General features: G+C 52.2%; 2 protein-coding genes across 2 annotated transcripts in view; both read left to right on the top strand.

Moving 5' to 3' along the window:
- LOC122391282 overlaps positions 1 to 4,131 on the top strand; it is a 17,933-nt gene extending 13,802 nt beyond the window's left edge. Inside the window, exons 2-5 of the mRNA XM_043385072.1 lie at positions 1,069 to 1,206; positions 1,697 to 2,105; positions 2,643 to 2,788; positions 3,081 to 4,131. Coding sequence (XP_043241007.1) covers positions 1,069 to 1,206; positions 1,697 to 2,105; positions 2,643 to 2,788; positions 3,081 to 3,148 — 761 coding nt within the window. The 3' untranslated portion in view covers positions 3,149 to 4,131. The remainder of the gene's footprint in view (positions 1 to 1,068; positions 1,207 to 1,696; positions 2,106 to 2,642; positions 2,789 to 3,080) is intronic.
- A 27,776-nt stretch (positions 4,132 to 31,907) lies between these two features.
- LOC122391281 lies at positions 31,908 to 64,498 on the top strand. The gene is made up of 12 exons (XM_043385070.1): positions 31,908 to 32,048; positions 38,570 to 38,898; positions 39,419 to 39,678; positions 42,135 to 42,272; positions 50,049 to 50,258; positions 51,435 to 51,458; positions 56,469 to 56,606; positions 59,895 to 60,032; positions 61,023 to 61,163; positions 61,732 to 62,068; positions 62,593 to 62,735; positions 63,030 to 64,498. The coding sequence occupies exons 2-12, from the start codon at positions 38,570 to 38,572 to the stop codon at positions 63,095 to 63,097; spliced, it is 1,926 nt and encodes a 641-aa protein (XP_043241005.1). The 5' UTR covers positions 31,908 to 32,048; the 3' UTR covers positions 63,098 to 64,498.
- Positions 64,499 to 68,487: the final 3,989 nt, after the last annotated feature.

The following is a 68,487-nucleotide window of genomic DNA, read 5'->3' as shown; positions in this document are numbered from 1 at the left end:
GAGTGTGCCTATTGAATTCTATGAGTAAAATGACCCATAAAACATGTGTCGCACATGCCCTTTTCTATATTTTGTTTTTTGGTGACCTGACCTGACCTGACCTGACCTTGACCTTGACCTCTGAATGATATTTTATGCAACGAATATTGTCTTGGTAGCCTAAGAACACGTTTTGGGCGATCAGTCTCAGTCCATGACTCCATTCTTCGGCAACTATATGGTGCAAGGCCGATACTGTAGGAACTTGCAATTTGTACCCTTGACCTGACCTTGACCTTGAACTCAAACTTAAAATTAAGTACATGTTTTTAGTTGTTCGTGATGAGATCTTTCGATTGGCGTTTGAATTTTTCAAATCGGACCATTAGTTCGGGAGATAACAGGGGGGGGGGTACAATTTACCCCCCCCCCAGCCCCGCGCGTTTAGCTGGAGACCACAGCCCCGCGCGGGTTAAATTTTCAGGGTAGGGGTAAAATTAATTATCACGAAGGTACTGAAAGTTTCGTCTTCATCGGCCGCTTTCTACGCGAGTTGTTTGCGAAAATCGGGGGGGGGGGGGGTCCGTTCGACCCCCCTATACAAGCAAGGGTTATGGAAGTGCAATAAGATATGTTTGTAAATGCAATGCACGCCTATGTTTTTGGATGGAAATTGGAAATTGAGGGTGCAGCTGCTCACCATGCATCCCTCTTCCACCGCCCCTGGTTTCTTGCCACAAACGTGTTCTACCGCTCCCGAGTGAAAGAATGTACCTATGTACGTTAATATTGATATATTCTTATTTTGTGGAGGTTGGGCAAAATCTGACCACTACTGGAGCATTCCTTGACGCTACTGGGGCATTTGCCCCAGTAGTTAAAATGTTAGCCGAGGCCCTGATCGCATTTACTTATTATGTTCATATTCACATTCTACATATGACTGTTGGTGCTAAAATTGCTGTGCGGCCGCTCGGCTGTGTCAGTGTAGGCTGTGTCAGTGTCTGACACTCTGGTGTCAGTGGTGCAGCGGGGAGCTGGCGGCAGCTCTGTCCGACTGCAGTCAGCTGACACAGCTCTGTCCGACAGGGCCGGAGGTGACGGAGCCGAGGTGGCCGAAACGGTACTGGGTTGACGTTCTGTCAGTGTCGCTCCAGGGGGTGGCTGCCGACACCATCAGTCACCTGGCTGATCTGGGACGGACGGTCACACGACTGGAGATATACGGTGAGCAGCGGCAGCACGGACAGGCAGCTGATATGTACGAGATCAGCGAATGGCGGACACCGAGTAACGGTGTGCCGTTGTCGGACCTTATGGAGACAGGTGTGATACATAGCCAATGTGCTTTGTGAAACAATGAAGCCAATTGAGCTCCAAAATGGAGAACTGTTCAGTCAGTGACATATTCCCTCATAGTTAGTTGAACAACATATTGCGATTGTAATGCAATGTTCAATGCACTTCAATGCATTGGCTGAACTGATTGCATATCCATAGATAACATGAACATTCATGTTATCATGTTCATTCATTCATGTTATCACATTCATTCATGTTTATATGGCATATCATATAGTACCACTGTTATATCATGGCTTACGGTGTCCATAAAACCATGCGAATTGATAGCTGTTTGATGTTTCGTTTTTTCCATATATTGACATATATTTCTGCCAACTGATCCTGTCTGTATGTGTGTCTGTGTGTTTTCCAGACTGTTCTGATCTCACGGCCGGCAGCCTGGAGCCCCTCGCCAGGTGCCATGGGCTGCGGGGTCTCACCCTGTCCGGCGGCGTCACTGACACCGTGAGCCTGGAGCCCCTCACCAGGTGCCGTGAGCTGCGGGGTCTCACCCTGTCCGGCGGCGTCCCTGACACCGTGAGCCTGGAGCCCCTCACCAGGTGCCCTGTGCTGCGGGAACTCACCCTGTCCGGCGGCGTCCCTGACGCCGTGAGCCTGAAGCCCCTCACCAGGTGCCCTGAGCTGCGGTATCTCACCCTGTCCGGCGGCGTCCCTGACTCCGTGCTGGACAGTCTCAGCGGCTGCCCCGGGCTGTGGTGCCTTACACTGGGGGACCGCCAGCGGCCGGCAGAGACGGCCTTCACAGCAGCAGCGTACACCAGGTCAGTCAGCAGACACTGGCGAGGGGTGTCCTGTCACACACTGACACTGACACACTGACACACTGACACACTGACACACTGACACACTGACACACTGACACTGACACACTGACACTGACACACTGACACTGACACACTGACACACTGACACTGACACACTGATACTGACACACTGACACTGACACACTGACACTAACACACTGAAACTGATACAATGACACTGACACAGTGACACACTGACACTGGCACAGTGACACACTGACACTGACACACTGATCATGACACACTGACACTGACACACTGACGCTGAAAAACTGACACTGACACAATGACACTGACGCAATGACACTGACACACTGACACCAACACACTGACACTGAACTACTGACACTGACACTGACACACTGACACTGACACATTGTCACTGACACCAACACACCGACACTGAACTACTGACACTGACACTGACTCGTACGTCCGGCCGGCTGGTGCCGCTGTGTTTGTGTGTGACGGCTCTGCTACTCTGCTCTGTTACAGACTGGTGAAGTCGTGTCGGCAGCTGCAGTATCTGTACCTTCACTGCACGGCAGACACCACCCGGGCCGTGCTGACCGCCCTGAAGGAGGCGGACCTGGGCCGGGACAGTGATGGCGAGCGCCGTACCATCTATCTCAGTGTCCCCGGTAGGTGAGAGGGCGCCGCGCGCCGCGCCTCTGACCAGTCAGTCCCTCACAACAGACGCTGCACGGCGCCACCGGCCTCTCAGACACACACACTCGACCACCGCCGCAGGCCACGTCACGGACAGTGACGTGACGCGTCACGGCCACCACGGCCGACGGTGACGTCACGTCAGCCGTCTGTCCTGTGTGTGACGTCACTGGCCGGCGGTGTGTGGACATGGCTGTACCGCTGTCTGTGTGTCTGTCTGTGTGTGACGTGTCCACCTCAGACGTGTCTCTGCTCTGTCCACAGGGGAGCTGTGCCGTCAGCTGAAGAGCCAGGAAGGCCGTTGGGTCAAAGTGTGGGAGTGGAAGTATTGATGCGCTGCACTACCGACCGTGCAGTGATGAGCTGACTGCAGAGAGGCCGAGCCAGTCGGCCGGGGCCGCCAGCTGACTGCTGCCGTGTGTGCTGCACCAGCCGGCACTGAGAGCGGCGCCGGTCAGCCGGCACACGGCCCCCGTGTCCGCTCTAGTGTAGTGATCTAGTTGTAGTAGTAGTAGTGTAGATGTAGTAGTAGCACACGGATGTGATGTAGTGGGTACTTACCGGGCGGGTATTGTGGGTAATTGCACGGGAGATGTGACGTAGTGGGTAGTTACCGGGTGGGTATTGTGGGTAATTGAACGGAAGATGTGATGTAGTGGGTAATTGCCGGGCGGGTATTGTGGGTAATTGGACGGGAGATGTGATGAAGTGGGTAATTACCGGACGGGTATTGTGGGTAACTGGACAGTGAGATGTGATGAAGTGGGTAATTACCGGGCGGGTTATGTGGGTAATGGGACAGTGAAAAGTGATGTGCTGAAGAGACTACCGATCGTGGCATTACGCTATTCTGTATGTAGAACACACGTCTCTGACCGTCCGACTCGGTTCACCGCGCCTGGTCCCGGCGGCACGGCCGGCCTCGGTCACGTGACCGTCCCCCGGTGGAGTCGGACGGCTCGGTCACGTGACCGCTCCCCCCGGGTCTGACTGCACCTCGGCTCGGCGGTGCTGAGCGCCGTGCTGAGCGTGTTGTGACACGTCCCACACGGAGAGCTCTACTCGACTACTGGCTAGCTGCCGTCCGAGCTGGCAGTATACACACGGTGCCAGTTCAGACGGCGGCCGGCCGCGCCGCGCCCGCCCGCTCCGGTCCCGGCCGGCGGCCGTCACCCGGCCCGGGGCGGGGACCGGTCCGTCAGCTGATTGGTCCGTCAGCTGATTGGTCAGTCAGCTGACCATTGGTCAGTCAGCTGATTTGTCAGTCAGATTGGTCAGTCAGATGTCTATTAAATACACGAGATGAGACGCTTCAGCTGTACCATGTAACCTGGGGCAATTAGTTACCGGGCGAGTATTGTGTGTAATTGGATGCAGTGATGCGATGAAGTGGGTAATTACCGGTCGGGTATTGTGGATAATGTAACCCTGGGTATGATATAGCCGGCTATCCAACGGTCGGATATAGTCAGCTTGATGCTACTGAATTGTGTAGAGCTCTGACGGCACCGGTCATAACGAGTGTCCTCGCGTCTGTCCGACTCGGTTCACGGAAGCACGCCGTCACGGCCCGGGTGTGCGCCGCCATGTTTTGTGTCCTCTGCTTCGTACAGGGGGGTAATTGGGCTACCGACCGACTGGGAGTCGGAGTCGGAGTCCGTGTCGATCAAGCTGCCTTGACTCCGACTCCGGAACGGCTTTTTAGATTTTAGTTATCACTTGGCCATGATACTGATAATCGGCTGCGCTTTGACTAATACATTTTACACATGTCCAGTCTTTGTCCTGGAAAACCGCTACCTTCGGAGCTTACCTCATCATCTGTGCTAATGTCCTGGTGACCTGAGTACAGTTTGGCTCCACCAGAGGGGGGGGGGATGTTTCTGCGCCGCTGTGCCGCCGCTGCTGTGACCTGCCGAGCTGCGGTCCCGGCTCCAGAGCACACCGTCGGCCGTCGAGGCCTGGTCCTTCTGTTCCGTGCACATCATCAACAGGTGTCGTATATATCTATAATACGGGCCCAGCGTGGGAGTTCACCGTTAACCGGCGGCCACACACTGACTGGCTGGATCGCCACTCGCCGTATTTCACCGCCTTCCCCGGTGCCGGGCGGACGATAACCTGTATACGACACACTGTTTTACCCGCCGTCATTTGGGATCAGGTCTGAGAGCCGCCTCTGGTAAATCAGCTGCCGTCTCGAGACATTTGACTGGATCTAGGATCCCATCGGATCCAAGATCAGGATAACTACGTGGGATCAGATCACACATATACCTTTTCTGAGATTCCTGCACATTTCACATGTGTTTTGGCCACTCTGACTGGTGTCATGTAAGTAGTTTCCTGTTGCAGTTCTGTGTGTGTTGTATGGCCTGCACCCGTCCCCCTCACAACTGCAGTGTTCGGTGCTGGTGTGTGACCCACAGCTGACACCGGGCCTCCCACCGCCGGCGGATGAGCCGGCCGGCCCGTGCCCGGCTCTCCATTCCAGCCGCCACGGCCGGCCGGCGGCACTTGTCCAACACCGGCTGGACACACTACCGACTCGGAGACACACACGGCTCGGGAGACACCCGTGGCGTGTTCTGGGGCTATACACGGCACCCAGGGCACCCACGGCACCCATGGTTCCTACGCTTATAGGTGCCGTCCCAGTGGTCGGTCGGGGCTCGACCGGTGGTCGGTCGGCAGACAGACCGACCGGTCACCGCCAGGTCACGGCCGGCCCACTGACAAGCACGCCGTGCCGCCGCCGGGGCCGTGGCCGTGCTCCGGCCGTGCCCTGACCGGGCTCACCGGCTCTGACACACCGGCCTCAGAGATCTGACACCAACTACCGGCTGGACGAGCCGCCGAGCGGCCTGCCGACCGACCGCTCCCGTATGGCAGCGGGCCGCCGCCAGCTGCACCACCAGACACCGACAACAAGCACCGACACACTGTCACAGCACATCCAGCAGCCGGCTTGTCTCGCTGTCAACCACGTGACCTCGACTGTCCATCAACACACTCACAAAATCAACTAATCACCCTCGTCTGTCCATCAACGCACTCACAAAACCAACTAATCACCCTCGCCTGTCCATCAACGCACTGTCAAAATCAACCTATGACCTCTCGTCCAATACACACAAAACAATACCGAGCTCACAACCATTCCCGTATTTATCGGAAAATCCCACCACAGCAGTCACCCCCGTTGCCGTCGTGTGGCCTTTCCGTTGCAGTGCGGGACGATTGTCAGCCCCCGTCCCTGCTGTGGCCAGCGGGCGGCTCCAGCACAGCGGCGAGCGTTACTGGCTGCAGCCGGTGTGTCCGTGCCCACAGCCGGGTGCAGCTGTTGGAGGCCGTGTTGGAGGCCAGTGTGACGTCACACCGTCGTGCCGTCCCAGTCCGTGTCAGTGTCCGAGTGACAGTGGTCTATATATATACAGTGTCAGCTGTGTCCAGCTGCTGGTGCTCCGACTGTCAGCTGAACTGACACACTGACACCGCAGCCCCTGACAGTGTCAGACCGGCCCCCGGTCAGTGTCAGCTGCCGGCACGGAGAGCGGTCCGGTGACACTCCCAGCTGCAGCCCCCTCCCCGTGGCTGGTGCCGCTGCAGTCTTATTGTGCCGGTGGTCAGCTCCGTCAGAATCCACCACAAACAGCTGCCGTCACTCCTCTGCCGCCGCTCCGACACTCTATTCCGGCAGCCGGACACCAAACAGCTGCAGTGGCTAGCAGTGCATTCACTCCACATGGACACACCGCTCGGAACGTCTCGCCAGACGGACCCGTCTCTGCCGGAGGGGTCGGTGAGGGGGACGCGGCCGATCGGACAGACGGCCACAGCGAGACGCGCCACGGCCGGCCCGGCCCGGCCGAGGGACTCAGCCCGCCGGAAACGGAACACACCGTGCACGGCTGGACGATAGCCAGACGCTCCACTGGTCAGGCCGGGCCGGCGGCGGCGTGCCATCGGCCTCCCCGTACTGACCACTCACTCACATACAACAGGCTTAGCGAGCGGTAGATGGACTCACCGGCTACGTCTGATCGTAGTTGACATGACCACTGCATTGCCTGTGGCATAACGATACACATTGCAGTTGTGGTATGAGACTGCAATTTGAAGCACGTCTATGCTTATGTAATACTCGATTTGTTGTAATATGGGTGGGTCCCAAGGACAATAAAATGCAGCCTCTGAAGATACGCCTTCCCTTAGAAGAGTCATGAATAAATGGCATATCTGTGCATATCAGCTGGGTGGAAAATTAGGGGTTTTGGGGGTGCTCGAGCACGCCCCTGAAATTGAAAGGTTACCACGTAATAATGCTCCAATGGTTGCTTGCATTTCATCTGAGACACAAGCTGTTTTGCGTAATGCGTGAGTCGCGAGGATAGTTATGTTGTTGAAAAGCGTGCTTATATGTGCTTTAATGCGCAATAATTTGACTCTGCTTCTCGCCAGGTGCTGGAAAAGCACCCCCTGGTATTATGACAATTATCCACCTAGATTGTGCATATACTTTTATTGGTGCTATGTCAATACTGAACAGCCGTATACATTTCATGAACGCCAATTTATTAGTTATGTATCCTTCTTAGCGTCCTCGCAAAGAGCATAGCTATGAGAATATAAATAAAAAGTAACAAATTATTCATGGACTTTTCTCCCCGCCTGCCTATCGTCAGCGAAAATGAATGATGCGAAAATTACTCTTTTTTGTTGTAGTAAAAAGTAATTCTTATAAACAAAGTAGTGTGATTTTCTAACAAAATCACGGATTGGTGTCTCAAAACTATTCGGACAGATAGGACCAGAAGCCGCCACTGGTCCTGCGGCTACGCTCGGCCGGCGCCACGTCCACTGACCAGGAGGTGGAGCGTCCCGGCCAAAGAGGCAGAAGACGGCGCGGCCCAGGCAGCTGGCCAATCAGCAGACGCTTCTGCGGCTCGCGCGCCACGCACAGACCAATCAGCAGACGCCTCTGCGGCACGCGCGCCACGCACAGACCAATCAACAGACGCTTCTGCGGCACGCGCGCCACGCACAGACCAATCAGCAGACGCCTCTGCGGCACGCGCGTTACGCACGGACCAATCAGCAGCGCCTCCCGCGACTGGCTCCGGCCGGCCGCTGGAAAATGGCCGTAGAAAAGAAGCACACCCGCCGACACCTTAGGGCTGGTCAGAGGCGTTCGGTGGTGTGGTGGCAGCACGGCACGGGGTGGGGCCGTGATGACACGTCGTAGACGAGATCGCCTCCGAGACACCCGGGAAATCTGACGACCCCAGCCGGTACGTCCCCAGCCGGTACGTCCCCAGCCGTTACGTCCCCAGCCGTTCCCAGCCGGTACGTCCCCCATTGATACAAAAGTAGTTTGTTTGAACAGCTACTTTTTTCGTTTGGAAATACATTGTTATGATGCGCAATATCATGGGTGTAACTTTGTATACTTTTGAGGTCCCATGTGGGACCCCAATGCGAACATTCGGGACCCCAATTGTCATTTTGGGACCCCAATAGTGGAGGCCCCTGAGACGCACCAGCTACTTTACAAATGGAGGTCCGATGTTCATATAGAAGGTTCTCTGTATAAAAAGGAGGTCCTTTGGACAAATCGGAGGCCCTGTTGGACAAATGGGAGGCCCTCTGGACAAATAGGAGGCCCCCTGGACAAATAGGAGGCCCCCTGAACAAGTAGGAGGCCCCCCGGAAAACAGGAGGCCCCCTGGATAAATAGGAGGCCCCTGGAGAAATAGGGAGGCTCTCTGGACAAGCAGGAGGCCTCCTGAACAAATAGGAGGCCCTAGACAAATAGAAGGCCCTCTGTACAAATAAAAAGCCCCCCGAACAAATAGGAGGCCCCATGGGCAAGTAGGAGGCCCTCTGCAACTAGGAGGCCCCTTGGAAAAATAGGAGGCCCTATGAACAAACAGGAGGCCCTAGAACTAGACAAACAGGAGGCCCCTTTCACAAAAGGAGGCCCTCTGGACAATATAGGAGCCCCCTGGACAAATAGGAGGCCCCCTTTCACAAAAGGAGACCCCTTGGACAATTAGGAGACCCCCCTGGACAAATAAGAGGCCCCCTTTATGAATAGAAGGACCCTGGATAAATAGGAGGCCCCCTGGATAAAGAGGAGGCCCCCTAAAATAGGAGCCCTCTGGATAAATAGGAGGCCGCTTGGAAAATAGGAGGCTACTTTAACCAATAGGAGGTCACCTGGAAAAATAGGAGGCTCCCTGAATAAGTAGGAGGCCCGCTGGACAAATAGGAGCCCTCTTGGGCAAATAGGAGGCCCCTAGAAAAATAACAGGCCCCTTGGACAAATAGGAGGCCCCTGAACAAATAGGAGGCCCCCTGTACAAATAGGGGGCCTCTTGAACAAATAGGAGGCCCCATGGAAAAGTAGGAGCTAGAGGTCCTCTGTACGAATAGGAGGCCCCCTGGACAAATGGAAGGCTCCCTTAACACAAAGGAGGCCCTTCAAAAAAGGAGGCCCCTGGACAAGTAGGAGACCCCCGGACAAATAGGAGGCCCCTGCACAAATAAGACACCCCTGGTAGAATAGAAAACCCCTGGATAATTAGGAGGCCCCTGAACACGTAGGAGGCCCCCTGGATAAAGAGGAGGCCCCCTGGAAAATAGAAGCCCCCTGGATAAATAGGGGACCTTCTGGACAAACAGGAGGCCTCCTGGACAAATAGGAGGCCCCCTAGACGAATTGGAGGCCGCTTGGACAAATAGGAGGCCCCCTAGACAAATAGACTCTGTAACAGTAGGAGGCTCTCTGTACGTGCAAATAGGAGGCCGGCGCTCGGCCTGTAGAAACTTAGCTGTATGTACAAAAAGGAGGCTCTCTGTGCAAGTAGTCGAAGTAGGAGGTTCTCTGTACTATACCTACAAATAAGAGGCCCCCTGGGCAGCTTAGAGGCTACAAATCGGAGGTCACCTATAAAAAAGCGGGACTCTGTTGGAATGCCTGTTTGAATAAATTGTTTTCCTGATATTCAAATAATTATTTAATCCTCGCCCGCAGTGGTTGCCACTCCCCCCCCCCCCGGTAGTTTTTTTCTGCTCTGCACTCAACATTTTGATTGCTAGAAGCCGTATGTTTCGTATATCTGCTTCTCTATGTTTTCTTAGCGTCCACTAAAAATTTCAAGGTTCTGTGGTTTTTGGTTTCGGAGATATGACTTTATTTTTCAGGTGATGTCATAACCCAAATGACAAATGCCCAATATCCTGCGTTGGCTATGGGTCTTGTGAGCGTTTAACACCTTGATTTCGGCCTTTTTTTGCCAGTCTTACCTTCCACCTATCATGGAACATGTTGTTCGAATGTGTAGAGATGCCAGGATCAAGGTCAACCTAGGTCATCTAAAAATATTGCGTTTTAGGCAAGCTGAGTTGACTTTCGTGAAGTTTCTTTGACTGTAAAAGCTTCTCAGTTCATGATATCATGCTATAAGGACACATTCACAATCGGTGCACACATCAGTATACAAACAGACACGCACAGACATACAAACACATATCATTGACCTTGACCTAACTTGACCTGAAATGACTGTAAAAGGTAGTCTTTGCCAAATTGCTTTGTATTTCTCGCTCACCCTCACACACCACCGTGCGGTCCCATGGCTCGGACACGACTCCCCCTCTTCCCTATCCGGCGCGCCGGCATGGCCCCGAAACTGGGACGAACGGCCGCCGGGACCGCTCCGACGCCAGATGTGCCCTTCGTCCACACCGGAGGGGACGGGGCAGACGGCGGCCGGCCGACGCTCCCCGCGGCGCCGAGGCGACAGCCTCCAAAACCCAACTCTCACACTACACCTTCCCCTGATTCTCAAGAATCAACCACTGAAATTTTAACCTTCGCCCTGGTGGGGGGGGGGGGCCATTTTGGCCCCCCCCTGTGGTTTTTCAGCGATAACTCAGAAACCACTTGAGTTAGCGCCCTGAAACTTTGTATAGCTGTTTATTCAACATTTTTACATCATGTCCTTTTTTGGGGGGTTCGGGTCAGGTCAGGTCAGGTCACAAGGTCACCAAAACTGACACCACCTCTAAAAAAGTTCAAAGCTCTCTCAAAGGCACAGCTTTTATCCGATCGATGTAAAATTTACAGTACTTGAAGATGTCACCCAGCTCTACAAAATGGCTATCTCGGATTTTTTATAAATGTGACCTAAGGTCAGGTCAGGTCATCGCTGCTCCCCATTATAAGTCAATGGGAGAATCGAAAAGTAGTTGTTTTTCAGCTAAATCGGGCGTGATTGTTCCTATATTTCGTTATTGAAGTGTCTTGGGTCAGCAAATCACAGCCCATGTGAAACCATTTGCTTGTGACCTCGCTGAGGTCACGCTAGGTCATCTCCCTGGTCACCAGAGGTCACCAGCGGTTTTTCTGCACTTACTTGTTATTGAATAGAGATAGAGACTCCGTTCGACGTTTATCGTGTTTGTCTCGTCAATGCGGATCGAATGATATGCAGCATGACCTATTTCGGTAAGGTCATGACCTTGACCTGAGGTCAAACTTTCAAAATGACCTTTCGAGGTCAAACTATATATCATTCGACGCGTCTCGACGAGCCAAGCACGATGGTGCATGAATCGTTTCTCTATTTGCTCGTGAATGCATGATATAGTTAAAAACATTTTCAAAGAAATTTGCCAAGTTGACCTTGCATGACCTCTGTAGGCCAAACCGTTGAGCTGAGGTCAAATCTGACGAACCTTGGCGAAAGAGCTTGAAAAGAGCTATCGATTGCTTTTTTCCGCGGCTCTCTAGCTCTTCTAGTTTCCGAGCTACAGCGGAATATGTCCGGCAACACCGAAAACACTGAAATTTGACCTATGATGACCTCTAGCGACCTCAATATTGACCTTAGCGAAAAAATGACCGAAATACTTTCGAACGTACTTGTTATGGGCTTTCGTTTGCTTTTTTCCGCGTCTTCCTAGCCCTCTTCGTTTTCGAGTTAGACGGGGGGGGGGTCATTTTGGCCCCCCCCCCCCACCAGGGCGAAGGTGGCTCAGACCCACACCAGGGCGCGGGTTAACACAAACACGCACACAACCAGCCAAGTAATCCTAAGCTATTCTCTTAAACGTTCCTAATCAGCATGCATAATGTCCACGTGCCTTCCCCAATCATTTAAGAATCTTTTTTACGTGCAGCGCCCGGCATGAAGAAATGCGCTTGGCCAGGCTCACCAATTTTGTCACGGACCACAGATGCCACGAAACTACCAGCTCTCTCATTCAACCACTTGCCCTCTCCTGTCCATCAACGGCACACACAAAATCAATTGGTCACCTTAAATCAAATGCACACACGGACCACAGATGCCACGAAACTACCAGCTCAGAGCTCTCTCATTCAACCACTTGCCCTCTCCTGTCCATCAAAGGCACACACAAAATCAATTGGTCACCTTAAATCAAATGCACACAAAAAACCACGAGCTCACAAACAATCAGACACTTATTCTAAAAAGTCCCGGTCACTGCCACCACACGGCCCTCCTGTGGAATTTCTAGTGCAGTGCCGGCGACTGCCACCACACGGCTCCTGTGGAATTTCCAGTGCAGTGCCGGCGACTGCCACCACACGGCCCTCCTGTGGAATTTCCAGTGCAGTGCCGGCGACTGCCACCACACGGCCCTCCTGTGGAATTTTCAGTGCAGTCCCGGCGACTGCCACCACACGGCCCTCCTGTGGAATTTTCAGTGCAGTCCCGGCAACTGTATTGTATTGTATTGTATTTACGATCATGGGCGATCCACACATGGCGTGGCGATTACTGCCCAGAGTCTGAGTCGGGTATAAGCATGCAGGAACAGAGACCAGTCGAACAACAACACACACACACACACACGCACACACAGGAAGACACTATATGCTACGATTTCTAACATACCGTGTACTTATATACAAGACGAGTGCCTAATTCAGGCCATCACGAAGGTCTATCGTTTTTCCACAGAGACTTGACAGCGCGTGCGAATTTAGAGGGTGGCAGCTGTGAGAGGTCGGGAGGTAGGTCGTTTAGGAGCTCGGCCGCACGGTAACTGAAACGCCGCTTACCGGTTTCTAGTCTGGGACGCTGGAGCTGGAGAAGGTTATCCTGACGTGTATTTCTATTTCTGGTTGAGGAGTCCCGGTTTTTGGCAAACATAGAGGCAAGTGCTACCGGTTCGCCGTAGTGTATCGCCTTACGTGCAGTGGCCATGGTTTGAAGTTTGAACATAAATTCGGGCGGCATCCAGTTGAGTTTCTCGCGCAGGTCAGTGACGTGGTCGAATTTGCGGCGGCCAAAAATAACTCGAGTAGCGAAGTTCAAGATCTTTTGGAGTCGATTCAGGTTCTTTTTTGTACCATTTCCGTAAACTGAGAGGCAGTAATTTACTCGGGAGATGACTAGAGATGTGACAATGGTTTTGATGACCCCATCGGGAAGACAGTGCCGCACATGGGAGAGGCCAATGAGCAGGCCCATACACCTCCTGCTGAGCTCGGATACATGGGCTTCCCAGGTCAGACAGCTGTCAAACACCACGCCGAGGTTTCCTGCCTGCGCACATGGTTCCAGCTCCGTGTCACGAAACGATACGACGACTGGGGGCAAGTGTTTTAGATTTTGACGGCTGCCGAAAATCATGAGTTGCGTTTTGCTCGCGTTGACCTACAGGGCGTTTGAGTGGAACCATTTGTTCAGTGCTTCTAGTGAGGCCTCCATGCGCGAGATAAGGGCACTTACATTGTTTTTTGGGCCACTCACTAGAAGCTGGGTATCATCTGCATATTGGAAAACGCATGCGTCATCGGCGTGAAGCGCCAAATCGTTTGAGAAAATCGTGAATAAAAGAGGACCCAGGGCCGAGCCTTGAAACACGCCCATAGTGTTAGGGAATGGTCGTGACAGTACCCTGCGCTGGAGTCCATCGGTCATTGAAACGCTTTGTGTGTGACCTTTTAGATATGCTTTAAACCAAGGAGTTTCGATGCCGTACAGTGCGAGTTTGTCGAGAAGGAGTTTATGATCTATGACATCGAAACATTTGCTGAGATCGATAAGGCATAGGAAAGATATATCTCCCCTGTCCGTGGCAGCTAGGATGCGGTCGGTGACGGACAAAAGTGCTGTTTCAGTTGAGTGTTGGGGTCGGAAGCCATGCTGACTAGGTGCCAAAAGGTGATTTTGAGAGAGATAGTGTTGTAGCTGCTGCTGGATGACACGTTCAACAACTTTCATGATAACTGGTACTAGAGAAATGGGTCGAAAGTTGCTGGGGTCAGATGGGTTTCCGGATTTGAAAATGGGATGGACTATGGAATGCTTCCATTGCTCGGGGATGTCAGATTTCGAGATGCAGGTGTTTATGATGTGCTGTATGACGCTGCCAATAGCCAAGAAACTGGTTTTTAGCATGCGGATGCACACACCGTCCGCTCCGCAGGCGGCTGAGTTCCGCATACTGAAAACCGTGCATTCGAGCTCACCGAGTGAGATAGGCCTGGGCTGGAAACCGCATGCGCCGACGCGTGGGAGCCGTGCGTAAGTATAGGTACCTGTGTTTTGGTTTCGGATCTCGGTAGCAATACGGGGGCCGACGGACACGAAAAATGAGTTTAGTTCGTCAGCGGTTACATCGGGTTGAACTGTTTTATTTTATTTTCTACCAGCTATGACTGATTTGATTCCCTGCCACACCTTGTTGGGGCCGCGTTCACTAATTTCCCGCTGAATCACGTTGCGCCGGTCACGGCGAACGGCAGAACGAACTGAACGATTCAGGTCTTTATAAACTGTGGATTCCCGCCCGTGCAGTCGTAGTGCGGCGCGCCGTTGGGCCATGATATCACGGGTGGAGGCTGAGACGGGGGGAGCGGTGGGGTTTCTGATGGTCAGGTTCTTTAAAGGGGCATGGTCATCTAGGACGGGTAGGAAATGGGTCAGAAAAGCTTGCCATTTGTCATGCACGGTCATTGCAGTGAACACGTCGTCCCACACGATGGACATCAAGTCATGATTTAGGGACGCGACATCGACACGGTTGATTGAGCGGGTTGTGATGACAGTTGCAGTTTTACGCTGTTTAGGTACGTTAACAAGCACGTTTACCAACTTGTGTGGGCTAAAGTGACAGTGTTTTACATGACAGTCGAGCACGAGCTCACGGGTTTTGACAATACATACGTCAAGGAGTGAGCCGGAGCTGTACGTGGGTGCAGTTACAAGTTGATCGAGAGAGTAGTCCGATAAAAAGTCACTTAGATGAATACGCGCGCGGAAACTCCGGTGTTTCAGCAAATCGCAGTTTAGGTCGCCGCAGATGACAAACGGAACCTTGGGGTGGTCGATCAGGATCCGTTGCAGCTGCGACTCGAGATCGTTGAAATCAGCGCGTAGGGCAGTGTCCGAGTAGCGGGGCGGTCGGTAGAGCGAGCAGACAATTAGCTGACGATCTTTCTCCTGTTTTAGGAGGATCCACTGGGATTCAAGCTGACTCTCACGGCACGGCGGAACTGTGAGTTTTAGCGCTACAGAGGTGATAGAGTTTTTGGTAGCAATGGCGACTCCACCGTAGCCACTGCCGTCGGGACGATCCGCACGGCTGAGTGAGTACCCGGGTAGCACAACCAGCCGACTGGGCGTGCTGGGTCGCAGCCAGGTCTCGGAGAGTAGGAGAACGTCGAGGTCTTGACTGCTGACCACATCGGTCAGTTCGAGCAGCTTCGGCTTAAGGCTTTGAATGTTGAGCGCGCCGATAAGCAGTCCGGTATTGGACAGACGGTCGGATTGTAGAGTCGCCGCCTCAGTACGAAGCGTGCCCCTCCCCCTTCTCCCCCGCGCTCCGCGTCGTTGGGGTCTTCTCCCGCCGCTGCGGGCCGCGGCCGGCGGCCGGCCGGCCGCCGGGGACCGGCCGGGCGGCGAGCTGAGCACACCCCTTCGACCTTGAGAAGGGGCGGGCGTCGCGCCGGCGGACGATTCAGGGGACTCGGCGGAGACGCGCGCGGTCGTCCTGGGGGCTCGGGAAGATTTGAAATCTGGCGTCCGTTTGGTGGCCGGATCGGAGGCTGAATTCTGGTCGCGGGTGGTGCTCGGTGATAGGTAACGGGTATCACGAGGGAGCACTGGTTTTCGGCTGCTGACATGGTGTCTTAGCTTTCCGTCGGCTCCTCCATTTGCTGGTCTAGGTAGCGGCGCAGGGGCTGGGCAGGCCACGATGGTAACGACCCGCACAACCGCCAGCAGGGCCAAAAGGCGGGCAATGTCGCGATGCATGATGAAGAAGCGATGTACGCAGAAAAGAACTTGATTCACCAAAATTCGCGGGTTGGCCGGTAGTCGGTCCACAATCACACTCACACGCTTGCACACGAGGGAAAGCCACCACCTCCACAGCCCACCGGCTGCCACCACCTCCACAGCCCCACCGGCTGTCACTTCCACAGCTCCACCGGCTGTCACTCCCATGCAGCCCCACCGGCTGTTACTCCCACAGCCCCACCGGCTGCCGCTCCTCCACAGCCCCACCGGCTGCCGCCTTCACCGCTGCGAGCATCACTCGCCAACACGTTCACTGCGAGCACCACTCGCCATCACCCTCACTGCGAGCATCACTCGCCAGCGCACTCACTACGAGCATCACTCGCCAGCACCCTCACTGCGAGCATCACTCGCCAGAGCATTGCACAGAGCGGCCCAGCCGCTCAGTGTCCAGTTAGTCCAGCGGCACTAGGTTCTTCTGCCGGTCGCAGTCCACCTCGCCGTATCTGCCGATCCTCCCGGCCGGCTGTATCCTCCAACGGGCCAGTCCAGCAGCAGCCACCGGGACAGACGAGGTGACGCTGACGGGCGGGGTCCACGGCAGACGCCGCGGCTCCTGGGCGAGCCCTGCTTCTCACTGCCTCGACAGCTCCGTTGCAAGTCGTTGCAAGCGGTGCCGATCACTGCCGCGTCACTGCACCATCGCTCTCTTCAGGCATGTTGCCGAAATAGCTTGTAAAAGGTAGTCTTTGCCAAATTGCTTTGTATTTCTCGCTCACCCTCACACACCACCGTGCGGTCCCATGGCTCGGACACGACTCCCCCTCTTCCCTATCCGGCGCGCCGGCATGGCCCCGAAACTGGGACGAACGGCCGCCGGGACCGCTCCGACGCCAGATGTGCCCTTCGTCCACACCGGAGGGGACGGGGCAGACGGCGGCCGGCTGACGCTCCCCGCGGCGCCGAGGCGACAGCCTCCAAAACCCAACTCTCACACTACAATGACCACAGCCAGCAAAAACCTAGTCGGATAGTGTGGCAAAGAGGTTCTAGCTGGCTTGGCACCACAATACGGCAGCGTCATCGGTATATGATGAGCAGCGCACGTGATATTCCAACGGGCAACGGTGACCCCAAACAGCAACATTCTTTAGTTTGACCTGACCTGGAAAGTCAATTACTGACCTGATGAGGTTAAATTTGGTATCATTGGATTCGTCTCTTCCCAAAGAATCTGTTGCTCTTGACCGCGAAGCTTAAAATCTTGTTTGAATAAATTGTGGTGATGTCGAATAAAATACATACACAAGCAGCGGGCCAACCCATCATATACCGATGACGCTGCCGTATTGGTGCCAAGCCAGCTAGAACAGCTCTTTGTCACACTATCCGACTAATTTGCTGGCTGTGGTCATTTCACGTCAAATTAGGTCAAGGTCAATGATATGTGTTTGTATGTCTGTGTATGTCTGTGTATGTACTGATGTGTGCACAGATTGGGTTGTGTGTCCTTATTACATGATATCATGAACTGAGAAGCTTTTACTAAACATGCAGTCAAAGAAACTTCACGAAAATAATTTTAGATGACCTAGGTTGACCTTAACCCTGACCCTGACATCTGTACATCGCAGAACAACATGTTCAATGATAGGTGGGAGGTAAGACTGGCAAAAAAAACGGAAATCAAGGTGTCAAAAGCAAGGTCCATAGCCAACACTGAACGCAAGTTGTTGGGTATTCCTCATTTAGGTAATGACATGACCTGAAGAACAAGGTCATATTTCCAAACCCAAAAGCCACAGAAACTTGAAATTTTAAAAGTGACGCTGAGAAAAGATAGAAAAGCAGCTATAAAAAAATCGGGGTTTCTAGCTTTAAAAATGTTAAGTGTAGAGCAGGAAAACTAACTTGGGGGTGGCAACCCCCCCCCCCCAGGTGCGGGCGAGGATTAAGCCTCACACTTTCTGGGGTATAGGTTAGATTCCTTGCGCAATACTGTGCCATTAAATTCTTCTTTTTTTTCTATAATAAAGGCATTTTGTTTTATCGTCGAAAGTGAAAAAGCCAGAAATTTTCATCGATTTCGGACGCCACGGGGGATATTTACATACAATGTCACCCTGCTGGCCTGGATCCACCAGTATGGGTCAGGTGAACTACCATTTCTTTATTAATATTGAAAAAAATCATGGCATCCGGGCTGTGACGAAAAATAAGTGGCCTAAATCCGATGATAAAACTGGATTTGGGGGTACCCTAGGTTTGGCTTCTGAGCCTCCGGTCCCCCAGTGAAAATTTCTTAGAGGAGGCCTTGGCATGGTTCGTAAATTACCGCTTCCGCAATTGGAGGCCCCTAATTGCTTGGAGGCCCCCACTAAATTTTTGTTTTGTTGGGTTAGGCCCTTTCGGTCGACAAGACCATTGCAGAGCCGGGCCCCCCCACTAAATGGAGGCCCCCTTGGACGTTTGGGACCCCAATGGTGATGTCAAAGTTTCACCCATGCGCAATATTGTGTTTCGAATGTGTCATTCTAGCTTAGTTGTGCGTCGGCGAGTGGGCCTGAATTAGTACTGTTTCGTTAGCGACAGAGACACGTGGAGGGACGGAAGAAGGACGACGTTGTTCATGGGCGGAAGCCGCCTGCTGGCCATGTGTGGACGGGGTGTGAGAGCCCAGTAAACATGACGACGTCGGCCCGACGTCGGGCCGAGGCTCGGCCCGACGTCGGCCCAACGTCGGTTCAACCTCGGTCCGACATCGGCTGGACGTCGGATATGCCCGCATGTTCCGAAGTCCAGCCGAAGTCCAGCCGACGTCGAGCCGACGTCGGGCCGAGATCGTTTGCCGAGGTTGACGAGATCGTTTGTCGTTGGACCGACGGGGCCGACGTCGGCATGTTTATTGGGACAACGCGCCAAAAATATCAACCGGCGGCGGGATTCGAGCCCCCCAGTCGCCGACGTCGGCATGTTTACTGGGACAACACGCCAAGAGCATCAGCCGGCGATGGGATTCGAACCCCGTGTCATTCGAACACGAGGTTAGTGCGCTAACCACTACACCACGCAGCCAGCTAACGAATGCGGTTTGTTTTGTTGGGTTATGCCCTTTCGGTCTGACAAGACCATTTCAGAGCCGGAAGGATCATAGGATGGAGACATTGGTCTTCTTGGCAAGCACCCTGGGTTGGGTCCAGTTCATATAGAGTCCCTGGTCCCATTGCTGTTACGTGACACTTATTGGAAAGGGCGACCCCACAATGGATTCATATAGCCACTCTTACACACCTGCACCAACGTTTCCCAAAGTGGCACTTTGGCAACGTGACACTTGCCGACTGGCCTTTCTATATGAACTGGGCCCGGCCCCAGGGGCGGCGCTGACCTATTGAAAGTAGGTAGGCACTTGGTAGGTAAGGCAGAAAAGCTGAATACGGAATAGGTAAACTAGGGGGGAAAAGACAGCCTTATTGCTCAGTCGGGATGCGTCAAGCAGCGACAGCAGCGTCATCTACAAAAACCATTAACTTAAGAGCTTACACGTCTGCCGCCAGAGGCAAGCTAGTCTCCCAGTAGGAGTCTAGTTCGTCCAATATAATTTTTAACAAACAATAGAATAACACAACAGACATAACAACGCTAGGTACCCTAATCTAATGATAAAAATTGATAACGTTAAATGTGTTTTATTTTATGATAAATGAACTTAATAAAAAGTTAAGTTTGAAAGTTAGAAGGTAGCACCTAGTCGATGTGCCGACGATCTAAACTTTTTCTACCAAAAGGCTCAATAGCCTCAACATGGCAATAGTCGATAATCTAGTACGACGAGGTAGGCACAATTAGGCAAAGGTTTTTGTCAAGTTGTTGTTATAACACGATCTTTGTTTGACATTTTTTGAAAAGTTTAGGCAATTCTCTTTCGTTTCAACCCATTTTGAAAAACGAAAAGAAAAAGATCTTTAACAAAAGCAATCAAACAATCAAAAGCCACAGTCTAGTGAGGGTGTAGACACAGGGGAGACGACAAATGACGTAGGCACTGCCTACCTTGCCTATATGGGAGAACCGCCCCTGCCCGGCCCTGGTGAGTTGCCGGGGCTGAGCCTGGCCAAAGGATAGGCCGAGCAGCCCCCAAGCACTCACTGCACCCGGCTACGGGCGAGCTCGGCTTACGGGCAATCCCAAATGGGATAAAGTTTCCCGTCCAGTCCGGATCAGGGGGTTGCGGCGTGAAGGAAGATTTGAGTTTCCTGAGGATATTTTGGATACAGAAGCTCTTTATGAAACATGAAACATGTATTTTATATTATTTTAACGTTCAAAACAGCGGCCGATGTCGGTCCGACGTCGCCCCGACGTCGGCCCGACGTCGGCTGGACCTCAGCAATTGATTTTGGTCTGACGTCGGCCCGACGTCGGCTGGACCTCGGCTGGACGTCGGAACATGCGGGCATATCCGACATCCAGCCGACGTCGTGCCGAGGTTGGACCGACGTCGGGCCGACGTCGGCATGCCGATGCCGAGTTGCCGACGTCACCCCGACGTCGGCCGACGTCGGGCCGACGTCGGCATGTTTACTGGGAGGCGGCAGTGAGGCAGAGAGGGCGCAGGCGAGAGGACGGGTCTGTGTGTGGTGTTGGTGGCGTTGGAATGGAAATAGAAGACTAGATCAACTCGGACTTTTGTCGGAAATACCACAAGCTATTTCGGCATTTTTCTGGTTCAAGCGGTGAGAAGATGCCAGGTGAGAGCTCTGAGCCTGGTGACGGAGGCACCGGAAGAGCAGTGATGGAGGCGACGCCGGCGTTCGACGCCAGAACCATTCCGGAATTTGACGGAACTGGGAACGTCGTGGAATGGCTGGAGCAGGCTGCTCTCCTGTGCGAGCTACGCGCGATATCGTTGATGGCGGTGCTGCCGACTCGGCTGCGCGGTGTTGCTTTCGCGGTGTGGTCGCGAATGCCTCCGGAGACTCGCCATCACCTGTCCAGTGTGAAGGCCAAGCTACTGAGGGCCTTCGCCATGGACCCATTCACAGCACAGGCCGAGATGACCAGACGCCACCTTCGTCCCGGAGAAACAGCAGACGTCTATCTGGCGGCGCTGCAGCAGCTCGCTGAGCTGATGGGTGGTCTCCCCGAAAGGGCCATCGCGATCGTCTTCGTCAACGGACTGCCGGAGACTGTGCAGGCCTCGGTCCGTGACGGGCTCGGGAAGAGCTTCACGCTGGAGTATGTCCTGGACCGGGCGAGAGCAGTGCTCTCCAGGGCGACGGTCACTGCGGCGGGGCCGGCGGCGGCGGCGGCAGCGGCGACGACGGCGGGCGGCCCGTCGCCCCATCACAGTGACATCTCAAGGTCGGCTCGCCGGCCGGGTCCGATCCGCTGCTGGACCTGTGGCGGGCTGGGTCATGTCGCCCGGATGTGCCCAAACGGCTGCGGCGGGGGAGCTGTCAGCTGCATCAGCGCAAGCGTCTCCTCCGCCGCCCACCGCGCCGGCAGCAGAGCGCCGGTGATCATCATGCTACTCAACGGACGGCCGTGTCACGCGCTGGTGGACACGGGCTGCGAGGAAACCGTGGTGTTTGTTGGGTGTTTGAACAACTGGGATCAGGGTGAGATAAATATGACGGCGGTGAATGGTAGTGCGGTGCGATGCTGTGGGAGGGCAGATGTGAGTCTGGAAGCACAAGGCCGCCGAGCTGCGGTACGTGCTGTGGTGGTAGCGGAAAGGCTGATGGGTGTCGATGTGTTGCTGGGAATGACCGGATTGGAGGCGCTGGGCGGTGTGTTTGTTCGGGCAGGAGAGGTGCGACTCGGGGGCGGCGGTGTGACGAGAGAAGAGCGGTCGGGGTGTGCCGATGTTAGGGCCGAGTCGAGTGGTATGTCTGTCGCTGTGGTTCAGGCGCGCGGCCCGGGGCTCGGGGACGGCAGTGTGACGGGAGAGGAGCGCTCGGAATATGCAGGTGTTCGGCCTGAATCGAGTGGTTCATCTCCCGCTGTGGTTAAGGCGCGCGGTCCGGGGGACAGACAGATCGAGACGGCGGACTTTCTGGCAAAGTTCAGTGCAGGGAAGTGGACAGTGTGGTGGAAGTGGGCCAACGGCAAGGAGCCCGTGAGGCTCGCAAATACTGTGCCGCAGTATCGCGTGCCGGCCGAGGCGCAGGGACAGTTCGATGACGAATTGCAGTTGTGGATAGATGAAGGTTGGCTGCAGCCATACGACGAACGAGAGCACGGACCGGTGCGCGGTTTGAATGATCCCGCTCATGGTGGCGATTCAGGAGGCCAAGAACAAGGTCAGACCGGTGCTCGACTACAGAGAGTTAAATGAGCATCTGGTGCCCCATACGGCTGAAGCCGATGTTTGCCGTGACCAGCTCCGCAAGTGGCGCCGTCATGGAGCCAATGTTGCTGTGATTGATCTGAAGAAGGCCTTTCTGCAGCTACACGTGGCTCCAGAGCTGTGGCCATTCCAGACAGTGATTGTTGGTGGCCAGAGATATGCCTTGACGCGCGTCGGGTTCGGTCTGTGCATTGCAAGTGACGTCATGCGAGCAGTGGTCAGGGAGGTATTAGATCAGGACCCCGATATGGCAAAGGCTGTGCTACCCTACGCTGATGACCTGCTGGTGAACGAGACGTATGTCTCGTCCCAGCAGGTAGCGCAGCATTTTGCCAGATACGGACTGGAGTGCAAGCCGCCGGAGCGCGTGACAAATGAAGCGGGAGCGAGAATGCTGGGACTGCGCGTGAAACAGGGCTTCGACGGCGCACTGCGATGGACGCGGGACGACGTGACACCGTCAAAGCCACCTGAGGTGTTGACCAGGCGCGCGGTCTTCGCTTGGGCAGGTCAGCTGACGTCACACATGCCTGTTGCCGGGTGGCTGCGACCGGCCGCTGCCTGGCTGAAGAGATCGGCGAACAAAGCGAGTGACGACTGGGACTCACCGATCCGTGACAATGACTTGCTCAAACAGGTCACTGATGTGGCCCGGCGGGTGACGGAGCGCGACCCAGCACGGGAACAATGGTGCGTTTCCGGCGAATCTGTCACCGTGTGGACTGACGCCAGTGCCATCGCCCGCGGCGTGGTGCTAAGTGACCCTGACACGGGCGAGGTGATCGAAGACGCCGCATGGCTGCGCACCGAGGTGGACACCGACATGCACATCAACTTGTCTGAGCTAGATGCTGCGTTGAACGTGTCAACATGGCCGTGGCGTGGGGTTTCAGACGGCTGAACCTGCGCACGGACTCCGTGACCGTTCAGCGCTGGCTTACCGACTCGCTAACAGGCCGAGCCAGGCTGCGCACCAAGGCGCAGTCTGAAATGCTGATACGGCGGCGGGTGGCAGTGTTGCAGCAGCTGGTGACTGAGTATGGTCTCGCCGTGTCGGTAGAACTTGTGCCGTCAGCGAATAGCCGTGCCGATGAACTGACGAGAGTGCCGGGGGAGTGGCTGAAGGTCAAACCGCCAGAGGCCGTGGGCGTGGTGGCCGCCGTGAGGACAGCGCGTGCAGAGGACATACAGGCGGTACATGAGAGCGTGGGCCACCAAGGGGTGCGCCGGACTTGGTGGTATGCGCGCCGTGAGCTGGGCGGTGGGGCCGTGACGAAGTCAGCGGTCCGGGCGGTCGTCAAATCGTGTCAGGTGTGCGCATCTATCGATCCTGCCCCGTCACGGTGGAAGCACGGCACCCTGGAGGTCGACCGTACCTGGGAGCGGCTGGCAATGGACGTGACACATTTTCGCGGCAAGACGTACCTGACTGTGATTGACTGCGGACCGTCGCGGTACGCCATGTGGCGCGAGATTCACCGCTCTGACGGTGCCGAGATCGTCGGACATACTCAGTCACCAGCTGCTGCAACACTGCTACCCGCCGCCGTATCAGCATTTCAGACTGCGCCTTGGTGCGCAGCCTGGCTCGGCCTGTTAGCGAGTCGGTCGGACAGCCCCCTGGAGACTCCCGCCGTCCAGTGGTGGGGGGCGTTGGCCTTCGGGCCTGCCCGCGGCCGGCCGACTCCGGCCGCGGGTCGCCAAACGGGAGTCATCGTGCCCTCTCCGGGGGGTGGCGGGGGCGGCCTCCCGCCGTCACCGCTGCTCTCCCGGACCTCCTCCAAGACTTCACGACTCTTCACTTCACGACATCCGTCCGGGCCGGGATGCCGCAGCGCGCAGAGCGCCGCGGCCACCGGCCCAATAAGTAATTAACCACCGGGCCACGCCCCCTCCCGATAGCGCCGGCGGGAGGGGAGGCGGCGGCCCCGACGGGGACCCCCCGAGAGAAGAACCCGACAACGTCGCCGACTACGAAACCGAAGATACCGCCGGAACAGGTGCCGGAGAAGCCACTTGACCATAGTGTCCTGGAATGCGGAGGGACTCCGCCCTAAACTGGCAGAACTCCAACGCTGGCTCCCGACCGTCCAGGCGGACGTAGTTGCGATACAGGAGGCTCAACTGCCGAAGTCGGTTCCGAGACTCGCGGGATATCAACCGCCGGTGGTCGTTCGCCGTGCGAGAGGCCGAAGAACTGGTGCGGCGGCGAAGGGTGGGGACGTGTGTGTGTTCCTGCGCGCCGGCATCACCTTCGCCGTCATGGATGGACCCTTTCTGGCCGCGGAAGACGACTCCACCGAGGTGTGTGGTGTCAGAATCCTCGACCAATCCCCGATCGACATCATAAACATCTACCGCCCACCCATCAGGGCGACGAACGACGAGCGTGAAGACCGATTCGACCCTCGATGCCTACCAGTCAACCGTCAGACACTCCTGGTCGGCGATGTGAATGCCCACCACCCAGCCTGGGACCGTAACTGCGACCTGGAGGACGCTGTCGGCGACAGACTCGACTGCTGGTTGGAGGATGTCGGATGGAGCCCACTCAATAGTGGGGACCCGACCCTCATCAGCTACAGAACCGGAGGCCAGTCTGCGCCGGACCTGGCGGCCTGCGGTCCCGAGCTGGCGGTCAGAACACGCTGGTCGCTGGGTCCCGACCTCGGGAGCGACCACCTGCCGATGGTGATCGAAATCCGTGGAGTGTCGGACCCTCCTCAGCGGAGGCGCAAGACCAGGTGGGCTCACCACCGTGCCGACTGGAAGAAGTTCAGCGACTCCTGTGAGGAAGCCCTCAGGGAGGCCCCACCTGAGGAGCTCTCAACACAACAGCTGTATACGCGCTTCTCCACCGCTCTCCAGACGGCCAGCAAAGCACATATCCCGAAGGGTGCACGGCGGGACCCTAAGCCGTGGGCTCTTCACCCAGAAGTACAACGTGCGGTGGAGGAGCGCAGAGCAGCGAGAAGAGAAGTCCACGACCCTGAATCCAAAGCCCGATGGTTGGAAGCCAAGCGACGAGCAGCCGAGGTGACGGAACGCGTGACCCAACAGTCATACCGGGATTTCGTCAGTACAGAGCTGAACCAATCAACCAGTGTGGGTCGGGTCTCCCGCCTGCTGAAGAAGTGGGAGGGAGCAGAGGACGATGAACAGAGAGACGGAGAGGCAATGAGGGTCGGCAACCGGCTTCTTGTCACGGCCGAAGAAAAGGCTAACGCCTTTGCCCATCAATACGCAACAGTCTCCCGACAGGTGCGGGCCCCCAAGATTGACAGGGCGACACGCCGGCGGACCCAGCAGTTCGACCACTACAACTGTGCCGACTGTCAGAACGCCCGCACCGGCTGCTGCTCCCCCTTCTCTGAGGAGGAGTTGGTTCTTGCCATTCAACGGACTCAACTCCGCAAGTCCCCCGGCCCGGACAACATCACGCCAGAAATGATCAAACACCTGGGTCCGGTGGCTCGCGGTGCTCTCCTGAAGGCCATTAACCGATCATGGAAGACTGGTGAAGTCCCCCGCGAGTGGCGAGCGGCTACAATCGTCCCTATTCCGAAAGCAAATAAGGACAAGAAGCTACTAGCCAACTACCGGCCCATCGCCCTGACGAGTTGCGTGAGCAAACTGGCGGAGAGGCTTGTCCTGGCGAGATTGACCTTCCTGACCGATGCACGAGGACTAGTCCCCCCCGAACAAGTGGGGTTCAGAGCGGGACGGTCCGCGGAGGATAGCATCGGTCGGCTAGTCCAAGATGTACAGGATGGATGGCAGAAACCGAAGAGAGACAAGCGATCAAAGAAACAAGACGCAGATACGGCTCAGAAGTACGTCCTGACAGCCTTCGATTTCAGCAGAGCCTACGACGCGGTGGACCATAAGCTACTCCGGCTCAGGCTCCTAGAATGCGGCCTGCCCCTGTGCCTCGTCAAATGGGTGTGGGGGTGGCTGCGCGACCGGAGAGTGAGGGTGGAGGTCCAGGGAGCTCTGTCCAACGAGAGGATCTTCAGAGCAGGCCTGCCTCAAGGGAGCGTCCTGTCGCCCCAGTTGTTTCTGTTGTGGGCGGCGGGGCTGGCACAGTGCCTCAGGGCCCCTGGGGCCTCCCCCTACATCTATGCGGATGACACAGCGGTTTTGTGCTCTGGGGGGACGATGGAACTGGCGAAGAGTCGGGCACAGGCGGCCGCGGATGCTCTGGTCGCCTGGGCACACCGGAACAAAATGCTAGTCGCCGGGGAAAAGACACAAATGCTGGTGCTATCGCAGAATGCCAAAGACTCCGTCTGATGCACCATCAAGGTGGCAGGGAAGACGGTGTCGGCGAGCGATACACTGGTCCTCCTCGGGATCGAACTCGACCGTCGTCTTCAATTTGGCGCACACTGCAAGAAAGTCAGGAAGAAGGTCCGCCCCCGCGTCGCCCACCTGAGGCGGTTGTCGGGTCGAAGCTGGGGACTAGACGAAGACATTCTCAGAACGATAGCCAGTGGGTACGTGAGAGGAGCCATGGAACACGCTGCCGCGGCCTGGCTACCTGCGGCGGCCCCCTCTCACGCAGAACTCCTGGAACGCGAACTGCGAGCGGCGGCCCGGATCGTGACGGGGTGCCCGAGATCTACACCGAGCCACGCACTGATGGCGGAGGCGAGGCTCGCCCCGATGACGGAGAGGAAGCAGACGCTCGCAGCTCGGCTACTGACGAGAGCGCTGGCGCTCCCTCCGAACGACCCCCTGCGAGCGACAGCTGAGGCCGCGGCCCCGGCGCGCCTGTCCTCGGTCAGAGGATGGAGGTCGCTGGGCCGCCAAGCCTGGGCCGATGCAGGGATCTCGGCACCGATCGAGCCGATTCTCCCACCGAGAGTACCACCATGGGAGCAACAGGGAGCGCGCATCTCCTTCACACTGGACGTCGGCCCGCTGAGGACAGGTGCGACGGCGGAGGAGAAGGAGAGGACTGCCGCCCAGCACCTAGCATCCCTACCACAGTGCGCGGTGTGGATGTGGTCGGACGGGTCCGCGGAGGGCGGCACAAGGAACGGAGGGGCTGGAGCAGTCACCATGTGGCCGGATGAGGAGGTACTGGAGCTAAGAGCTCCGGCGGGTGACTTCTGCTCCAGTTACCGTGCAGAAATGCTCGCCTTAGTTACGGGCCTGGAGACCCTAACATCACGCACCAAAGATAGCGACCTACCACTGATCATCTGCTCCGACAGCATGTCGGCACTGGCGACCCTGCGGAATGGCCCCGCCGCCCAGACGTCACCGCTGGGGACGGCGGCCTGGAGAGCTCTACTGCAGCTAGCCAAAGATGGTCGAGAAATCAGGGCCCAGTGGGTCCCTTCTCACTGTGGCATACACGGCAATGAAGAGGCGGACAGAGTGGCCCGGGAAGCAGCCCAGCTCCCTCAAGAAAGGACGCCCATCGACACGAGGACGATCACCAGTACCGTGGCGAGAATGGCTAGGGACAAGACAATCCAGTCCTGGCCCCCCGGCTGGTTCAAGTCTCTGATGGGCGACCGCCGGCCCCCGTCCACGGCCGGCCTGGAACGGGAGAGCGCGGTAGAAGTCCATCAGATCCGCGCGGGCCACTGGGCAGGCTCAAGAGCCTACCTACACCGGATCGGTCGCTCCCCTACCAGAGACTGTGAGGGATGCAACGACGACCGGTGCGATGGAGCGCGCTGCCCCATCTGCGGCGAGGAGGCGGACCGGCCGGCCCACATCCTCCTTCGCTGTCCCGCTCTGATGAGGACCCGCCTACAACTCACCGGCAGTATCCATCCGGACTTGGAGGAGGTCCGGGAGACCAGAGTGGTGGCGGCCCTGGCGGCCGCCGCCCGCAACTTCCAGAGCCGCCTGGCTACGCCCCGATGAGGGGCGGAGGGAGTCACATCACATCACATCATCATCAGATCGTCGGACAACTAGAAAACATCTTTTTAGAGCGAGGAGCGCCGGCTGAACTTTTGATGGACAATGCAACGGAGTTTAACCCGCGCCCCGCTGGGGGGGGGGGCAGAATCTGCCCCCTCCCGTTTTTCGCCAATAAATTCTAAACGCGTTATGCCAGCAACATCAAACTCGAAGTACCTTATCATACATCAATTTGACACGTTCCCTGAAAATTTGTGCGAAATCCGTCGGAAAATTTTTGAGAAATTGACGTTTTAGTGACGTCATGTTCGCCATTTTTGCCTCAAAAATGGCAAAATTTCAAACGCCACTAACATCTTCATTTTTAACCCGCGCACCGACGGGGGTCTGCGCCAACTTAGTACCGACGGGGGGGGGGCGGATGACCGCCCCCCCCTGAGATCTCGAGAACGAAGCAAGATAGCGACAAGCGGTAAACGGCATCGGATACGCACGGACAAGGTCTACAATTTTACTAAGGTCATTTTCAGGTCAGGTCAAAGATGACGTCACAGGGGTCGAAAAAGTCAAAATGGCGGCGCTAGATATGGAGAGGGTTTTTCTCGAATAACTTTCGAAGTAGTCAAGATAGGAACAAACTAAGGGCATCATCGTGATCCTCTCGTCGATCCGCATCGAATGATATATATGTTGACCTCGAAAGGTCAAGGTCAAAGGTTGACCTCAGGTCACGTGACCTCGAGGTCATCATGTATATCATTCGATGCGTCTTGACGAGATGAACACAATGAGACCATCCGCGCGGCTGTATCTTGTTCCTGTAAGGAGTTATTGGCAAAAAAAACCTTTGGTGACCTTTGATGACGTCACATGACCTTACAGCTGCTCAACAGCAAAACAGACCTCAAGGTAGTGAAGGTTGATCGTATGTGAAGTCATGTATGGTATATGGGGCCATTCCGACCCGTTTTAGTGGTAAAAACAGGGAGTTGATTTTTCCCCCATTGACTTATAATGGGGAGGTCGCGAAATTGACCTGACCTTAGGTCACCGACATCAAAATTCCGAGATATACAAATTGTAGCTACTAATGACCTAATAACATCCTGCGACTTTCAAAGGCCTCCGACATCTACTGTAGCTCTGGCACGGTGACAAAGTTGCAAAAAAGTGACTTGAGGTTGGGTCATTCAAAGTGACCTGGTGACCTGACCTTAAAAGTTAGGAGGTTCAAACTTGCACACCATGTGTAAAATTGATGAGAGAATAGTCATACCAAATTTCGCGGCGCTACGCGCCGCGGTTTTCCCGCTATCCGCGAAAAACCTCAGGGGGGGGCGGATATCCGCCCCCCCGTCGGTGCGCGGGTTAAAGGAATCAAGACGTAACAAAAAAAGGTTAGACGTGATTCTACTTTGTCAATCAAATGGCTATCTCGATTTTTTGAAAATTTTAGATTTTGGCCCAAATTTTTTCAAAAAACTGACTTTTTGGGAAAATATTTATAAAATCCAAAATTTTGAGTGTATCGAAAAAAACGGAATATATGTCAAAGAAGTGGTCTATGTGCACCTACATACCAAATTTTAGAGGAATCGGTTCAAAAATGTGAAAGTTATTCAAAATTTTATGACGTAACGACACACAAAATTTTTGAAAAATGACTTTTTTGGAAGTTCTAGACCTCGTACGGAAACAAAAATAGCACCATTCGATTCGCCGTGAAAAACTGCATCAGATAGACACCTTTTGAGGCCCTAACAACCAACTTCAAAATTTGACCTCACTTGACCTGACCTTGACCTGACCCCGACCTGAAATTCATCCAGAGGTGGTCCATATCACTTATTGAGTGTGCCTATTGAATTCTATGAGTAAAATGACCCATAAAACATGTGTCGCACATGCCCTTTTCTATATTTTGTTTTTGGTGACCTGACATGACCTGACCTGACCTTGACCTTGACCTTTGAATGACATTGTATGCACTGAATATTGTCTTGGTAGTCTAAGAACACGTTTTGGGCAATCAGTCTCAGTCCATTCTTAGGCAACTACGGTGCACGGCCGATACTGTAGAAACTTGCATCTTGTACCCTTGACCTGACCTTGACCTGACCTCTGACCTACTTTAGCAAAACAATTTGGCCTCCTAAGATCCGCCTTGTTGAGAGCTTTCCATTGCCGTTTTCCCCGTCTTTCTACGACCATCGGTTCGGAAGTTAGACAGGGGGGGGGGCAGAATCTGCCCCCCCCCTGGGTCACCGCTGGATATCAAGTGCGCTGCAATTCAAATCATATACCGATAACGATGCCGTTTTCTGGTGCTAAGCCAGCTAGAACCTCTTTGTCACACTACCCGACCAGATTTTTGCTGCTGAGGTCATTTCAGGTCTCAGTTAGGTCAAAGTCAATGATAAGTTTGTATGTCTGTGTGTGTCTGTGTGTATACTGATGTGTGCACCGATTGTTTATGTGTCCATATTGCATGAAATCATGATCTGAGAAGCTTTTACAAAAAATGCAGTCAAGAAAAATCACGAAAAGTAAATTCAGCTTGCCTAAAACGCATTTTTTTAGATGAACTAGGTTGACCTTGACCCTGACCTTGACATCTGTACATCGTCGAACAACATGTTCCATGATAGGTGGGAGGTAAGACTGGCAAAAAAAGCCCGAAAGGAAGGTGACAAAAGCTCGCATGGCCTATAGCCAACGCAAGTTGTTGAGAATTGGTCATTTGGGTCATGACATGACCTGAAAAACAAGGTCATATCTCCGAAACCAAAAATCACAGAAACCTCAAATTGTCAGTGGACATGAAGAGAGGATAGAGGAGCAGCTATACGGAAAATCAGGCTTCTAGCTCTAACAATGTGGAGTGCAGAGCAGAAAGACTACCTGGGGGGGGGGTGGAGGGTGGATACCACCCCCCCATGTGCGGGCGAGGCTTAATCAATCTCCCCCTCCCCAACCCCTGACCGGGCGAGGGATGAGATGTAGGTCCGAACTCTCCATTTTGTTGAGATATCCACTGAGATCATAGATTCGCCTCTTCCATCCCTGCACATGTCTGCTGCTCACTATGGTTTACATTGCCGGGCTGCACGCGGTGTCTGGAGGGATGGGGGGTTCCAGACGGCTGGGGAGGGTCGAGGTGGGGGGAAGGGCTGCTGCACCGCCATCCGGCCCGTGTTATCATGAAACCATGGTGGCCTTCCGCTGACGTCATCAGTCCGGAACGCCGCGCCGCCGGCTCACTGGACACGCTAGAGTCTCCTCGCTACGGGACTAGGCCCATTGGAACCCGGACATCCAAGTCCTTGACGAATGTAGAGAGTTCCCATTTTATTTTGTTGTTGTTGCTGACTAGCCTTTACGAGGCAACTGTGCACTTACATCAACAGTGTTCCATGAACGCCCCGGCTCGCCATTAGTTACAGTACGACGCCGGTGACCGGTAGGGGCGCTGCAGTCGCCCAGCGGCCCGAGGTCGGCCGTAACCGGTACCATGACTCAGCGGCGCCCCGCCCCGGGGTTATTACATACTGCGCAGTTGCAGCGGTCCAGACCGGGACAAAGGCCGACGGAGCCGCACGAGCTGCACTGCGTCCACCAGCCGGGTCAGTGGACAGAGCGGGTGGTCCAACAGTGTGTGGACGGTACTGAGCTCTGTCCACCGGAGCCGACCACGGCGGAGGCGGCGAATATCAGGTAAGCTGGACCGACCTGTGTGTGAGGGGGGGGGGGTCTGTGTGTCCCTGTGTCTGTTGTCTAAGTGTGTTTTGTGCGTCTGTGTCTATAGTCAGACAACATGTGTTTTTGTAACGGTTTGTATGTGATTCTGTGAGTCTTTGTGTGTCTTCTCTGTGTGCTAGGTACCCGTCTGAGTGTTTGGATGTGGGTGCTTACATGAATTAACGGGGAAGAGGGCATAGGTGGCGGAACGGGGGGGGGGGGGTGCACCGGGGAATCGTGTCCCCTTGATTTCGGCATTTTAACATAAGCCCTATGGACGTTGCATGGACAGAATGGGACCAAACGTCGGCAATGCTCCCCCCCCCCCACCCACCTTAATTGAAGGTGTTCCGCGCTACTGGGGAGGGGGCAAATGTCCCGCAGTGGCTGCCAGTTGCCCCGGCAGTGACGAGATTTTGCCCACCTTGTCGGAGTAAATATAATGCGCTTCAAATAAATATTCTCCAAGCTGTCAAACCCAATGTGAAAGTCAATCAATCCTATTTCCTTTTCATAGTTTGTCGCCCGTGTTTACACTGATCTTAGTTTAATATCGTAGAGAACATCCAGCGGCTTATCCACAATCCTGATGTTATCTTTACTTTAGAGGACCCAGTGGAAACTTTTTAACCCGCGCCCTGGTTGGGGGTGTTTTATGCCACCCCCCGTTCCAGTCGTTTCGCAATATCTCCCAAATTAATGCGCCGATCGCCGCGAAAATTTCAGAACCCTGTTGTAAATCGGTTTTACACCTCGTTACATTTTCTTCCACAGTCTATGATAGGTTGGCCGCAAATGACGTCAGAGTGACGTCACGTTCAGGCATTTCCGACCCAAAAGAGGTTTGATGGGAGGATCTGTCAAGCCCAAAGTTTTAAAGATAAAGGAAAATGTTGAAAAACAAAAAGATATAAAACGAGCAGCGCTACAAAACTGCTATCTTGTTTGTTATATATTTGCTTTGATTTTGAACCCCAAATTAACCCGGCACCGCCTGGGCTATTTCCGTACCCACATCAGCCTGGGGGGGGGGGTCGGATCCGACCCCCCCCTGTTATCTCGAGAACCAATGGTCGTATCGAGCCCCGCGAGGCGGCGTTCGAAAGGTCTCTACGAGACCTTCCCAAAACACTCTTAAGATTTTAAGATTGAGGTCAACTTTCGGGTCAAGGTCAGGTCAAAGGTCAAATTCAGGGGTTTTGCATGATTAGGCTTACGGACAGCGGAATCGATAGCTGCTGCTCGAAACTCACCACAAATGACCTCAAAGACCTAGCCCGCGCCCGGCTGGGGGTCCTGGATTTCCACGCCCTGCTGGGGGGGGTGTTTGAACACCCCCCTTCTAACTCGGCTCCTGGGCCACGTAGCGATACGCGGAAGGCGGCGTTCGAAAGAGCGTCAAAAATAATGAGGAAATCACTTCGGTCAATTTTTTGGTCAGGTCAAAGGTCAGGTCACCAGAGGTCATTGAAGGCAAATTTTCGCCGATTTCCAGGTCGAATGTCGAAAATTTCCAAGAAGCCAACGCATAACTCGGGAACCAATAGAGCTACAGCGCCGCGGAAAAGCGCATTCGATAGCCCTATTAACGCCCTTTCTGAGTAATTTTCTCAGATTTGACCTAACGTCAACGGTTTTGCCTGCAGGGGGCAAAAACTGCAAAAATAGCCGATTTTTTCGGAACCAGTTTTTCTGCAATAACTTTTGACCCAAGCATTGTACGAGCTTACTTTTACCGGCATCGTGTTCCTCTCGTCAAGACGCATCGAACGAACTATAATTTGACCTTGAAAGGTCAACTTGAAAATTTGACCTCAGGTCAAGGTCATGACCTGACCGGAAAGGGTCATGTAGCATATCAGTCGATCCGTATCGTCGAGCTGAACACATCTAAGGCGTTTTCATCGCTCTAGCATGCCTCTATCAAAAGTTATTTGCGAAAAACTGTTAGATACCATTCGTGACCTAAGATGACCTCAGGGCATAAACAGGGGTCACAGACACCATTTTCATGTTCAGTGTGTCTAAACCACTTGTAATTCAGTGTTTGGGAGTGTTTATAATGTCTTTCGTCCAAAACAGGCGCATTTCAATTTTCTCCCATTGACTTATAATGGTGAGGTCGCAAAATTGACCTGACCTTAGGTCATCGATATCAAAATTCTGAGATATACATTTTGTACATGCTAATGCTCTTAGCAATCGCTGAAAGTTTCAAAGCGATCGGTCACTCGGTGTAGCTATGACAGACATTGAAACTTTTTATGAGGTGAGGTCACTTCGAGTGACCTGGTGACCTGACCTTGAATGACCTTGGTCTGAAATTTTCACAACATGTGTAGAATTGATGTATGATAAGGTGTACCAAAAACGGCGGCGCTCCGCGCCGCCGTTTTTGAGATATTCGCGAAAAACCACAGGGGGGGGTGTTCAAACACCCCCCCCCAGCAGGGCGCGGGCTAGTGAAGGTACCATGTGCGTATAGGGGTCATACTAAGTACGGGTCAAGGTCAGGTCAGGTCACGAAAGGTCACGGTTTTCACTTTCTGCTACATGGGCGTGCGACACATGTTTTATGGCTTATTTTTCACGCCAAATCCGATGGTAATGGTTATATGTGACCCCAAGTCACTGTGCTGGTGATAAGTGTGCATTGAAAGCATAAAAAATCGTTTATACCATACATAACTAAACGAGGGCTAAGAAAAAAGGTCAATTTTTCAACTTTTTATTTTTGACATAAAAATGCACTTTTCTAGACGAGCTTTGTCCCAGGAATCTAGTGGTGCCATTTGTTTTCACATGCGATGTTCAGAAGTGCCTCTAATTCGCGAAAATGCTTATGACGTCACCATGCCCTATGCATGTTGGAGCTATTTTTTACAATTTGGGGGTCAAAAATCAAGATAGAAAGTTGAAATTTGGGACATCTAATGTTCTAATAAAGCTCTATAACATATATTCCGGTTTTTTGGAAATTCTCAAAATTTTGGATTTTATTAGCTGTTTTCCAAAAAATATAGTTTTTTGAATTTTTAGGGGTGAGAAACGCATTTTATGGAAAATCCGAGATGGCCATTTTTAAGAACTCGTTGAGCTGCGTCTTTTCATGTCCTTAATTTGCAATTTGCTTAAAACCTCGATTTTTGGCGATTTTCTAAACATTTACCATTTTTTGACTGAAAACGCCATGTAGTTACATCACTAAAATCGATATATCTCAGAAATTTTTAAAAATGTTTTCTTAAAAATTGCACAGGAGACGTCAAATTGATGGGGGAGAAGGTATGCGAAGTTTCAAGTTGATAGCTCAAGCGGTTCATGAGTTATTCAAGAAAAACGGAGGGGGGGGTCGGATCCGACCCCCCCCAGGCGGTCGCGGGTTAACCCGCGCCCCGTTGGGCTCTGCCGAGGAACGCACCCCGTTGGGGGGGGGGGGCAATTTGCCCCCCCCCCCCCCCAAAGATCTCGAGAACCACGCAACCTAGCGACAAGCGGCAACCGGTGTTGGATAGCCCTATCAGGGAACTACCTTATGACCCAATTTTGTTGACCTAGGTCAAACCGATGATGTCGCAGGTCAGGTCAAAGGTCGAATTTTCACCGTTTACAGGCATTTCAAGAAATGCGTTGTAAAATCGAGTAAAATGCATTTCATTGAAAATCGTCGATGGGGAAATGTTCTTCAAACACATATTTTGCTATTTGAGGTCACTGATGCCAGGTCAGGCCACAGAGGTCAGGTCACTGGGGCGGGGGGGGGGTCACAATATGAAGGTGTCGTGTGATACATGTTTTATGGTCCATTTTACATGACAAATGCGATTATGTGGGTCAGGCAGACTTTTGGGCCAGCTTTGGTCACTTTTTGGTCAAGGTCAGGTCAAGGTCAGGTCAAATTAGGTCAAATTTCAAAGTTGATATTTTTGCACAAAATGGGTATTGAATTGATGCAGCTCGTCACGGGGAGTTCAATGGTGGTCTTTGTTTTGCCCTACGTGGTCTAGAATCGCTAAAATTGAGTTAAAAAATTTGACGTCATCATTTTGAACAGTTTTTTCGCTATATCTTGGCCAAAAAACGAGATATCGATCTGAAATTTGGTATGTATATAGAAGAGCGCAGGGACTATCACATATATTTCGATTTTTTTCGAAATTCGGGAAATTTTGGGATTTTTTTTAGTTTTGGAAAAAAAAAATCATTTTTTTGAATTTCTTGGGTCAAAAACCCAAAATTTTAAAAATCCGAGATAATATTTTTGTAGCGCCGCTTTTTGTCGACTAGACCATATAAAGAAGTTTGAAATTGCTTTGTAACTGTAGATTTGGTGAGCGTTTCAAGATTGCATGTTTTTTGCTCATTTTTGCTCGAACACGACCTCAGTTTGACCTCAATAACTCCTTACCTAAGGTGACCTAAGACTTGAAATTTGGTGTGAAGGTGTCAAATTGATGCCCTGGAAGGAACTGACAATTTAGCGGCGCTGCGCGCCGCTGTTTTCTTGCTATTCAGGAAAAACCACAGGGAGGGGCCAAATTGCCCCCCCCAACGGGGCGAGGGTTAAAAAAGTGACTTTTAAAATAATCCCCTAAAATGCAAAACAAAATAAAAAACTGATCTTTTTGGTTTGCATTTTAGTTTTGCAAAACAAAAAGATCAGTTTTTTTTTTGCAATCCCGCGCCCCGAATGGGCGCAAGAATTGCGCGTGAAACACATATTTTGCTATTTGAGGTCACTGATACCAGGTCAGGTAACAGAGGTCAGGTCACTGAGGACCACAATATGAAAGTGATGTGTAATCCTTGTTTAAAGTACCCGGCGGCCGCTGGGCCTCCGCGCCATCCGCCGTCCGCTGGGGGGCATATAGTTGCCCCCCTTACTTCTGCGACGATATCGTCGCAACGCGAAGAGATAGAGAAGCGAAACTTTGCACATATCTTCCTGAATAGTGAATACATAGCCGAGGTTGTGTCCAAATTTAATGTCGATTTCATCTGAAATGACGTCACAGTGACGTCATAAGTGAAATTATAGATTTGCGACTCTCCAGTTTCCTCACGATATATCAGATATATGGGACCGTATATAAAGGGCCGATTATTGGTCAGGACCTTGATGGAAGTGTATTTAGGTGTTTCAGGATGACAGCAGGTGCTGTCTAGTTCATTTACAGTTGAGTTTCATGCTCAGCGACATCAGAAACGGTCCGTATAGGAAAACGACAATATTTTATGACGTCACTGTGACGTCATCTTAAGTGCTACAACCACCAAACTCTGCTCAAACATTGCCTTGGTATTCATTTGAAGCTACCTTGAGTTTCACGTTCGTAGCTTATCAGGTTTCGGAGATATTCCGCAAAACGTAAAGGGGGGCAACTCTATGTCCCCCCAGCGGCTCGTGGGTTAAACATGCATAAGGGCTACAGTCTGACCGTCGAGGCCCTCTAGGTGGCCTCTGATGGCCCAACGCCAGCCTCTGAGGGCCCAGCGCCAACCTTAGACTTCAGAGGACAGAGGGCCCCACGTTAACCTAAGAGGGCCTACATTGTCCTTAGATAGCCCCAAGCTGAGCTGTTCCCAGTGGGCCCCAATCTGGCCTCAGAAGACCCAACGCCGCTGGTCTTAGAGGAACCCACGCTGCCCTTATATTGCCCCACGCTGGTCTAAAGGGCTACGCACTGGCTTCTTTGGGCCCCACGTCCACATTTGGCTATTTAAGGTCCCAAAGCGGACTCTAAATGACCATGCTAGCCTCCGACGGCTCGACTTCGGCTTCTGAGGGCCCTACGCTGGCCTCCAAACCTTTGATAGAAGTTTGTTTAGACATGTTTACGTATGCTTAACTGATAAGGCAGAATTTTGGTATACCGTTACCTACGGTATATGGTATGAATGTTAGGTATGGTGTAAAGGTCCGCTTATACGGTGCATATTAGGTGGTATATGATATTCTGATTTCTGGAGTCTGGTTTGCCCCCCATCCCCCAGTCGAAATTCCTTAGCCGAGGTCCTGCTGTGTGACTGTGTCAGTCCTGCTGTGTGACTGGCTGTATCCTATACATCCTATCCATCCTATAAGTATACATCTGGTGTTTCTAAGTGCATCAGGAGCCAATCGCCAGGGGTCGTACAGCCAGACCCTCCCTCTGCACCGTCCGCGTTATGAAAAAGGCCAGGCCATGGGGTAAACATTCGTATTGATAAACTTGTCTTTATTATCTCGTTTTTTTTGCGAAAAAGTAGTAACGATAGTAAATTTTGATATTGGTTACCTAAGACCTGTTTGCCTGCCTGCCAAGCTTGCCTGCCTGGTATGCTACAATACGGGTTGCATGACAAAACATGTCGTAATACGTGATGACACGTCGTTTTGTGACGTGATTAGACACGACGCTGCACGACATGTCGTAATGCGTACGACGTAACACCACGTACTATGTCACCTTTTTATGATTAGTAGAAACGTAAAAAACTGTAATTATGCGTTACAGATGGAGATGACAGATGTGCGTGAAGACCTGGCCGCCCTTCGCCGGGAGGTGTCCGCCCTTCGTGAAGTGGTGGCTGCCCTTCGTGAAGAGATGTCCGCCCTTCGGGAAGTGGTGGTCCCCCTTCGTGAAAAGGTGACCATTCTGAGTGAGGTAGTGGCGAAGGACCATTCGGACACGCAGAAGCTCAAGGGGGAGAACGCCGCACTTCACGGTGCGGTGGTCCGCCTGGAGCAGGCAGTTATCGAGGAGCGGACCACTCGCCAGACCGTGGTGGAGGATCTGCGGCAGGAGGTCCGCCGGCGAGCGGCGCCATCCGGCCGTCCCCAGGGGTGAGACTGGGAGGCAGCAGGGGTGGCTGTGGGGGCTGAAAGAGTTCGGAGAGCTGTCATGGTGAGAAGTAAACTTTCTTTGTAGAAGGTGTAAGAAATAAACCACAACTAGGTCCTTGAAGGTCGAGTAACTTGTAATTGTAATTTCCGCCCAATCAAAGAAACATGTCTGGAATTCGTACCATCTTTCGCAAGTTAGCCGTTTAGTCTCGATCGTATTGTTCCAGTTTTCGACAGACGTCCTGCAATCTGCATAAAGTTGGCCAGTTCGGGGCACTATATCCCGCACGTATTTACATGTCTTCATCAGCAATCGTGTCACAAAATCTAATCGGTCGTATCAAATCGTTCAGATTCGTATGAAATCAACTCTGAACGATTTTATTCAACCGAATAGATTTGGCAACATACTATTGCTGACGACGATATGTAAATGCATATCGTATCATCAAAGGAGCCAACTAAAGTTGTAAACTTCTTCTGCATTTTGATTTATGTTCCTTTTTTCTTGTCTTTTCAGTAAAATTTCAAAAGCGTTTCATGACGTCACGGTACAGACGGAGCCGCAGCCACCGGCAGACAGTGATACCACAGTGCTGAGAGAGGCGCTAAGGACCGTGACGACGTTCGACGCTCCGTCAGCCCTTGGCGAGGATCAGCTGACGGCGCTCCTGCAGAGTCTTCCTCGCTTGGAGGAGCTGACCGTCAGGGTCCCGTCCTTCGGAACGGGGCGGTGGCTGCGGCTGCTGCCGACGTCACTGAGGACGCTATACGTTACGGGTGAGAAGTAGTTGAGGAAACGCGTACTATAACTTCTGAATGGTGGTAGGTACTTACATGGTACATAAAGTAACAGTTTCAGTGATAAACGTTCAGCGGACATATGTGTGCCATGCTACCTACATGCTACACAAACATTAGCCACTGTATTGTACATACCTACTTTATACTCTTGCAAACGAACCTGTATGTACTGAACCTGTATGACCTGTATGTACTGAACTGTATTAATTAACCCTCGCCCGCACATGCCATTTTCCCATCCTAGAACGCACATCGGGGGGGGGGGAGGGGGTTGTCACCCCCGCGCCATTTCGTTCCTGTTGGAGATAGAGCTTAGCGATAAAGACCAAAAAGATTCTTTGGGAAGAGACGAATCCAATGATACCCAGTTTTACCTTCCCAGGTCAGTCATTGACCTTCCAGGTCAGGTCAAACTAAAAAATGTTGCTGTTTTGGGTCACCGTTGGATATCAAGTGCGCTGCTTATCATATACCGATGACGATGCCGTTTTCTGGTGCCAAGCCAGCTAGAACCTCTTTGTCACACTACCCGACCAGGTTTTTGCTGCTGAGGTCATTTCAGGTCAAGTTAGGTCAAGGTCAATGATATGTGTTTGTATGTCTGTGTGTGTCTGCGTGTATACTGATGTGTGCACCGATTGTTTATGTGTCCATATTACATGAAATCATGATCTGAGAAGTTTTTACCAAAAATGCAGTAAAAAAACTTCAAAAAAAGTTAATTTAGCTTGCCTAAAGCGCAATTATCTTAGATGACCTAGGTTGACCTTGACCCTGACCTTGACATCTGTACATCGTCGAACAACATGTTCCATGATAGATGGGAGGTAAGACTGGCATAACAGGTCGAAATCAAGGTGTCAAAAGCTCACAAGGCCCATAGCCAACGCAAGATGTTGAGAATTGGCCATTTGGGTCATGACATGACCTGAAAAACAAGGTCATATCTCCGAAACCAAAAACCGCAGAAACTTGAAATTATCAGTGGACATCAAGAAGGGATAGAGGAGCAGCTATACGAAAAATCAGCCTTCTAGCTCTAAAAATGTTGAGTGCAGAGCAGAAAGACTACCTGGGGGGTCGCAACCCCCCCTCCCATGTGCGGGCGAGGACCCGCGCCCTGATGGGGGGGGGGGCATTTTGGCCCCCTGTGGTTTTTCTTAAATAGCGAAAAAACGGCGGCGCGCAGAACCCGCGAAATTTTGGGTACCTTACCGGGCATCAATTTGACACTTTCACACAAAATTTCAAGTCACAGGTCACCTCAGGTCAGGAGTTATTGAGGTCAAACTGAGGTCATGTTCGAGTAAAAATGAGCAAAAAACATGACATCTTGAAACGCTCACCAATTCTACAGTTAACAAGTTCTTTATGTGGTTGTGTAGAGAAAAGACGGCGCTACAAAACTGCTATCTCCGATTTTCGAAATTTTGGGATTTCGATCCCCAAAAATCAAAAATATTGATTTTTTAGAAAAACTAAAAAAAAATCCAATTTTTTTCGAATTTCGAAAAAACGGGATATATGTGATAGTCCCTGCACTCTTCGATATACATACCAAATTTTAGATCGATACCTCTTTTTTGTCCAAGTTATAGCGAAAAAAAACTAAAGAATTGATGACGTCAAATTTTTGAACTCAATTTTTCGCAATCCTAGACCTCGTAGCGCAAAACGGAGACCGCCATTGAACTCCCCGTGACGAGCTGCATCGAATCGATACCCATTTTATGCAAAAATATCAACTTTGAAATTTGACCTAATTTGACCTGACCTTGACCAAAACGTGACCTAAGCTGGCCCTAAAGTCTGTGTGATCCACATAATCGCATTTGTCATGTAAAATGGACCATAAAACATGTATCACGACACTTTCATATTGTGACCCGCCAGTGACCTGACCTCTGTGACCTGACCTGGTATCAGTGACCTCAAATAGCAGAATATGTGTTTGAAGAACATTTCCCCATCGATGATTTTCAATGAAATGCATTTTACACGATTTTACAACGCATTTCTTGAAATGCCTGTAAACGGTGAAAATTCGACCTTTGACCTGACCTGTGACGTCATCGGTTAGACCGAGGTCAATAAAATTGGGTCACAAGGTAGTTCCCCGTTGCGGCTATCCAGCACCGTTCACCGCTTGTCGCTATGTTGCGTGGTTCTCGAGATCTGAGGGGGGGACAAAATGCCCCCCCATCAGACCGCATTGCTCGGCAGACCCCATCTGGGCGCGGGTTTTAACTGACGCATGTATAAGCGTAGCGCATGCATTGTGCACAATGTTCAATTACTGTCCAACAGTGCCGATCGACCCTGGCTTTGTCAGTGTCGTCTGTGTCAGGGTTTGACACCACAGTGTCAGCCGCCTCCCGACCCGGCAGCAGCTCCGTCCGACTGCAGTCAGCTGACACAGCTCTGTCCGACAGGGCCGGAGGTGACGGAGCCGAGGTGGCCTGGACGGTACGGGAGTGGTCTGTCGGTATCTCTCCAAGGGGTGACTGCCGACACCATCAGTCACCTGGCCACGGAGCTGGGGTCACGGATTACCCTAGTAGTCACAGATGGTGAGCAGCGGTTGAAGTTACTCATATATGAATGGCTAGGAAGGGATAAACAACAGTAGCTGTTCCGGCGCTCAGCGTTCGCTGGCTGTGACGTTACGGCCACCCGGCGGGCCGCGGCCCGGCTGACCTCCAGTGACCTTGAGACGCGCTGCCGGCCGCGTCAGCTGATTGTCGGCGGTGCGCACTGCGCGGCGACCCCAAACGCTGCCGGACTGGTCAGGTGCAGGTGGCGCTGTCGGGCGCTCCTGAACGGGGCAGGGGGGCGACACAGGGACACAAAGAACAGGAAACTGGCCGGCGGCAACGCTCCTTGCTTGTTATTTTTGCTCTAAGGAACTGCTTTTTTTCTAGCAAATGTTTATAAATAACGTGGAGAAGCAGTTTATCCCTGAAAATCTGAAGCCTAAATCAAACCAAGAATAACTGGATACAACACATATTACATGTATTGCAGGTAATGCTGCCTCATCCTAAGGTAAGACGGAAGCCATAAGCCATGGCAAGCTGTAGGATGACAAGTCGTGTGCCGTGTGGTGAATAGTGATGGTCAATGATTTGGGCCTCTATTGGACGTAATATTTACGCTACAAATTTTATAACGATACAAAATTGTTATAATTAGCTACACATAAGTGCTGAACAAAATACTTATGTGAAAAGGTTTCAAAAACTCATCATGATGTCATATTGATCAATTGACATCATGAAAATATGCCTAGTTCGGAATATAATGGACTAATTATAGTCCGTTTTTCTTAACCTTCCAGGCGGTGGGGAAGGGGGGCATTTTTTTGCCCCCCTTTACTTTTTTCGATATATCTCGAGAACCGCTGCGCCGATCGTCACCAAACTTTCAGTACCCTCCCGGGAGCAGCTAGCGCACATGGTGACCAAAAATGTTTCCAAAGGCTATGATAGATTGGCCGCTAATGACGTAAGAGTGACGTCATTTTTGCCATTTTTGACCCAAAAAAAGGTTTCGCGGCAAGAGCTGTCAGGCCTACAGCTTTAGAGATACAGAAAAATGTTTTTGACATCAAAGGTGTGGAATTAAAAGGGCTACAAAACTGCTATTTCGGTTTTTTCGAATTTTTTGGATTTTGACCCCCAAAAATCAAAAAATATATTTTTTGAATATAATAGCCAAAAAATCCAAAAAGTTTTTTGAATTTCGAAAAAACCGGAATATATGTGATAGTCCCTACCGCCTTCTATCTACATACCAAATTTGAGATCGATACCTCGTTTTTTGGCCAAGTTATAGCGAAAAAACTGTTCAAAATTGATGACGTCAAATTTTCAAACTCAATTTTTAGCAACTCTAGACCTCGTAGCGTAAAACAAAGACCACCATTAGACTCCCCGTGACGAGCTGCATCGAATCGATACCCATTTTATGCAAAAATATCAACTTTGAAATTTGACCTTTTTTGACCTGACCTTGACCTGACCTCCACCAGAAAGTGGCTTAAACCGTACCTGATGGTCTTATAACCAACACCATTGAGTTGGAAATGAAAAACTGACCATAAAACATGCATCACATAACCTTAGTAAAGTTGGGCTCATGTGGTGACACTTGGTGACCTTTGGTGACCTGACCTGTGACCTGACCTGGTATGACCAGTGACCTCTAATAGCAACATATGTACGTACTAGACAACTGACGCCTTATCGCTGATTTTCGACAAAATGCGTTTTACTCGGTGTTATAGCGCTTTCCCTAGAAGCCCTGTGAACGGTGAAACCTTTTATCTTTGACCTGACCTGTGACGTCATCGGTGACCCCGAGGTCAATGAAATTTGGTTTCCTTCGACAAATTTGACAGGGCTATCGAACGCCGTTTGAATTTTCCGGATCCGTCCAGTAGTTTCGGAGATACGGGGGGGGGGGCAAAAAAGTGCCCCCCCCCCCCCCACCGCGTGGAAGGTGGCTGGTAGGCCCACCGCCTGCCGGGTTAAGTTCGACCCTCACTCAAAGCAGGGGGGGTCGAAGTCTAGTTCATACTAGACTGGCAACCCCACGGCTGACGTCACGATCCCCAGCGTGACGTCACAGCCCCAGGGCATTGACAGATTCAGATTCAGATTTATTCAAAAGAAGTCCACTCACCATGGCTTTTCACTCTTTCACGTCAGTGTACAAGTACAAAAAGGACGAATTTAGGCCACATTCACGTTCCAATCCACACGCATACCACTCATGCATCAACTCACTCCGATCATCACTGAGGATCCACAGATCCGAAGACCGCTCTGACAGCTCTACGGAACCCGGGCTCACAGGGATCTGCCCCTATACCGTTGAGCAGTGTCACGCCACGGTAACACATTTTCCGCCTACCGGATTCAGTGCGTATGTTGGGGCGGCTGAATAGATCGGCTTGCCTCGTTCTGTAGGTGTGCCTTTGGCTCGATCTCGGTCCAATAGTTCCACATAGGTACTCAGGCTGCTGAGTCACGATAACACTCGCCAGCGCACACACGGTGTGGTAGTCGATCAGCTGCTCTACCTTGAGCCAACGGAGCCGCTGTATTTCACCGCTAATATGGTCGAAACGGCGCTTCCCTGTCACTACACGGGCACAGAAGTTGACTATCTTCTGTACACGGTCGCGCTGGGTGACTCCGCATGAGCCGTAGACGGATAGGCAGTATCGAACCACGGACAGGACGAGTGCCTCAACAATCACCTTCAGCGTCTGTTTTGGCATGACATGGCGCGCATGAGATAACCCTATCAATATGCCTGTACACTTCCTTGTGATGTATGTCACATGTGTCTCAAAGCTAAGGTGGCGATCAATGAACACACCGAGGTTTTTAACCTCTCTCGAGTCGGCTATAACATTGCCACAGAAGCGGACAACAACAGGCGGCAGCGTACGGAGCATCGCGGGAGTTCCCAGCACAACCATCTGTGTCTTCTTGGTGTTCAACTTCATCCCGTTGTGACAGAACCAGTTGTACACATAGCTGAGTGCGTGTTCCAACTTCCATGCTGCTGATGATTCTCTGGAAGTCACGCTTGCTGCCGGATACTAATAGCTGCGTATCGTCGGCATATTGAACAGTAGTGACGTCACTCGGCAGTCCAAGGCTCAAATCGTTCGCAAACAGCATGTACATGATACAGCTAAGTGCACCGCCCTGGAACACACCGATGGTATTCTCCCTAGTCCTAGATAGCTGATGCCGTCCCCCAATAGAGCTCACGCGGACTTGCTGGGTATGGCCGTACAAATAGCTTCGGAACCAGTCCGTATCAATGCCGTACAGGGCGAGCTTCGCTAACAGTGTGGCATGCGGCACAACATCGAAACATTTTGATAGATCGAGCAAAACTAGCACAGATATTTCGCCTCTATCCATGGCACAGAGTACTCGATCGGTAACGACGTGGAGTGCTGTCTCGGTCGACCGACACTTGCGATAACCGTGCTGGGCGTCCGCGAGAAGTGCATGCTGCTCTAAATAACCGGACAACTGACACTGGACTACGCGTTCTACTATCTTCATAATGGCCGGCAGCAGCGAAATAGGCCTCGTATCAGAAGGGTCGGCAGAGATTTTACCCTTTGGGATAGGAGTAACAAGTGCGTGTTTCCAACCACTAGGGACACAGCCGGATGAAAGACTGGAGTTAACTACATCAAGCAACGTGTGACTCAATCCGGTGAAACACCTCTGCAACATGTGCACACTTATACCGTCGAGTCCGGTCGAGCTGGACGGCTTCATGCTCATCAGTGCAGAGTACAGTTCATCCATGCTAACTGGCCCGACACGGAAACTGCATGTTAGCACTCTGGGTAGCACTGTAGTTACAGGCGTCGCGGGCGCAGGCACGCTGGCAGAAGTGCTTGGACCGACAGTTACGTAATAGTCATTGAGCGCGTCTGGGGTGATGTTCGGCACAGTGCACTGCTGCTGCTGCTTCCGACCGATCACTGGCCGCAGCACTCGCCACAGCGCAGTGCTGCGCTGACCCCTTGACCCCTTGAAGCTTGCAATATTTGATGGTGCTTACAGACAAACTGAACAAAGCTTGTACGTAACAATAGAGTCATGCTTCTACGCTCGATAATGTGTTTATTGTGTTTTTAATTTTAGCAGATAAAGCAGACAAAAATTGTTCAAAGGCAGAAACAGCGAGGTGTGGGTACGCCAGTCGCCACGCATCGATCTCATCGCATATGGTGCCCCAAGAGGCGCAGCATTGCACCCGTGACCCCCCTTTATGTCCCTAAGGTCATTTCAGGTCAAGAATGGTCTCCAGCAGTTTGATTAAGATTAAGATTTGATTCAGATTAAACAGCAACAAAAATACATTAGATGTGTTCAGCCCAACGATACAGATCGACTGATATGCATTACGACATTTTCCGGCCAGGACATGACCTGGAAATGAGGTAAAATTGTCGAAATGACCTTTTGTGGTCAATTCAAAGTTTTTTGACGCGTATTGACGAGAGGAGCACGTTTATCTGCATTTTGCCGGCGTAAAGTCTCATGGAAATCCGTTGAATAAAGTTTAGGTCTGCGGAGTCGGAGTCGGAGTCGATCGGCGTCGACAGTTTTGCCCGGATTCAGAGTCTTAATCGACATGTCATTGCTCAAGTTCGTGGTCTTCGTTTGTTTGCGGAAAAATATTACGTTCGGTGACCTTTCCAAGACCGATGTTTAACCCACGCCCCGTTGGGCTCTGCCGAGCAACTGTTGGGGGGGGGGGCATTTTGCCACCCCCCTAAGATCTCGAGAACCACGCAACCTAGCGACAAGCGGCAAACGGTGTTGGATAGCCCTATCAGGGAACTACCTTGTGACCCAATTTCATTGACCTAGGCCAAACCGATGACGTCACAGGTCAGGTCAAAGGTCCAATTTTCACCGTTTACAGGCATTTCAAGAAATGCGTTGTAAAATCGAGTAAAATGCATTTCATTAAAAATAATCGATGGGGAAATGTTCTTCAAACGCATATTTTGCTATTTGAGGTCACTGATACCAGGTCAGGTCACAGAGGTCAGGTCACTGGGGGCCACAATATGAAAGTGTCGTGTGATACATGCTTTATGGTCCATTTTACATGACAAATGCGATTATGTGGGTCAGGCAGCCTTTGGGGCCAGCTTAGGTCACGTTTTGGTCAAGGTCAGGTCAAGGTCAGGTCAAGGTCAGGTCAAGGTCAGGTCAAATTAGGTCAAATTTCAAAGTTGATATTTTTGCATAAAATAGGTATCGATGATTCGATGCAGCTCGTCACGGGGAGTTCAATGGTGGTCTTTGTTTTCCCGTACGAGGTCTAGAATCGCTAAAAATTGAGTGCAAAAATTTGACGTCATCATTTTTGAACAGTTTTTCGCTATAACTTGGCCAAAAAAGGAGATATCGATCTGAAATTTGGTATGTATGTAGAAGAGCGCAGGGACTATCACATATATTCCAGTTTATCGAAATTGGGAAAAGTTTTGGATTTTTTTTAGTTTTTCTAAAAAAATCAATTTTTTCAATTTTTTTTTCAAAAACCCAAAATTTTGAAAATCCGAGAAAGCAGTTTTGTAGCGCCGCTTTTTGTCTACTAGACCATATAAAGAACTTTGAAATTACTTGATAACTGTAGATTTGGTGAGCGTTTAAAGATTGCATGTTTTTTGCTCATTTTTGCTCGAACATGACCTCAGTTTGACCTCAATAACTCCTGACCTAAGGTGACCTAAGACTTGAAATTTGGTGTGAAGGTGTCAAATTGATGCCCGGGAAGGTACTGAAAATTTGGCGCCGCTGTTTTCTTGCTATTCAGGAAAAACCACAGGGGGGGGGGGCCAAAATGCCCCCCCCCCCAACGGGGCGAGGGTTAAGCTGAGTTCCTGTTCATCTTCCTGTTTGGACGAGCTTCTGAGTGTGAAAAGCAAAAGGGGGTGGCTGCACCCGAAACTGCTTTTATTCACAGACATGTTATTTATAACCACAGTTCTGACCGGGGTCGGAGTCGGAGTCGATTTTGGAAACCAGAGCCGGAGTCAGTCGGAGTCACCGAAAATCAATCGACTCCCAGACCTGGCAGGGTTGCGGAGTCGAAGTCGGAAATAGAGTCGGCTGGAGTCGATAGGTAATGTATGCCCGCAGTCGGAGTCGAAGTTGGTTTTTGGAAGCCGGAGTCGGAATCGGAGTCAGAGTCACCGAAAATCCATCGACTGCGCAGCCCTGGACTTATAACGGTACCGAAATGAGCTGTTGTTGGAGTGTCAAGTGTGTTCACACGATTTTCAGGCACCAGAATCTGCATCTTAGATCGTGAAATGGTCATTTCATGGCTTCTGGTTTCTAGTCAAGATCTGGTAGCCAGCGGTTCCTTAAAGTTCCCAGGCATTCTCTGGTTCTCTGGCGCCTCAGGTCTCTTGATTTCTCAACCTGTCGGCTGTCTCAACCGTTCACGGTTTTCTGAAAGCTTCTGAGTGGCGGCTCTCCCACCAGCTATAAGCTGGTTGTTTCGTGGTTCTTGACTTATAGCTAAACTTCTGATTCTCAGACAATTTATGATCTATCACACTTAGATCACAAGGATGCTTCTACCGGGATAAAAACAGATATCTCTGTGTATCATTCACTTTACCACCAGGGACTGGCGACTTGCATTCTGAATAACATAATAAGTCTTTATTCTTATTTCTTTACGCGCTGAAATTAACCACCCGTGTCTGGAACCATGATATGATAAAGTAAAAATATTATGCCAAAGCTAGATAAATTAGATGAGCCCCGAAATACAGGAAAATATCCAAAGAGCTTGTTTTACCCTATTTCATAACAACAAAACTATCTGCAAATACGAGATAGCGTCCTTAGCAACCGCCCATAGCAACGTGTTTGTCTGAACCACGCATCTGGAAAATTAAGAAGATAAGTCGACTAGAGTTTGGTCAAAACTACACTGAATTTGATTTCGAAATGGCTTTTTTGTGAATCAAATGTACAGTGACTTATTATTTCCTTTCAAATTTTCATACTATTAGAAAACATGCTTGTTTGCTCTATTTTTGTAAAGAAACAACTGCAAGGACGAAATATCACGACAAATTCTGGTACCTTGTTGGTAGGAAACTTCGTCCAACCTTATGTTTTAGGGCCTTGACTCAAAGCATCTTTTTGAACACAGCACGAGAATTGCTGAGTGAATAACTGGGAAAACTGGTCGGCGCACATTGCTTTTCACATATGATTGACTTGACCAAAATTATTAGCAATTGAACTCTGTTTCCCCGACTCGCAATGAGAATCTGCCTACATTTCAAATTCCTTAGCAATACACGAGCTGTCGGGAATTATAACTGAGCTCATCAATTCAACGCATGGAGTTTAACACTATGCTACTTTATCGGTGTTTATAACACATATTGCAAATAGTATCATTCTTTGAATACATTGTGCGCCGGCCAGATTTCCCAGTCATTCACTCAGCAATTCTCGTGCTCTGTTCAAAAAGATGCTTTGAGTGAGGGTCGAACTTAAGAAAAACGGACTATAGTGGTGATTTTGTTTTATATGTCAAAGACCCATTATCATTTTATTTGTTGAATATTATGTTACGGAAAGTCGCCGTAACTTATGAAACTCACATCGTTTTGATAAAGTACATACATATTTACTCAGACACGGAATTATCACAGCATTGTAACCACAAACAGTTTTCACTTTGTGTTTTCTACACCTGTAGGTAAGTGTACGATGTTTGACCTAGACAAATGCCTGACATTGGTTCAATCACCTTTCCAGCACAAGTTACTACTATTCCAAGTCAACTTCGTGGTGCCATCATCAGGGTGGGCCCAAACACTATTATCCTTCCGGCCGGAGTCGGTGACAGCGAGCTGACGGAGCTGCGGAGCTCACGGGAGACTGTGGAGCGGCTGTCAGTCTCCGCCGCCGACCTCCCGCGACTGAGGGAGCAGCTGCCGGAGGGCCTCGAGCGCCTCAATGTCAGAGGTGAGATACCACGGATCATACATGTAATGTCGGTATAATGCAAGGCCCTATATACCAGGTAGGGTCGTCCGGCGATTCTACCTTTTCGTGACGTCAGCTCGTGACGTCATTTGGAGTCAAGTCTCGAAGCCCCGTTCAATCCCCATGTTAATGAGCGATTTTCGAAGCACTGTAGAATGAAGTCTGCACAAGATATATCAAACCTAAGTATCCTATCTGAAAGAGCAGACAATTTTCTGCAAGTTATCTATTACGTGTTTTTCGCTAAATCTTTTGCTTTTTTCACAAAAGCGTAAAATGTCCCCCATGTCTCCGCAGCCTCCCTGCCGCCGGCCGCCGCGCGGTCGCGGTAGTGTAGTGGTTAGCGTGCCCGCGCAGTATTCCAAAGGTCCCGAGTTCGAATCTATGCGGTGCGGAACTTTAATTGCAATTCCAAGCTGAATATACGCACATCCATAATAAATTATTATTCGTATAGCTAAACTGTCACCAAGCTATCCATATAAATTGACTTCACCCAAAATATCGGCAAGATTCTATTAAAATATAAATTCAAATATGGCGGCTTGGACTATCGCGTGCGTTAGGCTCCGCCCATAGCTCCGCCCACATGCGTGACGTCATTCGTGTTAGTGGACACACGCGGAGATAGGGGACGACATGGGCCTGGTATAATGGACAATGCATATAGATATACAAATGGACAGGGAGACGGCAAATGGACGAACCGATCAAATTCAGCCAACATCTTACAGCCTTGTTTGTGTTATATGGTATTGTTAGAGTGATGTAAATTGCAATGCATGCATTTGCATATAGTGTGAGCATCAAGTGCATGTATGAAATATTATTGTAGCAATTATTGTAATTTGAAATGGTTTCATTGCAACCACTGCGAACCATATATTTATGTAGTCTACCAACCTGATCCGTTACTATACCATGACTGGCTGCCCAGTGCCTAAGCCAACGTGCCTTGCAAAAATCGTAATACTTATGTTGCACATATTTGAATACTTACGTATGTATGCTGTTGGTAAAAATATCGTTGTCCAGCCGCTCGGCTATGTCAGTGCTGGCTGTGTCAGTGTCTGACACTCTGGTGTCAGTGGTGCAGCGGGGAGCTGGCGGCAGCTCTGACCGACTGCAGTCAGCTGACACAGCTCTGTCCGACAGGGCCGGAGGTGACGGAGCCGAGGTGGCCGGAGTGGAACCCGTTGGGTCGTCTATCAGTGTCGCTCCAGGGGGTGACTGCCGACACCATCAGTCACCTGGCTGACCTGGGACGGACGGTCACACAACTGGAGATATACGGTGAGCAGCGGCAGCACGGACAGGCCGATGATATACGAGATCAGCGAATGGCGGACACCGAGTAACGGTGTGCCGTTGTCGGACCTCGTGGAGACAGGTGTGATACATAGCCAATGTGCTTTGCGAAATAATGAAGCCAATTGAGCTTCAAAATGGAGGAGGACTGTTCACTCAGTGACATATTCGTTCAGTGTTAGTTGATCATACTCATAACATTTGTGTTGCACTGTTCAATGAAGTTCAATGCATTTGCTTAACTGATTGCATATTATCATATATTTGCACTGTTTTACCATTGTCTACTGTGTCCATAAAACCATGTGAGTTATTAGGTGTTTTTTTCGTTTTGTCATATATCGAAATGTATTACAGCTAACTGATCCTGTCTGTATGTGTGTCTGTGTGTTTTCCAGACTGTCCTGATCTCACGGCCAGCAGCCTGGAGTCCCTCACAAGGTGCCCTGGGCTTAAAGCCCTATCAGTCACCGCCGCCGACCTCCCGCTACTGAGGGGGCAGCTGCCGGAGGGCCTCGAGCGCCTCAATGTCAGAGGTGAGATACCATGCGGATCACACTGACACATATAATGCCGCTATATGCAAATGGACAGCGTTGATGGCAAATGGATGAGCCGATCAGCCTCAACTAGCAATTTCCACCATTGACCGTGTACATTATTGTGGTTGTGGTGGGGGGGGGGGGGGGGTCAATGCATGCACTTGCATAGGGTGCCGGTGCACATGCTTGTGGCGCATGCATGGAATAGTTATTAGTGTACCTAAATCCTAATGTCGCGGGGTGATTTTTAAAAGTCAAGGTACTAGTAATAGTTGCAATGTCACAAGCAGCAAATTTCCGAACAAAAGTAATTAGTCTGGGTCGACGGCTGACACTGACTTCTGACTACTGTTAACGCCAGACCCCTTGAGACCCTAATTTTTCGCGATTGCTTTTAAATACGTGAAGGAATTTCAACCAAGCTCAGGACATGGCCGTTTCAAGACAGGCCGAAACTTTTACAATTTAGATATTTTATCGCCATTTCAATATTTCAGGCACTTGTCATTGACTCGTAATGTTAAATTTCGAGCAAGATTTTCATCCGGTGTGTAGAGGCTATCACCAGTCAGTCTGTGATACGTTATGACGTCACAGCTAAGCCCCGCCTCTGTGGTCTTGGCCTGCGGCGGTTTCGGGCCGGCGCGCGGTCACTCTCGCTGTGGCGGGGAGCGGGGACGGGCGACGGTCGAGCGGTGCCGAAAGCCGGCGGAGTTGTGCGTAACGTCTTGGCTGACAGTGCCCAGAGAGCGACATGATGACTAAGGAGTCATAAATGCTCAATGCGCATTGCTTCTACAATGCTGATATGTTCGCTGATATTTTTTATTATTATATAAGCTGCATATGACGGGCAGATGGCATATAACTGACATAAGGTTAGGAAATATTCACCTGTATTTAACCCTATTCCTGGCGGGCTCCGCCGGGACAAGAAACTGGCGGGGGGGGGGCCGATACGGCCCCCTGAGATCTCGAGAACGAAGCAAGCTAGCGACAAGCGGTTAACGGCATCGGATATGCATGGACAAGGTCTACAATTTTTACCAAGGTCATTTTCAGGTCAGGTCAAAGATGACGTCACAGGGGTCGAAAAAGTCAAAATGGCGGCGTTAGATATGGAGAGAGTTTTTCTCGAATAACTTTCGAATTAGTCAAGATAGGAACAAACTAAGGGCATCATCGTGATCCTCTCGTCAATCCGCATCGAATGATATATATGTTGACCTCGAAAGGTCAAGGTCAAAGGTTGACCTCAGGTCACGTGACCTCGAGGTCATCATGTATATCATTCGATGCGTCTTGACGAGCTGAACACAATGAGACCATCCACGCGTCTGTATCGTGTTCCTGTGCGGAGTTATTGGCCAAAAACCTTTGGTGACCTTTGATGACGTCACATGACCTCACAGCTGCCCAACAGCAAAACAGACCTCAAGGTAGTGAAGGTTGATCGTATATGAAGTCATGTATGGTATATGGGGCCATTCCGACCCGTTTTAGTGGTAAAAACAGGGAGTTGATTTTTCCCCATTGACTTATAATAGGGAGGTCGCGAAACTGACCTGACCTTAGGTCACCGATATCAAAATTCCGAAATATAGGTACAAATTGCACATACTGGTACCCTAACTAAAGCCTGAAGAGAAGAAATTGATCGGTCAAAAACTCTAGCTCTGGCGTGATTGCAAACTTTTCTGAGGTAGGGTCACCAAACCACCTCTGGTGACCTGACCTGAGGTCAGATCAACTCAAAATTTTCAGACATGTTGCGTAGAAGCCTTTTAGGAAAAGTCAGAAAATTTGAGCTTCCTAGCTCAACGCGTTTGGGAGAAATAACCAAAAAACCTCAGGGGGGGCTACTGAGGCCCCCCCCCCCCCGCCAGGAATAGGGTTAAAGCCTATGGCGTTGCAGATAATGCGATAATGGGATGTCGGATGTCACCAAGTAGCTGCCGATTTGTACATCGCTATGCAACCATCGAACAACGCAATAATAAGTTAATTGCCTGAGCTTCACATCATACGGCTCGCTCGTATTTCAAACAGATACCCTACATCGAAAATCGTATTTGTTAGGAATCGTTAACGTTTGTTCGAAGCACGACTGAGTAGTAGGTTGAGGAGTGATGGTCCTCTTGGTCCTATATACAAGAGTCAACAAGAGCCTAACATTTACTTGACCGTCTGCTGCAATTGACTCATAGCACGTGAAGCGTCAGCGAAATTCATAGTCCTTCACAGATGGCAGGGGTGTCGTTTGTACAGAGGTCGATGATGGGTTCGGGTCAATGCCGCAGTCGTGGGCGGAGCCTAATGTCATATGACGTAGAAAGCCTCTATCCAGGATGGGAAAACAGTTAACATTACGAGTCAATGACAAGTGCCTGAAATAATGAAATGGCGATAAAATATCTAAATTGTTAAAGTTTCGGCCTGTCTTGAAACGGCCATGTCCTGAGCTTGGTTGAAATTCCTTCACGCATTTAAAAGTAATCGCGAAAAATTAGGTTTTGTTTTGTTTTGTTTTGTTTTGTTGGGTTAGGCCCTTTTGGTCGACAAGACCATTGCAGAGCCGGAAGGATGATAGGAATTAGGGGGAGACATTGGTCTGGGCAGGCACCCTAGTGAGTCGCCGGGGCTGAACCCGTCCAGAGGACAGGCCACCCAGCCCCAAGGCACTCACTGCACCCGGCTACGGGGTGCGCTCCCTCGGGAGCAGCGGTGCCGCTCCAAGGGAGCAGCCCGCATGAGATAAAGTTGCCTGTCCAGCCCGGAAGGGGGTTGCGGCGTGGAGGAGAAGGATTTCTGTATCCTGAAGATAGAAGCACGGATAGGTGAGAAAAAATAGGGTCTCAAGGGGTCTGGCGTTAACAGTAGTGACTGACTACATAGATAGCTCGCTGACGACGAGTCTGAGCAGACTGACGGGACTGACTGGCCGCGGCCCTGGCGCGGCGGTTATACAGAGTATAGGTGGCGCCACGATCGAAGGCGGCCAACACGGGAATGCAGGCATTGTTTCAATAAGTGTGCAAGTATTTACAATGAGGGATGATTATACAGACATAGTGCAACCAATGAGAGTAGTATAAGTAATTACGCTATACTTATCGCATATATTTATTATGTTCATATTCACATTCTACATATGACTGCTGCTGCTAACAATTGCTGTGCGGCCGCTCGGCTGTGTCAGTGCTGGCTGTGTCAGTGCTGGCTGTGTCAGTGTCTGACACTCTGGTGTCAGTGGTGCAGCGGGGAGCTGGCGGCAGCTCTGACCGACTGCAATCAGCTGACACAGCTCTGTCCGACAGGCGTGTTTCTTTTTTCCAACCAAAGGAAGGCGCTACACACGAAGATGCTTCTTGGTAAACAAACCAAACAAAAACAAACATAACCTAACCTCACCTGACCTAACCTACAACCTACAAACCTACAACCCAGGCCCATGTCGTCCCCTATCTCCCTGTGTGTCCAAGTGCACAGATGACGTCACACGAAGGGGCGGAGTCGGGGGCGGAGCCTAGCGCAACGGCCGCCATATTTGAATTTGTTTTATAAGAATGTTATCTATATTTTGGTTTTCAGTCAATTGTTATCGATAGTTTTATGAACGTTTAGCTGTAATATAAGTGATTTTTAAAGAAAAAACACATATTCTGCTTGCAATTTCGATTTGAGTCCGACCCGCGCCTAGATTCGAGCGCACGATCTTCGGCTCACGGTGCAAGCATCCTAACCACTACACTACCGCGGCGGCGCAGCGGCCGGTGGAAGGGAGGCTGCGGAGGCATGGGGACTTTTCTACGCATTTTCGGAAAAACTAATGGGTTTAGTGAAAAACTGCTCTTAGATAATTCAAAGAAAAATGTCTCGTCTTTCCGATGATGCAATTAGTTTTGTGCTAGCTCCAACAGAGTTTGTTCTACAGCGCTTCAAAAATCGCCCATTTACATGGGACTCGAACGGGGCTTCAAGACTTGCCCCCAGATGACGTCACAAGCTGACGTCACGATCAGGTAGAATCGCCGGACGACCCTACCTGGTATATAGGGCCTTGCTACAACCTACAACCTAACCTACAACCTAACCTACAGACCTACAACCTACGAACCTACAACCTACAAACCTACAACCTAACCTACAACGCGCCAAAAAGTTCGGCCGGCGGCGGGGATCGAACCCTAGTTATTAGATCACGAGGCGAGCATGCTCACCACTACACCACGCAGCCAGCTGGCCGGTGAGAGGTGTAAGTCACTTTTCAATGACGCAATGGGATATTCTCCGTATAGCGCCTTCCTTTGGGTGGAAAAAAGAATTACGCGTCCGACAGGGCCGGAGGTGACGGAGCCGAGGTGGCCGGGACGGGACCCGTTGGGTCGTCTGTCAGTGTCGCTCCAGGGGGTGACTGCCGACACCATCAGTCACCTGGCTGACATGGGACGGACGGTCACACTACTGGAGATATACGGTGAGCAGCGGCAGCACGGACAGGCCACTGATATACCAGCTCAGTGAATGGCGGACACCGAGTAACGGTGTGCCGTTGTCGGACCTCGTGGAGACAGGTGTGATACATAGCCAATGTGCTTTGCGAAATAATGAAGCCAATTGAGCTTCAAAATGGAGGAGGACTGTTCACTCAGTGACATATTCGTTCAGTGTTAGTTGATCATACTCATAACATTTGTGTTGCACTGTTCAATGAAGTTCAATGCATTTGCTTAACTGATTGCATATTATCATATAATTTAGAGTTGCAAAGTTTCCCCCAAAGGCTGCTACCGGCACCGCCCCGCCCCACAAATTTTTTGGGGGATACCGGCATGCTACCACGCCCAAAGCAAAAACACCACCAAATTACCGGCATACTAAAAAACCTGCATTGTTGATTCCAGTTTACCCCTACAAGAGATGCCACATTTTCCTCTTAGTGTCCAAAGTTTGAATCACTTATGCTAATAATTTTTTTTTTGTGCAAAACCAAAAATACCGGCATGCTACCGGCAAGACATGCCAGATACCACAAAAAACCTGCGGTAGTGAAAAATTACCGGCATGCCGGTAATGCGGTAGGGAAACTTTGCAACTCTAATATAATTGCACTGTTTTACCATTGTCTACTGTGTCCATAAAACCATGTGAGTTATTAGGTGTTTTTCGTTTTGTCATATATCGGCATCAGGGCCTCGGCTAACATGTTAACTGGTGGGCCAAATGGCCCACCAGTGACGCGAAATGGCCCACCAGCCTCAAAGATTTGGCCCACCAGTAATTTTCCGAAAAATCTAAGTTTTCACATTTTACATCACGACGTAGGTAGCATTGTGATACAGACAGAGACAGAGGCCCTACTACATTGTTGCATTTATTAAAAGTAAGAACTTGATCGTCGTTGTCCGCCTAATACCATCACCATTCCCGGTTTCTTGAGACAGCCGTATAGGTTAAGCCTCGGTCACACTTCACCGGATTGGACCAATGGACGAGAAACGGACGGCGTCCGGTGATGTCCGGGGATGTCCGTTCGTTTCCGTTGGACGTCCGTTTGTCATCCGTTAATATTCGTTCCATGTCCGGTGGTGTCCGGTGTGCTCAACCGGACACCACCGGACATGGAACGAATATTAACGGATGACAAACGGACGTCCAACGGAAACAAACGGACATCACCGGACGCTGACAGTTCTCGTCCGTTTCTCGTCCGTTGGTCCAATCCGGTGAAGTGTGACCGAGGCTTTAAATTTTATGCAATAATCGTGAAAGACGTATGCCTCTGTCAATTACAGATAGTGTCGGCGGCTTTCAGCCGATCGAGGTCTGCCAGAGTTCTTGCAAGCTTTCCGATCGATCGAGTGGTTGCAGTCACATAAGCATCTGCCGCAGACCAGTCGGTTACAAGAAAAACTACGAATAAAGAACAGACCAGTTCAGACGGTCGGGGATAAGCCTGCGAGCGATCTCAGACGGCTCGCCGATAGACACGATATAAAGGCCGTGTTACACTGCCGAATTTTGGCCACGACCCTGTCGCCGAATCACGTCGTGTAGGAAATCGGCGAACAGTTCACCGACAGAGGCGAACAGTTCGCCGACAGAGCCCGATTTGCAGAAAACAGATGGGGGGCCCCCTAATCGTGTGCGGGTCGAAGCTGATCCATGATTTGGCGAACATCTCGAATGAATGGCGAATCTGTTGCGAATAGTCGCCGATGCCTTGGCAACAAGTCGGCGCACGCAGCGACATGTCGGCGGCGACTCGGCGACTGTTTGGCGACCATGTTCGTTTATTATAAGTTCGGCGAACGGCCACGAAATTTTCATTTTTCATGAAATATTCATGGCGGTCGTGACGAACCGTAAAAGTCGCGCGGTGGACACCGACTGGTCTGCGAAATGCCAAGACCGTGGAAGAAAGATACCGAATCGGTCCGCGACATAGGATGACTTGCATATTCGTGCACATTCGTGTACCAAAATTCGGCAGTGTAACAAGGGCTTAAGACCGTGGAAGAAAGATCCCGAATCGGTCCGCGACATAGCATGACTTGCATATTCGTGCACATTCGTGTACCAAAATTCGGCAGTGTAACAAGGGCTTAAGTTCGGCGAACGGCCACGAAATTTTTATTTTTCATGATATATTCGTGGCGGTCGTGACGAACCGTAAAAGTCGCGCGGTGGACAACGACTGGTCTGCGAAATGCCAAGACCGTGGAAGAAAGATCCCGAATCGGTCCGCGACATAGGATGACTTGCATATTCGTGCACATTCGTGTACCAAAATTCGGCAGTGTAACAAGGGCTTAAGCCAGAGTTAAACTAGTGGTATTGTCGGCGACTTCCAGCCGATTGAAGTCTGCAAGCGATATTATGCGTTTTCACGACCGGTATGATATCACACATACCGGTCACACATCTGACCAGTCGGACGAATTTCGAACCGTTCACAGTCAGCGTTCCAAAAATTTATCATTTGGGCTGAAGATGACACTCAGGAATAAGAATGGATAATTTTCCACTCTCACATTTTGGGTAGCTAGAATTTTCCAGTCAGACACCCAAGAGAAATCTGAAGTTTGGGACACGGTTCACCAGAAGTGTACATAACTTAGTTTTTTATAAAAAATATTAGGGTTGCGCAGTGCGCTTGGGCTTTTGAGTCAATTCTTTTCCATGCGACACCAATAGGCTTAATGATCATTTTCAGAGATGTTGGGGTTGCTGCTACAACCCACTTTATATATAAAGTTGCACTCGTGCTGTTCACAATTCCTCCCGATCCACCCGACAACGCCCGATCCCTTCCGACCGCTTCCAAATCTCCGACTAGTCGGCGAGCGATCCATTCAGGGCTCGCTGATTTTTAACATCCGACCGGCCGTAAGTTACCGTCCAAAGTTTTATAATCTGCGTCAATATTTTGTGCATACTTGTGCAATTTTATGTGCACCGCCGGAGTATCACCACTGAGAGGGTTGTGGGTCCCTTCTCTCTCCTCTCTGTGAAGAGTCGGGGGGGGGGGGGGGTCGAGCCCCGTTTTTTTTACATTTTTTCCACGCCATCCTGACGTTTTTTGCAGAATAAAGTGGCCGAAATCTGGGGAGAAATCGAAAAGGGGGGGGGGGCTATGGCTACGAAGATCAGTCCATGTCGCTGCCCAAGTGGCCCACCAGTCAAAATTCCTTAGCCGAGGCCCTGATCGGCATGTATTACAGCTAACTGATCCTGTCTGTATGTGTGTCTGTGTGTTTTCCAGACTGTCCTGATCTCACGGCCAGCAGCCTGGAGCCCCTCACAAGGTGCCCTGGGCTTAAAGCCCTATCAGTCACCGCCGCCGACCTCCCGCGACTGAGGGGGCAGCTGCCGGAGTGCCTCGAGCGCCTCAATGTCAGAGGTGAGATACCATGCGGATCACACTGACACATATAATGCCGCTATATGCAAATGGACAGCGTTGATGGCAAATGGATGAGCCGATCAGCCTCAACTAGCAATTTCCACCATTGACCGTGTACATTATTGTGGTTGTGGTGGGGGGGGGGGGGGGTCAATGCATACACTTGCATAGGGTGCCGGTGCACATGCTTGTGGCGCATGCATGGAATATTAGTGTACCTAAATCCTAATGTCGCGGGGTGATTTTTAAAAGTCAAGGTACTAGTAATAGTTGCAATGTCACAAGCAGCAAATTTCCGAACAAAAGTAATTAGTCTGGGTCGACGGCTGACACTGACTTCTGACTAGTGACTGACTACATAGATAGCTCGCTGACGACGAGTCTGAGCAGACTGGCGAGACTGACTGGCCGCGGCCCTGGAGCGGCGGTTATACAGAGTATAGGTGGCGCCACGATCGAAGGCGGCCAGCACGGGAATGCAGGCATTGTTTCAATAAGTGTGCAAGTATTTACAAGGGATTTGATTTGGACAAGGATTTGATTTTGACAAGGATTTGAGGGATGATTATACAGACATAGTGCAACCAATGAGAGCATAGGCGGCGGAACGGGGAGGGCACCGGGGCACCGTGCCCCCCTTTGATTTTGGCATTTTAACATTAGCCCTATGGGCGTTGCATGGAAAGAATGTGACCAAAAGTCGGCAGTGCCCCCCTTTAATTGAAGGTGTTCCGCCGCTACTGAATGAGAGTAGTATAAGTAGTTGCATAGACTACTGTATTACGCTATACTAATCGCATATATTTATGATGTTCATATTCACATTCTACATAGGTATGACTGCTGCTGCTAACAATTGCTGTGCGGCCGCTCGGCTGTGTCAGTGCTAGCTGTGTCAGTGTCTGACACTCTGGTGTCAGTGGTGCAGCGGGGAGTTGGCGGCAGCTCTGTCCGACTGCAGTCAGCTGACACAGCTCTGTCCGACAGGGCCTGAGGTGACGGAGCCGAGGTGGCCGCTATGGAACCCGTTGGCTCGTGGTCTGTCAGTGTCGCTCCAGGGGGTGACTGCCGACACCATCAGTCACCTGGCTGACCTGGGACGGACGGTCAGACTACTGGAGATATACGGTGAGCAGCGGCAGCACGGACAGGCCGCTGTGATATACGAGCTCAGGGAATGGCGGACACCGAGTAACGGTGTGCCGTTGTCGCACCTCATTGAGACAGGTGTGATGCATACAGTGGCGGATCCAGGGGGGGGGGGCAAAATGGGCATTTGCCCCCCCCAAACGGCATAATTTTAACATTACGCCTATGGACGATGCATGGAAAGAATCGATAAATTGTTATGGATTGCCCCCCCCCCCCCAACTCTGAGCTGGATCCGCCTCTGGATGCATAGCCAATGTGATTTGTGAAATAATGAAGCTAATTGAGCTCCAACATGGTGTGAATCAGTGAGGGAAGGGAATCGGTGACATATTCGTTGAGACTTAGTTGAACGTACACATAATGATTGTAATGCAATGTTCAATGCAGTTCAATGCATTGGTTGAACTGACTGCATATCATATATTACCATTGTTATATTATCGTCTGTGTCCATAAAACCATGCGAATTCATAGCTGTTTCGTTTTTTCCGTATATTTACATATATTCCTGCCGACTGATCCTGTTTGTATGTGTGTTTTCCAGACTGTCCTGATCTCACGACCGGCAGCCTGGAGCCCCTCACCAGGTGCCCTGGGCTGGAGCGTCTCACCCTGTCCGGCGGCGTCCCTGACGCCGTGAGCCTGGAGCCCCTCACCAGGTGCCCTGAGCTGCGGGATCTCACCCTGTCCGGCGGCGTCCCTGACGCCGTGAGTCTGGAGCCCCTCACCAGGTGCCGTGGGCTGCGGCATCTCACCCTGTCCGGCGGCGTCCCTGACGCCGTGCTGGATATTCTCAGCGGCTGCCCCGGGCTGTTCAGCCTTAAACTGGGGGACCGCCAGCGGCCGGCAGAGACGGCCTTCACAGCAGCAGCGGTCACCAGGTCAGTCAGCAGACACTGGCGAGGGGTGTCCTGTCAGACACTGACACTGACACAGTGACACTGACACATACACACTGACACACTGACACTGACACACTGACACACTGACACTGACACACTGACACTGACACACTGACACTGACACACTTACACTGATACTGACACTGACACACTGACACTGACACAAACATACAACTCCAACTCACTGACACTGATTCACTGACTGACACGGGTTCTGACACAATGACTGACACTCTGACACAGGCACATTGACATACTGACACTGACACACTGATGCTGATACACTGATGCTTGCACACTGACATTGACACACTGACACCGACACATTGACACCGACGCATTGACACTGACACACTGACACTGACACATTGACACCGACGCATTGCCACTGACACCAACACACCGACACTGAACTACTGACACACTGACACTAACTCGTACGTCCGGCCGGCTGGTGCCGCTGTGTTTGTGTGTGACGGCTCTGCTGCTCTGCTCTGTTACAGACTGGTGAAGTCGTGTCGGAAGCTGAATTTTCTGTACCTTCACTGCACGGCAGACACCGGCCGGGCCGTGCTGACCGCCCTGAAGGAGACGGACCTGCAGTACAGTAATGGCCGGACCCGTACCATCTATCTCCATGTCCCCGGTAGGTGAGAGGGCGCCGCGCGCCGCGCCTCTGACCAGTCAGTCCCTCACAACAGACGCTGCACGGCGCCACCGGCCTCTCAGACACACACACTCGACCACCGCCGCAGGCCACGTCACGGACGGTGACGTGACGCGTCAGGGCCACCACGGCCGACGGTGACGTCACGTCAGCCGTCTGTCCTGTGTGTGACGTCACTGGCCGGCGGTGTGTGGACATGGCTGTACCGCTGTCTGTGTGTGTGTCTGTGTGACGTGTGTGTCCACCTCAGACGTGTCTCTGCTCTGTCCACAGAGGAGCTGTACGATCAGCTGAAGAGCCAGGAAGGCGATGGGGTCACAGTGTTGATGTGGGGGAAATGATGCGCTGCACTACCGACCGTGCAGTGATGAGCTGACTGCAGAGAGGCCGAGCCAGTCGGCCGGGGCCGCCAGCTGACTGCTGCCGTGTGTGCTGCACCAGCCGGCACTGAGAGCGGCGCCGGTCAGCCGGCACACGGCCCCGGTGTCCGCTGTAGTGTAGTGTGATCTAGTTGTAGTAGTAGTAGTGTAGATGTAGTAGTAGCACACGAGTGTGATGTAGTGGGCAATGATACCGGGCGGGTATTGTGGGTAATTCGACAGTGAAAAGTGATGTAGTGGGTAATTACCGGGTGGGTATTGTGGGTAATTGGACAGTGAAAAGTGATGTGCTGGAGAGACTATACCGATCGTGACATTACGCTATTCTTTATGTAGAACACACACACGTCTCTGACGGTCCGACTCGGTTCACCGCGCCTGGTCCCGGCGGCACGGCCGGCCTCGGTCACGTGACCGTCCCCCGGTGGAGTCGGACGGCTCGGTCACGTGACCGTCCCCCGGTGCAGTCGGACGGCTCGGTCACGTGACCGTCCCCCGGGTCTGGCTGCACCTCGGCTCGGCGGTGCTGAGCGCCGTGCTGAGCGTGTTGTGACACGTCCCACACGGACAGCTCTACTCGACTACTGGCTAGCTGCCGTCCGAGCTGGCAGTATCCACGCGGTGTCAGTTCAGACGGCGGCCGGCCGCGCCGCGCCCGCCCGCTCCGGTCCCGGCCGGCGGCCGTCACCCGGCCCGGGGCGGGGACCGGTCCGTCAGCTGACCATTGGTCAGTCAGCTGACCATTGTTCCGTCAGCTGACCATTGGTCAGTCAGCTGACCATTGGTCAGTCAGCTGACCATTGGTCAGTCAGCTGAGTGGTCCGTCAGCTGATTGGTCAGTCAGCTGACTTGTCAGTCAGATTGGTCAGTCAGATGTCTATTATGAGAGGAGACGCTTCAGCTGTACCATCGGTAGCCTAGGGCAATTAGTTACCGGGCGAGTATTGTGGGTAATTTGATGCGGTGATGCGATGTAGTGTGTAATTACCGGTCGGGTATTGTGGATAATGTAACCCTGGGTATGATATAGCCGGCTATCCAACGGTCGGATATAGTCAGCTGGATGCTACTGAATTGTGTAGAGCTCTTACGGCACCGGTCATAACGAGTGTCCTCGCGTCGGTCCGACTCGGTTCACGGAAGCACGCCGTCACGGCCCGGGTGTGCGCCGCCATGTTTGTGTCCTCTGCTTCGTACAGGGGGGTAATTGGGCTACCGACCGATTGGGAGTCGGAGTCGGAGTCCGTGTCGATCAAGCTGCCTTGACTCCGACTCCGGAACGGCTTTTTAGGTTTTAGTTATCACTTGGCCATGCTACTGATAATCGGCTGCGCTTTGACTAATACATTTTACACATGTCCAGTCTTTGTCCTGGAAAACAGTTACCTTCAGAGCTTACCTCATCATTTGTGCTAATGTCCTGATGACCTGAGTACAGTTTGGCTCCACCAGAGGGGGGGGGGGTGTTTCTGCGCCGCTGTGCCGCCGCTGCTGTGACCTGCCGAGCTGCGGTCCCGGCTCCAGAGCACACCGTCGGCCGTCGAGGCCTGGTCCTTCTGTTCCGTGCACACCATCAACAGGTGTCGTATATATCGATAATACGGGCCCAGCGTGGGAGTTCACCGTTAACCGGCGGCCACACACTGACTGGCTGGATCGCCACTCGCCGTATTTCACCGCCTTCCCCGGTGCCGGGCGGACGATAACCTGTATACGACACACTGTTTTACCCGCCGTCATTTGGGATCAGGTCTGAGAGCCGCCTCTGGTAAATCAGCTGCCGTCTTGAGCCATTTGGCTGGATCTAGGATCCCATCGGATCAAAGATCAGGATAACTACGTGGGATCAGATCACACAAATAACTTTTTCTGAGATTCCTGCACATTGCATATGTGTTTTGGCCACTCTGACTGGTGTCATGTAAGTAGTTCCCTGTTGCAGTTCTGTGTGTGTTGTATGGCCTGCACCCGTCCCCCTCACAACTGCAGTGTTCGGTGCTGGTGTGTGACCCACAGCTGACACCGGGCCTCCCACCGCCGGCGGATGAGCCGGCCGGCCCGTGCCCGGCCCTCCATTCCAGCCGCCACGGCCGGCCAGCGGCACTTGTCCAACACCGGCTGGACACACTACCGACTCGGAGACACACACGGCTCGGGAGACACCCGTGGCGTGTTCTGGGGCCATACACGGACACTGCAGTGGCCACTGGACAGAGGTGCGGACCGGACGTACCGCCCGCCCCTCCGACTGGACAGAGGTGCGGACCGGACGTACCGCCCGCCCTCCGACTGGTCAGAGGTGCGGACCGGACGTACCGCCCGCCCCTCCGACTGGTCAGAGGTGCGGACCGGACGTACCGCCCGCCCCTCCGACTGGGCAGAGGTGCGGACCGGACGTACCGCCCGCCCCTCCGACTGGACAGAGGTGCGGACCGGACGTACCGCCCGCCCCTCCGACTGGGCAGAGGTGCGGACCGGACGTACCGCCCGCCCCTCCGACTGGTCAGAGGTGCGGACCGGACGTACCGCCCGCCCCTCCGACTGGTCAGAGGTGCGGACCGGACGTACCGCCCGCCCCTCCGACTGGTCAGAGGTGCGGACCGGACGTACCGCCCGCCCCTCCGACTGGGCAGAGGTGCGGACCGGACGTACCGCCCGCCCTCCGACTAGGCAGAGGTGCGGACCGGACGTACCGCCCGCCCCTCCGACTGGTCAGAGGTGCGGACCGGACGTACCGCCCGCCCCTCCGACTGGGCAGAGCTGCGGACCGGACGTACCGCCCGCCCCTCCGACTGGTCAGAGGTGCGGACCGGACGTACCGCCCGCCCCTCCGACTGGTCAGAGGTGCGGACCGGCTCGGCCGCCCGGCCCGCCCCTCGGCGCGGCTGCCCGGCTCGCTGCTCGCTGCACGGTCCGGTCGGTCCGAGACTCTGTCGGAGCTCTACTGGTGACCGTCCGGCGCGCCGCCGCCGCCGCCACCGCCGCCGCCGGCCAGGTCACGGCCCAGGTGGGGCGCGGCGGGGCGGTGCGTCACCAGACGCGTGTCCACGGACCGCCACTGGGTAGCTCGGGGGGCGGCGCGCCGCGGCACCTCAGCGCCGGCCCCGTGGGTCACTGAGCGGCGCCGACGGCCGCCACAAGAGCTGCCGGCTGGCTGTCGGCCGGCGGTAGCAGAGGGCAGCGGGAACAACCTTCGGCCCGGCGGGTCACCGACGGTCCCATCACCCACCGGGGACTGGTGGTGGGAGTCGCCCACCGGTCCCATCACCCACCGGGGACTCGTGGTGGGAGTCGCCCATCGGTCCCATCACCCACCGGGGACTGGTGGTGGGTGTCGCCCACCGGTCCCATCACCCACCGGGGACTCGTAATGGGAGTCGCCCACCGGTCCCATCACCCACCGGGGACTCGTGGTGGGAGTCGCCCACCGGTCCCATCACCCACCGGGGACTGGTGGTGGGAGTCGCCCACCGGTCCCATCACCCACCGGGGACTCGTGGTGGGAGTCGCCCACCGGTCCCATCACCCACCGGGGACTCGTGGTGGGAGTCGCCCACCGGCCTCTGAGGGCGGCACCGGTGGGACTGTCCCTGCCGACTGTCCCTACCCCATGAGTGGGACCGGTGGGACTGTCTCTGCCGACTGTCCCTACCCCATGAGTGGGACCGGTGGGACTGTCTCTGCCGACTGTCCCTACCCTATACGAGTATGTGAGGCCGTTTCTGCGGCGGCCGCTGAGCCCCCAACCCTGTCCTTCTCCTCTCCCCAGTCCGCTGTGCAGGGTCGCTCGAGGTCACGTGGTCAGCTGGGTGTCTTCTCCAATGCACCTTATATTCGTCGATCGACCTTACACACCACCGTGCAGTCACATGGCTACGACCCGACTCCCCTCTGTGCCGTCCGACGCGCCGGCATGGCCCCACAACTGGGACAAACGGCCGCCGGGGACGCTCCTATGTCCGATGTTCGTCTCTCTCCACACCGGAGAGGACAGGGCAGGCGGCGGCCGGCCGACGCTGCCCGCGGCGCCGAGGTGACAGCCTCAGACCTCGCTGCTCCCAGTACGCTACACTGGTCAGGCCGGGCCGGCGGCGGCGTGCCATCGGCCGCCGGCCAGCCGGCCTCCCCGTACTGACCACTCACTCACATACAACACACACCCCTGTTTATCGAGAAACATACAAAACATACGCTCTGAACTATGTAATCAGCAGTCACGAACGAATAACGATGGTCTTCCATAACTCAATGGTCTCAAATGTCCCGCCCGCCCCCTGATCATCCACCGGTGCCGTCCCAGTGGTCGGTCGGGGCTGGACCGGTGCACAGTGTGGCCAAACACCAGTTTGGCGCGAATTAAATCCCAGCGCTGCTCGGATCCGTTGAAAATGGTTCCCTGGTTTCAAAATTGACACTTAAACCTATGTGAGACCTTTTACGATGCATTATAAATGCTTGCTGACAAATAATGGCATAGTTCCGCCTCTAAAAGTAAGGAGAACTAGCTTACGACGGGTGATGTGCTTACCAGGCCAGGGCTGTGAAGTCGATGGAGTTACTCCGACTCCGACTACGGCTTTCAAAAGTCAATTTCAACTCTGACTCCGGGCAAAACTGTCGACTTATACGATCGACTCGGACTCTGACTCCGCAGCCATGGCAAGTCCACGCAGTCGATGGATTTTCGGTGACTCGGGCTACGAGTCTTGGTCCGGATTCCAAAATCGATTCCGATTCCGACTCTGACTGCAGGGTCAGAACTGTTGATTCCGAACGACTCCGACTCTGATTACGAAATCCTGGAATTTAACCGCAAATAAGAGGCATAAAATTGTGGGTCCCAGCAATGATGGGCATGTTAGGAGGAGGAATCGTTTACGAAATTCCCATCATTTCTCTGGTAAATTCTTATGATTGTCCAAAGTTTGCTTGAAAAAAAATCAACATCTAATTATGTTTCTGTGTGAATGTTCCTGGTGAAGCACATGAATCGGTAGATGGTTGCTGAAATACACGCACCGATAAAACTGAACCTCAGCAATGGGAGTAAAAACAAAGACTTACACCATAAGCACCTTCATGTCACTAACCCTCGCCCGTATTGGTGTTTTGCTAGCCGCGAACGTAGGTCGGGTCAGGTCAGGCCAACCAGTCCTGCCGGGTATTCATAATTAATAGGTGTCAACCGCCAGTGACAGCTTCGTTGCACGTTACGAAGGCACCAAAACTTCTTCCTAAATGTTCAAATGGTTACTAAATTCGAAATCAGCTCCAAAAACTAGCCTGGAAGCATGTAAAACTAAAAAAGGTGAACCAAAGTCATCAAAGGTCATTGAACTGACCTGACCTTC

Source organism: Amphibalanus amphitrite, unplaced genomic scaffold, assembly GCF_019059575.1.
Source record: "Amphibalanus amphitrite isolate SeventyFive unplaced genomic scaffold, NRLGWU_Aamphi_draft 000429F_arrow, whole genome shotgun sequence".
In the NCBI taxonomy this organism is placed as follows: domain Eukaryota; kingdom Metazoa; phylum Arthropoda; class Thecostraca; order Balanomorpha; family Balanidae; genus Amphibalanus; species Amphibalanus amphitrite.
Note: the sequence above shows the minus strand (reverse complement) of the source record. Positions and strands in the feature narration are given on the sequence as shown.

Coding starts and splice junctions, on each gene's coding strand:
- LOC122391281 (XM_043385070.1), top strand. CDS start 38,570: ATGGAGATGACAGATGTGCGTGAAGACCTGGCCGCCCTTCGCCGGGAG. Junction 50,259..51,434: donor CGAGCGCCTCAATGTCAGAG/GTGAGATACCAC, acceptor TCTGTCCGACAG/GGCCGGAGGTGACGGAGCCG. Junction 56,607..59,894: donor CACACTACTGGAGATATACG/GTGAGCAGCGGC, acceptor TGTGTTTTCCAG/ACTGTCCTGATCTCACGGCC.